Below are 72,089 nucleotides of genomic sequence, written 5' to 3' on the forward strand. Positions count from 1 at the left end.
CATGGAAGAGCCCATGCCAAAGTAGAGGAAAAGTGTGAGAAGGAAATGAGAGAGAATAACCACAGAGTACTCACCATAACCTCTCCATACCATCTGTGCCCCTTAGGAGAGAGTAGGGAGAGTAATGGGTATCAAAGGAGTGAAGCTGAGCCTGGGGGTAGGGTGGAGGAAAGATTTTTTTTTATTTTATATCTTTTTTCTCAGTACATTATAGAATGGAATAGAATAGAATAGAATAGAATAGAATAGAATCATTTCAGTTGGAAGTGATGTACAACTGTTCTCTGACCACATCATCCCTGACTGTTTTAGGGCTGTCCAAAAGTTAAAGCATGCTGTCAAGGATATTGTCCAAATGCCTCTTAAACACTGACAGGTTTGGGGCATTTAACATCTCTCTAGGAAGCATGTTTCAGTGTTTGCCCATCTGAACCTTTCCTGAATAGACAATAAATAAATTAATTTAACCAAAGTCAATTCTGCAAACAACTTCACTGTCTTTATCTCAGTGGGCTTTCATGTTCTCTGTCTCACTAAGGGGGGTGAGTGACTGAGCAGCTGGGTGGGAGTTACAGTAAAATAGATGAGAAGTTCTCAAAATGCAATGTTGTAAATTACTGTAATTACATTGCTGTGGCAGTGACAGCTTCCACTGTCAAAAAGAATTTCAGACTGTTAGAGCTTTTCTATCAAAAATATTCTTTGTGCATTCCCAAGAAATAAAAATATTCACTATATCTTCTAGTATTCAGACTTCATAATGATTTTTAAAGGTTATGGGGACAATTATGAACCAAAATTAACCATATATTAGCTGAATGGGACCACTCAACTCTTTCCATCTTCAGAAGCATGAGACTAAAAAGTTTAAAATGGAACCTTCTATTCTTGTTTTTCAACACACTTTTCTATTCAAAACAACTCTCATCCAGGTATTTGTCCCCAAATTACAGCGTTGTTTTCGTTATCCTGCATCACTATTTGGCTCTGTGTTTAGCAATGTAGCTGTATGGAAGTATATTACTTACTGCTGGACTTGAATGCATTTTTCATAGACCTTCTTAGACACATTGACAGTAGCAGAATTTGTAAACATTTTAAATCTCTGTTGCTTTAGCTCCATTGTAGAGCCTGTCCCGGACCTCTAGGAAGAAATGCCTTAGTCCAAAAACCTCCGATTTCTTGGCAGGACCCAAGCGAATGTGGGTCCTTTGTCAGTATGTAGCAAAGATATGGAACTCTGGATCATCAGTTCTTTGTGTAGAGTCAGTAATTTTCTAACATGTCCATACTGGCAGATCCTTATAAAGAGAGACTATCTGGTACTTGGAATATTGTTTTTCACCTGTAAAATGAAATATAGCAACTAATAATACTAGGTTACTTAAAATGACGCAAACACTTGTAGTTTTACTTACCTGATTATTAAAGTCTCATTTGTAATACTATTAATTTTTTTTATAGAAAACACCCTAGTATCTAGCCCTTTTTCTAGCATGTTAATCTCACATGTCCATTCAAATGGTGTTAGGTTAAGTCAAGCAGAAATTAAAAAAGGATGAGGTTGTCTCAGAGTTCTAAGTCCTTTGCTATTTTTCCCACTTTTTTTAAAAAAAGATTATGTTCTTTTCATCGATTCCTAGCTAAAGATTGAAAATTGTACAAGATGAGAAATTTAGAGTGGGATAAAAAGAAGATTCTAAAATGTGCACTTAAGGTGTCTTACCTTTACAATGTTTCCAGGTGTTGTGACAGTAATAGTTGGATTAAAAAGCTTCCTCTAAAAATAAGAAATACCCAATTCTTTCCCCTACATCCACCAACATTGTTAACAGCTATTCTTCATGAATGGTTTATCCATAAATAATGTGACCCATTGTATCAATAGATACTATCTATTAAATTTTTCTGCTAGGAGATGATAGTACATCACCTATACATTATATTTAAAAAAAACACCAAAAAACAACATACGAAGTATCCTAATCCTAACTAGTTTTCTGCATGCAGCAGTGAACTTTCTTGATAATGATATATTCACCTCTACAGTGTGATTTCTTGTTCTAGCTACTGTACTTTACTTACAGGTAGCAGGATTGATAGTGTCACAGGGTGAGTGGGAGCTTCAGAAAAGCCCAGCCTCAGCCTCAAATTTTGGCAAAAGTTTAATTTTAAGGAACCAGCCTGGTCTGCGAGTTATAATGATGTCAAAACAGATCTGTTTATAAAAATTAATTATTTATTAAACAAACGAGATAACAGATGAAAGATCTTAATCAGAATTACTTACTACACAGTATAAAACTAAAGAACTACTAAGGATTACAGCATAATATAAAAGAGTGCACTTTATCAAGGTATCTATATTAAAGCTAGCAAAAGAAATAGAATTGATTAGGAGTCAAATGTAACTTACCACCAAAATGACAATAAAGTTTACAGATTCCTTCACTTAACCCCTGGGGAGTAACCATGAAGCAGGTGTTCGTAATTGTGCAAGAAACTACACACAGTTCCAGGAAAATGTAAACAAGATTTCTGCTTTGTGAAAGTTTAGTGTGGCTTTTATAGTTGTAAAGTGAATGGATGTCAGTCAGTCAAAAATCCAGCTTGTCTTTCCAGACCTCACTTTGACAGTAAGATATTTATGGGCACTTGGAAGATGCCAGACCAGTGTTAACCCCCTGGCACCAGAAAAACTCACTACAAGACAGCTTGTCCTGAGTTATCTGACCAGTTAACAAACCAGAGATAAGCTCTTGTGGGGGAGTGAGATGCTCTGCTAGAGATAGTCACAGTAAGTTGACTGAATGATTCAGGTGATTCTTCCCATCCTAAACAGAATCATAGAATCATAGAATGATTTGGGTTAGAAGGGACTTAAATATCATAAAGTTCCAACACACCTGCCATGGGCAGGGGCACATTTCACTAGACCAGGTTGTTCAGCACCTCGACCAACCTGGTCTTGAACACTTCCAGGGATTGGACACCCACTTCTCTGGGCAACCTGGTCCAGTGTGTCATCACTACCCTCACAGTAAAGAATTTTTACCTAATATCTAATCTAAACTTACTCTCTTTTAGTTTGAAGCTATTCCCCCTTGTCCTGTCATTACACTCCCTTTAAAAAAATCTCTCTTCATCTTTCTTGTAGGTTCCTTTCAGGTACTGGAAGGTCAAAATTAGGTCACCTCAGAGCCTTCTCTTCTCCAGGCTGAACAATCCCAATTGTCTCAGCCTTTCCTCACAGGAGAGGTACTTCAGCCCTCTACTCATTTTTGTGGACCTTCTGGACTCTCTACAACAAATTGATGTCCTTCCTGTGCTAGGGTACCCAGAGCTGGATGTAGTACACCAGGTGAAGTACCACGAAAGCAGAGTAGAGGGGCAGAATCTTCTCTCGGCCTGCTGGCCATGCTGCTTTTGGTGGAGCCCAGGTGTGTTTGGGTTTCTGGGCTGCAAGTGCGGGTGGCCGAGTCATGTCCATCCTCTCACCCACAGCACTCCCAAGTCCTTCTCAGCAGGGCTGCTCTCCATCTGTTCATTCCCCAGCCTGGATACCAGGGTTTACCCTGACTGTCATAGATGCAGTACCAACACTTGTCTCTGTTGAACCTCATGAAATTTACATGGGCCCACTTATCGAGCTTGTCCAGGGCCCTCTGGATGGCATCCTGTTCTTCAGATACATAAACTGGACCACTGAGCTTGATGTCAGCTCTCTGAGATCATCATAAAGATCATCAGAGGCCTGTTTGTCTTTGATTTTCAAGTATGAATTCTTCTGAACTCCTTATAAAAGTGTGTATAATTTAAACTTTTAATGCTGGTGTTTTCAGTTCCATTCTGTTAATGCACATTTCAGGACTTCCTCCTTTGGCTTATTAAATTATGTTTCATGTTAATCAAAAAATGGACTTATTAAATGTAAGTCATTCAAAAGTGCAGTGAGAAACAAACAATTTGAATTTTTTAAAGAAAAAATACCCAAGGAAAACTGTATTTTATGGGCAGCGAGAATATTTAATAAGAATATTTTATACATTTTTTGTTTACACAGACTTACAGAATCACAGAATAGGCTGAGTTGGAAGGGACCTTCAAGGATCATCAAGTTCAACTCCTGTCTCTGCACAGCACCATCCCCAAGAGTCACATCATGTACCTGAGAGGATTGTCCAAACATTTCTGAACTCTTGTCAGGCTTGGTGCTGTTTTTAGAAATTAATAAAAAAGGTTTTTTTATTGAATACTTTGAAAAAAGAAAAAGTATTTCTAAATTTTAAAAATATGGACACTTCCAACTCTTTGGAAAATATTTTTGAGTTCAACACTGAGCATCCCATTTTTGAAAATCTTTTCTCAACAGTTTGTGCTCAGGATGATCCAATCTCTGTGCCCTACAAAAAAAAATAGGACAGCAAATTCTTCTTAGGCAAAACATTTAAGAAGATGATTGCTCAGTGTCTCATTTTGCTTCTCTGCTTTCTCACTTTGACAACAGTAAACATGTTTATTTTCCCTGGAAATGCATGATTTCAAATTTTACTGTGAAATAATATAATCATAAACATGGCCTAGATGAAAAAATAAAGCAAAGCAAATGAGAAGAAAATATTTTTTAAGAAGGAATTGTAAAAAAATATTTAGGAAGGGACAAAAACATATATACACAAACTGAGAGTGGTATTCTGAACTCTGTTAAAATATACCTTGGACAGTACAGAATAATAGACAGTGACAGAGAGAGTGCAGTCAGTCTTAAATCACTGGTAGGTAAATTCCTAATCTATGAAAAGGCAAGAATAGGAGACTTGAAGATAAACTTTTTGAAACTGCCACTGTCAGTTGTGACATTGATAGGTTTTTTTATCCATATGAAAGAAATTAATGTTGGTTTTAATATATTTGGCAACATAAAGTCTAAGCTTTTAAGGCAGGAAAACACTACAGGCTCCGCTTTGAACTAGATCACCATTTGTCTCAGAGCTATGTTTATGTATCATCTTCTCAAAATCTCTAGCTGTCTGACATTTCTTATAAGTTCAGGGCACCCACTTTTTTCCTCTTCAACTCTTCTTAAAAATCATAATGACTTCAATGATAATATTTGAGCTGTTTTTCTTGTGGTCCCAGTGTCAACCTCCCACTGTCACATGACAATGTGCCCTAGGCATCCAGAGCATCTGTGCCAGTCCTCAGAAACCTGGCATCACTTGCATACAACATAAGTGTAAGGCACAAACTTTCAAAGTGTCCTCCTAATTCTCCTATTCCCACACCACCACCACCCATGCAGAAAAGATAACTGGTTTTGGATAGGAGAGAGAAAAGATGTAAAATAAATTTACAGCAAAACTTTGAAACCTAAAACTTAAGTCTGTACTTCTGGGCCTTACACAGCTGAAGTCAAACAAAAGTAGAGCATCATCAAATAAGGTGGGAATGAAAATGTTTCAAGACTAGTCAGATGAAAGAAAGGAACCCTTTTGTATGGGGAAGGAATGTTTTTTCACGTAACCTCTTTTATCTGCTTCAGTGCTTGAGTGACACTTGTGCACAGCTAGTTTGGATTGACATTGGATGAAAAAGTAAATTGTTAGACAAGTGTCTTTCCAGGAAAGTTAATGATAAACAAAATTCAGGAATACAGTCAGATAAACCCTAAGGAATCCTGGATTCTTATCAAGTTTCTGTATCTTCTGCATTTTAAAATTATTCTTCCTCAACAGATAAGCCTTTATTTTCTGCCCCTAATCACTTCTTTCAAGTTGTCTTATATCCAACTAATTTACTAAGAACTACTGGGGGATTTTTATGTTTCAATAGGGAAGCAATATCAACTCCATCAGTCTGGGTGTGGGTACTACCACTAGTTTGTTGAAACAATGGTCCAAAATACAGTATCGTCCAGTCAGCTGTCATATCTCAAAACATATGAAATAACAGTTTATCTTGATTAAGAACATATAAATTGACATAAATTTCAGCAAAAGACAAAGGGAAAATTTTTTCCAAATGCAAGCTCTAAAGCTCCAATAATTGCTTTGTCTCAAGTTGAGTGATAATGTTTTAAACAGTTTGTTTGTTTTCTAAATTGTCTCTGATTCACTAAAAATGACATTGACTAAACAAGACTGTTTCCCTGAGGAGACTGTGTACCAAGTTCCCCATTTCTAGAGGGCAAACGTGCATGATCTTTCTATGTTTCTGAAAACATTTTTCATTCTGTTTCAATCCAATAGAAAGCTGTGAGGTGGTTTGAAGGTCTCAGTAGAAAAGAAGAAAGGAAGTTGCTTATCAGAGTTGCTATGAAACACACAATCTTAATATTCTATCTTTATCGCATATACAGAAACAACAGAGAGGTATAAAAAGCTTAGTATGTACCAACAGCAAAGCTTGCCAAGCTCAAATAAAAAACCATTTAATTGTCGATCTGGATGAATAGAAAATGCTTCCTTCTTAATGCTACATTGGTGTTAAGGAGTTTTATTTTACCAATTTTTTTTGTAAAAATACTATTCTACCTTGATTTCTGCATATATTCTCTTAAGAGAAATTTTGTACATTTGATTTACTATATAAAAATATAATGAAAACTGTAATGAAATTGCTCAAAATAGAACTACTTTTATCTTGTGTTTTATGAGAATCAATACATTTGCATTTTTTCAATATATTTTTCCAACAGATTTTGATTTTTTCAGATGCTGCTCATACCTCTGTTTATGTACTGTGATGTGGTGCTGGTCATGTATATTCAGTGCTCATTCACATGACTGCTGTCCAGAAGACAGAAAAGTTACTTAAAACCACTTCTGAGGAAATGCTTCTGCTTCACTGACTTTTCAGTTATAGACATTAGCTCCATTAAAAAATGAAGAATTTTTTAACAAGCTGGCATGTCTTTCTCTTAGAAGGTTATTTTTGTATCGTTATCACTTGTATTCCAAGTGCTAATTCTAACAGAATTAAAGCAAAAAAGGCTATTTTTTAAATGTTAAAAATACAATTTTCTTCATACATGAAAATTTTTCACTAAGAAAATATTTTTCTGAATGCTTCTTGTTGTCTATTAACATATTGGTATATCTCATCAGAATGTGTATATAAACTAAGGAAATAAAGGCTAAAATTAATAAGCACATTGTTATTCTATTTATTTTTCTTTTAACTTTAAGCAAAATTAATACAACATTTGGTAAAACTAGTGAAAAACACAATCCAATAGGGAGAAACTCAATGTAGATATTAATTACTATTTTTCAGACAAGCTCAGTGCCTTAGGAATAGCTGATTTTTAATCACTGAGAAAGGTTTTCTTCTGCTGACCATGTTAATAATATCATCTCTGCTCAGTACTGCAGCATAAGAATGTTTTGCATTCTGAAACAAGATCATTTTAGAATGGAAATAACTGTAATTTGCACTTAATAAAAAATTAGAGACAAAACACCCTCCTAATTAAACCCCAACATATTAGAGATTTCTTTCGTATCTTCAAATTCTTGAACTAGTCTCCCACAATATTCCTGTCTTCTATACAGGGTGAGCATGTGAACATACTTTTAGATTCAAAGTCCTTCTGAATACTCACTTTCTTCCTACCCAATTTGAAGAGTTTTGGGGGTCTTTTTAGTGTGAATACTGTTTTGTCAGCCCAGGTTCTTTAAAATGGGGAGGGAAATGATGTTCTGACACATTCTGTTCAAAACATGAGATGAGGAAGATAGTAAGTATTCATCAGAGTTCAGTAATGAGGGGAATTTCATGTGCAGCGAGAAGCAAAACAGCTATTATGAAAATAATACTTATAAAAGAAGGAGAAAATTGCAAAGTGAGTGGATAAAACCAGTAAATTCCAGCTTTCTTAACATTTGAAACAAAATGTTAATAGTATGAAATTAGGTTCTATAGAAAATATTTACATGGTTCCCTTTACATCCCATAACTTATAAAATAATATTTTCCATGATAGTTTAAAAAGTGCACTTATTTTATTTTTTTTCCTTTTACACAGCTCTGAAGCAAAATACAGCTTTCAAAGGAAAACCTTACTGCAAATCAAAGCAAGTAGATAAAGTCTTGTAACTACATTCACATGTTTATCAACAAATATAAATTTATGTTTTATTGGTTTGGTTTTTTTGTTGGGAATGGTCCAATGTAAAAAAAAATTGCTATATGTGTAATAGTAATGAGTTTAGCTCTTAGTTTTCTTGTAAGCTTTTCTTTCATTTATTACAAAAATTACATAAAGTAAACATAAATCTGAATTATAATGACTATAGCAACTTAATTCTATCTAAGATAAAAGGAAGAGGTATAGATTCAATGACTAGTAAAGATATCACCATTAAGTGAGACATGGCTCTGCAAAACATGACTGATCCTCTGTGACTTATAGAAAAGACCGAAATGTCAAAATATGTGTGAATAATTCAAGTAAAATAGTAATAAAAAAAAACCTAGAAGGAATAAATGACCACAGAATGGAACCATAATGGGGTTTAGAAGATTTTTCATGCTGAGTTTCTGAGAATCCACTGAAAAATAATTATGGAAATTTCTAGGACCATGTACCCACATCTGAGATTTGCTAAGAAGATCAACAGGAGTAGAAATATTTTTAAAGCGAGAATAAAGAGAACAACACTTGCTATGATGTACTCAGACAATTGAGAAAGCAGACAAACCTGTTCCCTCTATTAACAATACCACCATTTGGTTCGTCAGTGGAAGTAGATTAAAAGTCTGTATGATAAGTGTGATAAGAACAATAACGTAATCAGAGAATGTAAGACTGAGTTTGAAAGGGGTTTGAGATGTTGGTTTTAGTCTTTCCTTTTGTCTCTATAATTTTGTTTCTGGATCTCCAATTTTGAGCGTATTCAAATTCCTTTTTTCTTCTTTTGGGGAATGTCAGTGTTGCATGGACAACCTGTCAATAGTAACGTGGGTTAGTCCTCACTTGAGGACCTGTATACAAGACTTACAGCCAATGGTCATTTCGTAGGGTACAGATAAAAAGGCATACCAACTTTTGGAAGACAGAGTATTTGCTATATATTTTTGTAGCTTTTCCCTCAATTCCTATGCTGAAACAAAACATTATATGTCTAATTTTTATTGGAAAACAAAGCCCTGATTTTGTATAAATCAACTCAATCCACATAGAAGCCTTGTTATAAATAGGCTAGCATTTCTTATGCTATTGTCAATACATTTACAAAACTGGTACAATGCACAAGAGCTGCCAGTACAGCTAAACTGAGTCTTCATATGTTTGTGGTTTGGAGGCACTCTGCTACTATGTCTGTAAACAAAACAAATTTGTAAAGTCCTGTACTCGACAGAGATATAAATTGGTTAGGAATCAGAAGCTTATTTTATTTATGAGTAATTGAATTTCATAAGCAATACAATCTGCCACGCAATTTTGGAAGAATCATTAAACTTCACATTCCTCCAGGCATGGTTTCAAAACTAAGAGAATTAAGGAAACAGTTTAAGAAAACCAAACTCTTATATAGAAAAGAAACATTTCTAAAAGAAAATTTCTGGAAATATTATTTATGGAATACTGTCATTGAGGATTTTGTGGAAGGGCCACACCACACCACACTGTGATGTACAACCTAAATTTATTTCCTAAGCAGGAAATGTGAGTGAATAGCAGTTCCTATTTGAGATAAAAATATATTTTTATTTCTCGTCATGGAATCACAAAATCTTTGAAGATGTAAGGATTCTCTGGAGATCACTGAGTCCAGCCCCACTGCTCAGAGCAGGCTCAGTTGTCATATATTGCTCAGGGTTGTGTTGAGTTAGTTTCTGAATATGTCCAAGGATAATCATTCCACAGCTCGCCTTGTCCTAGGGTGCAAATCTCTCACAATTAAAAAAAAAAGTTGCTATGCTTAAATGGAAATTTCTGTATTTTCATTTGTGTCAATTGCCCCTCCTTCTCTCATTGATTACCACTGAGAGGAGTTTGGCTTCTGATTTTGCCTTCCCAATAGTTGATCTTTTTATACATTTGTGAGGTTCTTCCTCAACTTTCTCCTCTTTGGACTAAGCAGTGATGACTCTTCTGTTGCTTTTGTTATGAAAGATGTTCCAGTTGCTCAATCACCTTTATGATTTTTGTTGGCCTTGTTCCAATCTGTCCATGTCTTTTCTACTGGGGACTCCAGAACTGGACACAGAACTCTGATGGGGTGTCACCAGTAGTGAGAGGAAGAATCACTCCCTGCACCTGCTGTCTACATTGTTGCTGAGTGACCGCAGGATGCTGTTGGCCTTCTTTATCACAAGTGTACCTCACTTATGTTCGGCTTGTTGCCCATCAAAAACACCAGGGCCTTTTCTGAGCTTTCCAACTGGCTGGCTCCAGCATGTGCTTGTGCATTCGGCTATTCCTCTGTAGGTTCAGAACTTCATGCTTGTCTCTGTTAATCTTTGTGAGTCTCATCATGATATTTTACTCACACATTTCACATTCATTAAAGTCAAGTGCCAAGCCTCTCCTGTTCATTTGTGACAAGTCCCATGGACGAAGCAGAGTAATTACTTCAATTACTTGCTGTGTCCCCTTCCTGGATGGTCTGGGGTCTGGCTTTTACATGTAGTGGTTTCATCTTGGGTTTAGACTTCAGTAAGATGTCACATATCAGATGAATGTGTTTCTCCACACAGGGCTACAGTCTAAGTTTCAGGGTTGGTTTTTTAGTTTGGTTCTTCTCTTTTTGTTTTGTTTTCCTTTTGTTTTGTTTTGCTTTAAATTAGATTGTGAGCATAAACTGCCAGTTTACTTATAAGTTAGGTATCTTCAAGCTGGTCTCTCTTACTTTCCCATTATATAATGCCAAATTGTTATTGTTACCTTTGTGACTATTTTCCTTTAGTTTCTGTCCCAATTGATTGAGAAGAATGTAAATCTGGCAACAGTTGCACAGCAAAACCCGTCCATGCTTCTCTGTGTAGTAATCTAATTACAGTAGTAATCTAATCAATTAGGGTTTATCTATATATAAATACTGAACATATGTAGTCCAGGTCCTCTTTGAGCAGTGCTTTCAGATTTTCTTCCTCTTGCAACAAATACAGAAGAGTAATGCAAATATTTTAATGTAGAATTTTAAAGTTTTTGAGAAACAAAGCAAGTAGCAAATATTTTAAGGATAAGCTTTGTCCAAATTTCAAATAACTGCTATGTATATATAAATCTCATGCTGATGCACGAGGCTCTCTGTGCTTGGTCAGCATCATCTAAGCTCTAACATGGTTGACTGCTATGAGATCCATTGAAGACTTGAAGAAAAAATCCACCCAGAGCTGGTCATCTGCTTTACAAAGGTAACAGTCTGAGCAGCTAGTGGGTAAAGCTTTATAAGCTATGTTATAGCTGTGCAGGTTCTTCTTGGACACTTCCAATGCATCATTGAGTGCTGACAATTTGATTGTTACTGCATGCATCCTTTCCTAGAAAGTTCGCAAAAGTGTTGTATTGCCACCCAGTGACATTCTTCTTGTATTTAATTAGCTTAGTAAATATAATAGTTGGATGGGAAATTTCTGAAAAGGACTAGAATTTTCTAGAAAATGTAAACAGGGAGAGGTAAGAAAGGGGATGGAGGGAATGTGTCGTGTACTAGATAAAAGAAAATAGACATAGAACTTTAATATCAGTTTTGTTAATGAAGAATTTACTTGTCTGTTTTTTTCTTTAGGATTGAGAAATAGATTGGCTTTTACTGTTGTTTCTTTAACAAATGTTATCAGTGTTATGCAAGAACTATGTGTGTGTATGTACATTATCCATACATTGGTTTCATAATCTTCTGTACTGCAACATATTCAAACCAGCAAAGAAAATCAAAACTGCAAGCGTAAACCTTAAAAATGCTTAAAATAATGATCTCTGGTTGAGACCTACAGTAAAAGACTACAGGAAATTGAAATATAGTTTATGAAGAATATTTCACAACTATGCTTCAAGCTAGTGTATTACAATCAGGGAATGTAAAAAACAAGCTTTAATGTGAAATTCAAAGAGTGCTGCTCTTTCACCATTTTACACCCCCATCACCTTCTCTGTGAAACTCTAATTAGGCCTTTTGACTACTGTTATCAAGTGACTAATGACTAAACTCAATAGCTAAATTCTGCTTTGGCTTATATTCAGAGCAGTCATGCTGAAATCAGAGCAAGTCAGTGAAGAATTTATTCTAAATATGTATTTAGAATACTGAACAAATTCTGTCTCCATTTTATCTACTCCATCTGTATATTCATGCTCTATGACTTTTCCTTTTACTGTGCCACACTATATTTTGGAAATAATAAGTAGGAACCATTTATGAGGACAGAGTTAATGGGTATTCTTAACCCTAGCTGAAAGCAAATACAGGTTCAGGTAAAACTTTGGCATTATGCTTAGCACACTATGATAGGAGCTGCAATGCAGAAAGGCTTATTCTCGAACACAGAGCAAAATGGTAATTTTCTGGTGGCTGTATCTCAGGAATAATTACACCTGCCATCATAAAAATAAACATGCAGCACCTGAGAAGGTCAGTTCCCACAAATGTTTAGTCAAACTTTTTCCAGACTTTTCAATTTTGCAAATAGGTCAAGGTACCATGGGGTTTATATATGTGCTGAGATATCATCATCCTCTAGGATGAACCATTTCCATTAGTGGAAAAAAATAAAAAAGATGAAATTCGTCTGACTGAAGAGTTTACCTCACCAGAACAGTTTGCATTTTTTGAGAAATGTTTTATATATAATTTTTTTTAAAGTGTTATAACTTGAAATAAAATTAAGCAGATAAAAATCATACATTTATTATTACTTAAAAGTTAATTTGTACTTAATGCAAAAACATAAAGTTGGCTAACAGATTCTGATGAACTAAGCTGCTAAAAAATCTTCTGCAAGAATTAGTCTATTTTTGGGCACAAAACAACTATGGTTTTAGTTAATGGAAAAGCTCCAGTTGTTTGCAGTGGGAGTAGACAATGGGCAGGCTCTCAACAGAAAGGAAGGATCAGAAGATTTTGCTGCCTAAAGAGGGATTAAGCAACTGTGAAAAATCAAAATGCCAAATGCAGTGCTGGCACAGTTAGATGAATAAAACTCATCTTCCTTAATGTAGGCTGAAAAAAGGACAAAACCAGAGGATATAACAAATTCCTTTACAACCATTTGCAAAAATTTTAAATTTAACATTGTGTAGTTTCATTGTAGTGTGCAGACCTGGCAGGTAGGCCCTGACAGATTAGCAGTAGAAATACCAAGCTGATTCCACCCCAGAATCAAACCACATCAGTGATGGCAGGAGCGGCAGGCAGGGGTGGTTTTACCTCTGGCTCAGAACAGCTAGTATTGATTCCTCTTGACAGAAGTTGACAAATAGAGGATGATTAAGAGCTACCATTCTTGAAATACAAAGAACTAGAATTTGCATCTGTAAATCTGTAAAATAGATGTTCACCGAATGTCTGATGACCAGCTTGCATAATGTAGTTCACATCCATTTTTTCAGATTCTCAAACATTCTGAAAGATCACGGCCACATCTAAATTCACTGAGCAGAATGGTCTCCAGCCTCTGCTAACTTCTGCCTGTGTCCAAGTTCAGTGTGAAAGAACTGGAAGAGAAGAACCAAGACCATGAGAGGTACTGTTCAAACAATATGAATATTTGCTTTTTTTTCTTTTTCAGCTATGTATTTAAAAATAAAAACAAAAATTATCACATCCCTACTAGTGTCAACATCAAGCCAGTGAAAAATCAGCTGCAAAGACAGCTGCAAAACATTTACTTTTTTTTTTTCTTGGAGTCATGGAGTACAATATAGCTCTGTGTGTAGGCTTTACTGTAGTCAGCTTTTTTATAGACAAGAACTTGTGAACAAGTTGGACCTGTCTTTCCTGATGTTTCAGACCTTAAAGCTTAACCATTAATGTGTTGCAGTGCGGAAGAAAAATAATTTTATATTTCGTCTGCATTTCTTTCAATAAAATGTTGAGCAACTTCATCACCAGAAAACAAGTGTGACTAACTATACATTTAAGGTGACTTCTCTGTTACTTTTTCTAAGAAATTTCTCTACTAGCATGTTTAAAGATTTTGAATTAAAGTACAATCAAATTTATGAAAAGGAACATTTAAGAAAAAGTACAAAACACAGTAATAAATTTTACAATGTCTCAACAAACTGTGGTTATTCTAATGATTGATATAAAAAAGTTTCAGGATGCTTGTTCCATAATTTCATAATTGAATTAATTTTATTGTGATTGTTTCAGTAAAAAACACAAAAAAACATCCTGCAGGTAACATGACTTAAAGGAATACAGACCTGTTAAAATAACTCCACAAAATCTTTAAATCAATATTCAACTTTTCTTAAAATTTGACTTTCTGAAAAATGAGTCAAGGTCATATCAACTTTTTCTTTACTCCAGTTGAACAGTTTTACCTTGTCATGTCTCCTTTATTCCCATTTACGATACAAAAATATTAACTGAGCAATTCAACTGACTTTCAGTAAGGTAGTTTTGAAGGTTCTTTTTCCCTTTGTTTATTCACTTTCAGTCCAATGAGCTCTTGTGTTTTGAATTAGGATAATTCTTCTGACAAGTACTAGGTGCCTTTTCACTATAAAAAATTTGGAGGTGTTTTCACAGAAGTGAGTGTTCATCAAAACTCTTTAAAGAAAAGGGGGAAATATAATGGCCATGGCTTGTAAAAATGGGCCTAAATCCAGGTTCTAGAAGTTGCACTGCAATTCCCAGAAACTTTGTCAAACATGTGATTAACACTTGTTTGTAGAGTCTCAGCTGAAGGATGCTAACATCCAGCTGATGACATAAACTACATTTAAAAATGGAAATTCCTAAGCCAGGATCTTGCAACTGACTTGAATTTTCAACAGTGTTGAAAACTCTGTTCAAGGTCTACTTCAGGAGTGAAGTGTTGTGCCAAGTAAATAATTCTCATAGATTTTGATATTTTAAAACACAGTCTTTAAAATGGATGTTTTGTTAACAGTTGCTACATACTGATATACACTGATCAATTTATATCAGTCTAGAGAAGACAGCTTTGAATTTGGAAGGTAAATGTAGACAATTTTGATTGCTTCTGGAGGAAAGTCAATACTAATACTTTTGCGTTCTCATCAACTACATAAGCTAAAAGCATCAACCCTCCAGCCAAGTCACTCAATCTGACAGCAGGAACAATACTGAAGAGGCTATTACCCTGCAGTTTACCAAGCTAGTCTGACATGTGGTGCAAAATACAGATTGGAAAAAAAAGTGATCACTTGATGGATCTGATGTTTAATTGTGTTCAAAATAGAAAAAACTATTTTTTAGTGTCCTTGCAACAAACGGTCTTATTCTTCAGTCATATAAAGAACTGTATTTTCTTTTACTGTATTTGAAGATTTATGATTCTAACAATCTGTTTCTGTGATAAGAATTACTTACCAGATTTTAAAATTATGGATTACATAAAATACATTAGCATTAACTCTATACAGGCTTCAAACAGCAATTTAATCAACCTTCCAATATCAAGCACAATAATTAATGGAGACTTAAGATGTAAATGATTTTGAAAATATAAACAAAGTGTACCTTTCCTGAAATTTTATTTTTTTCATGAGTATTATCTGTGAGAAGTGCTAGGTTGACAGTTCTAGTGGTTTAATTCCTTTCTACTTACCTACATTTCGATACTGCAATTTTCTTCTACCTCTAAACTGGAGGAATGTACACAGGGAGAATAGAATGGGTTTCAATTGCTGATAAACTCCACCAACAAAAGAGTTGCCAAAGTCAAGAACAGCAGTCATAATGTTCTTTAGGATAATAAAAAGTGTTGCAATATTACTGTAGGTGCTAATTATCTTATCTGCTTGTCACTTTCTTTAGTAAGGGGTACTGTGATGTTTCTTAGCTGAGCCTTCACCACTTCAGGACCATCACAAAAATTCTGCTTCAGACACCACTTTTGAACTTTTCCTTTTTTCTTATGAAAATATTCAACATTATTAATTAAGACTTTAGGGAAATAGAACTGTCTAGATTTAATCTACATTTGCACGAAGTAGTGCTATCCTTGTGAGCTACCATGCTTAGGTTGCAGTTAAAAAAGACCACTTTATACTACACATCTCTACTTGATGATTCTAAAATCTACCATTTTCTTTAGAAAACAATTTAGTGACTTTTCTTTTTAGACAACTGCCAAATAGTTTCACTATTTCTCTGTTTTAAATTTAAGCCGGCCAACATTATTATAACCATGGTACACTTGTTTCGAGAATGGCTACTTTACCTCTGACCATTTTTAACTAATATTGTGGACTTCCCTGGTTAATAATCCCCAATAAATCAAATATAATCCCTAATAAATCAAAGTTGGCTAAATCACAGAGAATGTAAAAATGTGTGCATCTTTTTTCCTTGTTCTGTGCCACCTGCCCAGCAGACAACTGCTTAATGACTTGTTTCATGATTGAAGCTGCTCATTGAAACAAATCCTGGCAATGCTAAGGTACATACAAGACAAGGAGGTGAACTGAAACATCCAGCACAGCTTCACAAATGGCAAATTGTACGTGACCAGTCCAATAGCCCTCTATGATGGAGTGATGGCACTGGTAAACAAGGGAAGACTGACCAATGCCACCTACCTCGACCTCTTAACTGCTGAATACTTATGTACACAGAACAAATGTGTATCAAATTTCACCATATTTAAAACTAAAATGCACCAGGGCTCCATTAGACACTTCAGTTCACAACAAGGATGTTTGCGTAGGAGATAGGCTGTCATCGACAGTGTTGAAGTTCGGACTGATATGAAATAGAAAGTAATTTGTAAACATTTATTTTAGTACAGCTAGACCCTTCAAGACACTAAGCTAAAAAAAAAGTCAAACCCAAACCAAGCACAAAAGAAATGTTTTTCTGTTCCCATCAATTGCCAAAGCAACCAAGTATGTGACAAAGCCATTGATAAGTACAGCAAGGTCACAATCTAAATAAAAGAAAAAACCTTTCAGAGGAAATATTAAACAAATGCTCTTGGGTTTTTATCATCCCCTGGTTTCCAAGGAGTAGCCAAAGACTGAGGACCCTTAGGAATGTTTAAGAACTACTGAGGATTGAAGGAAGAAGATATTTCTTCCCCAGTCTGTGAAGCCTTTCGGCTATGTACAGGCAGAGTCTTCCTAGCTGATGACAAATATTTGGGTTTAGTAGTGCAGACTATTTTACTATATCTCATTGATTACTGTATCTCGCATCCACATTACAGTGATGGACATATCTTGCTCAGCTACCTGTAGGTCCTAGCTGACTGGCAACAAGTTTTTAATCTAATCCCAACCATGTAATGTTGCTCCAAGACAATACAGGGAGAACTTGTCTAAGCAAGCACAACCACTGCATTGCACAGCCCATCTGTGGTAACTTAAGGCTTTACCCTTCTTTCCATGACTTGGAACTTTCTCAAAGGAAAGAATTTTGAGTAGAAGCCAGGTATATTTGAGCTTCAAAATTAAGATTTGTTTTCATTTCAACATCCAAAGCATTTCCCTGGCTGTCTTTACTCTGTGACTCTCAATTCACTTGTGATAGCAGCACAGCAGTAGTAAAGTAGCTAGGTCAGCATGTCTGAGGGCACTGACATGGCTCAAACATTCTCACCCAACAAAGGCATAAGTAACTCTTCAAAGAATCACCAAAGTAACCATGCAGATGCAGTCTGAGGCTTTCATGTTTGATGACTTTTAGCCAGCATCTCATCTTCAGAGGGAAATAGATTTCTCTGCATGAATGGACCTGAACAAAATCTTACTGGGCAAGCATACCACAAAAAGTGTCAGGGGATGATTTATTCACCAAAACACAATGACTCACAAAGACAGACAGTGAAATGTAGAAAAATTTTGGATTCAACAAGGGGAAGAAACCACGTTACACCTCTCAAAGAATAATGTATTTGTGATTTTTTTTTTCCCTGATTACTTCAAATATTTTTCAAAATAAGACATTTTTAGGGCTCTTACAATATTTCAGAGTTTACAGAAAAGAAATTATATTAAACAGGCTTTTTTACTAAGAAGAATTTTTTAGAGTGCTTTGTGCTCTCAGGACTTCAGCTATGCAGATTGAGAAAAAGCAGTTGACAGAAGCAGCACATGAGCAAAATAAGCTCCGTGTTAATAAAAGCATTTAGAATTTGCATTACTGTGTTCTTGATTATGATAGTAATGGAACATAAGCCCTTCACTCTACGGATTTAAATCTGATCCTCTATTGAATTTAAGAGTATAAGCATTGCATCAAGGTCATCTTGTGCTTGTTTTGGTTCTTCAGGCTTTTTCTAAAAACTAGGGAAGAGTACAGACATTCTTTTCATTTCATACCTGAACAGACCAAATCATACTTTTGTCAGTGAATACAGTTACACTTACAGAAGGTACCCTCAATATCATGTCAACCACTGATCTGTATTACTTACATACAGAACTGATCTTCTGAATTTGCTTTCATGCTAGCACACCATGGATCATTTGGTTGGTTGTACTGTTAAACACAGAGTTATGAATGGATGATGTGGGTTTAAATAAGTCCCTGCCTTTTTCCCAGGCCTCTGGCAGCAGGCAGTAGCTTTATTGAGGTGGCCAGCACCCCAAGACCCACTCTCATTCGTAAGTTCTCTAACAATGGCTGATTCAGTCTATTATAGAATGAATTATTTATTTAATAGACACGAAACTAACATATATAAGACTTAAAACAGACCTATTACTACACAGGAATAAGACAAAAGGGAATACTATTATTATACACACAGGGTTAAAGGTACCATTAATTTACAGCTAGCTAAGAAATACTATAACTTAGGATCCAATGTTTCTTACCACCAAATTGCTGAAGGTGCACACATTGAAATCTTTTCCCTCAATTTCCAGGAAAGTAATCATGAAGTTGGGTCCAAGCTTTGGGAAGAAATCGTCTAGCACATTCCCAAGGAGTGTGTAAGAGATTCTGCCTCTGTGTTAAACTGTAGTACTTTCATAGTGTAAAACAAGCGTTTTGGTCTCCTATGTTTTTTTATCTCTTCCCACATCTGTTAAGCTGGCACATCTTTTGGTGCCAGGAGATGATACCTGCTGGGTCTTGTCCGCCTGGGTTATCTCTCCTATCTGCACCGGCCACCCGTTGTGGGGAGAGGGGTGATATGCCCTGCCACACACAGTTTCTTTTATAAAGTTGTAACAGTTTAATACCTTTAGTTATTTTTCTTCTATCCATCTTGCTATGATGTGGTTTATTTTAATTCAGTACCCTTATTCCCATCTATAAAACATGATATTAGATTGTCATTTGGTTCTTAGATACCTATTCATCATAAATGACAGAGAGGACTTTTTTGGTTGTTTTTTTGTTTTGGTTCGGTTTGTTCATTTGTTTTCCTAAAAATAGTAAGCTTAAAAAAATACAGGCTTTTTGATTTCTTGTTTAAGTGGCTTTCATAAGCAGGTTGCTTTCTGCAAATATTTCATATGGTTTATATCAGATGGTTTATATTTGTTGTACCTCTTCTTTTTACTGAAGCTTCCAGATATGATTCTTTCTTCAAAAACATGTACAAAGACACTACTTCTATTATTCTTCAAGAAATCTGTATCTTTCCTTTGACACTAAATATTTTTCCTTTGTCACTTGTAGAAATAAACAGTCAATTAACCATAGACATTTAACACAAGACAGGCTGTAGAGTATTTTTATCACTAAAATTCCCCAAGCCCACATTCTGATATTGTAATTCATTTTCATCCTCACACTGAGAAAAAAAGAATATGCAGCATGAAATTACCTCTTGCACTCATCTAGGTGGTTGGTAAATTCCTTTCATGCCTTCCTTACTTTCTGCCTATTTTTTTTTTTTTCTTGAAGGATTAAACCAGAAGTCAGTGTGGTGACTTTGAGTATCTCTGACTGCAGAAAGAAGTTAGACTGTACTGACATGCCATCCTACATTATATCTATTTAAGCTGGAAGTGTATGAGATGAAGTTAATGGATTCTGTAACAAACCTAACAGGCAAAATATTCTCATTTCACCAGCCTATTACGCATTATAACAGGTGGGTTTGGGAGAAGAAGGAGTTCATGACCTCTGAGGAGATGATATAGGAATGTCACTGCACATTGAACTACCTTAGCTTATTTCACAGGAAAAAAAAAAAAGAAATTTTTGTCATGTGAACAGTTGTTTTGAACTATCAGCAGGGATTCAACCCAGAGAGAAGAAAGAAGCCATTCAAACCTGAAACCAATCTCTGCATTGAGTTATTAATTATATTCACCTTGTGGCATCATAATCAATAAGCATAAAGCTGTCTGTAAATTTACAAGGAAGAAAAATCATGCTTGGCTATCTGTAAAAGGCTTCACTGATCTGACAGCAGTATTTTCAAACTTAAGAGAAAAAGATTTGCAAAGAATTAAACTGACAAAGAAATGGGAACAAATTTGCAGTCTTCAGTACTTTTGTTCTGATGTGAAATCACTTTTTTATTCCCTCTGATGATTTTCTTTGCATTTAGTGTTTCTGTCCTCATCTTAACCTCCGTCTTGTCTGATTATCTCTCCAACCCTCTCTCTCATAAAGCTTATTATGTCACCTTTGTAATGCAGTTTGTTCCTCATTCTCCCTACTAGATATATGGGGGGGTCTTTTGTCCTCTTAGCTCTCTCTAGCACAACAAATGCCTTTTAAGCTAAAAATTTCCTTACCTCCATTTTCAGAAAAACTTCCACAGTGTTTTAAAATATTAATCAGTCAAATCAATAATACATATTTTGTGCATTGTTGTTTGAGGAAAAAAAACCTTTCATTTGCAAATGGATTTGGAAAACAATATCTCTAATGTTTCTGTGGCAATTGTATTGCTGCTTCCTACTGTTTAGTCTTCTTACCAGAATATGTCTGAAAATATTAGACTGAAAAACCTCATCTAAAATACTGACCTTTCTTTTTGCATTCTTTTTGCAACCTTTATGAGGATGTAAAATTATACATTAAAATAGAATATCAAGACTATCTTTTATTTCCCACGCAATAGGTAAGAGAAGAAAGATGAGTTTTGAATGAAGGAATCAACATTTGTTTTGCTTATGTGAGCATTTCCAATAGAGTAGAAATCTTAGAGAATTAGAATTTAACCTTTAGTTATTATCTGAGCATTATACTTACTATGAGGCTGAATGTGTCTTAAAGTATCTGAGTAAATATTTAAGTATAAAAATTAAGAACATCAACCATTTTTTCATATATTTGACTTTTTATAACAGGGCCTAGAAAAGTGAAAAACTGACCATTGCTTATTATAAGGACATGGTTTCATTAAGGAGTGTTTTTCACAGAACTTATTCCTGCTTGTCAACCCTAATGTATGTTTTCTAATTAATTAAAGACTAATTGAAGAAATTTACTGTAAAATGTAGTGCAGAGGCTATTAGTATGGCTGAAAAGAATCTCTGATTGAGAACTCACTGAAATCTAAAAACAAAATAGAAATAATATTCTCTTCTCTCATGCGTGCATATTTTAAACATGTAATTTATTACTGACTACTTTTTGAGACATTAGGGGAAAGGGAATCTTACCTGTTCCATTAATGTATTTACTCAGCAGTTTATTTTTTTATAATATGAAAGAAGGAGACATTATATATATGTTTTCATTCCACTTCCTTTTTAGTTTCTTCAGAAGACCCTGGTCATGTTGCTTAAATGTAAAATATCAAGTTTATTCCTGAATGACTAAAGTTTCTATATTGATTTGTGTGCTTGTGCATGTGTGTAAGCATCTGCTTTCATAAGTAAAGATGTCCATGTCAGTCTGGACATAAGAATATCTCCCCTCAATGCAACATACATAGCTCAGAAACGAACTGTGAAGAGACTCCTATTTTAAGGCTCCATCAATGGACCTCAGAAGCCTGTCTTAAGAAACCTCGTCATGTAAAGAATTGAGAGAAAGAGGTAGAAATAGTATCCAGGATAAATTTATGTTTTGCTTACTCAATCAGCCACTATATATCTATGCAAACACTCCTTTTAGCTGTGATAAGAATGAGAACTTCCCATGTTCCCAGACAATACAGTAAATAGAATATTGTAGAAATCCTTTTTTAAGTCAGTGTTTACTTAGAATCCTAAAGTTTGATTAAATTTTAATCAATTTGTTAGATACACTTAATTACACATGGACCATATAATTGCATATGGGTGTGCCTTAAAAGCCTCCTGTAGATTCAGCATACTGGCCCTTATAAATCTCAGAGAAAAGGTTTGAGATTAAATGTATTGTAACGTGATCAGATATATATAGTAAAAGCTACTGGGGAGAAACTTCAACTTCTGTCAGCTGAGTCACTGTAATTCTGATAGCCTGTGGGTATTACAGAAATAATATAGAAAGTAACACTAATCCAGTAGTGGCAAAAATTATTTTTAATGCATAGAGGAAGACTGTAGAGCGGATGATTAGTTTAAAATTAATTTCTCATAAACTGGTGATTCACATCATAAGAAAGTTCTGTTATAATGATGGAAATACCACTGTATCCCAGCTATAAGCTTGTTTTTTGGATGTAATATTAAAATGTTAAACAATACTTCCTTGGGAAAAAAAGAGTCAATATTAGTGCTTGCTGCTCATTAACTAAGAAATTTATTGCACGTACACAAATCTTCAAAAATGCATATATCTATAAGGAGATGTAGAAACACATGTTTATGAAAAGTGCACGCACAGGTATATAATTTTGTAATCTGCACTGTACTTATCTAATACTTGTAAGAAAGTGTCTTAAAAATTTATTTGCCTGGTGCTTTTAAGCATGGATCTCTTCCTTTTTCCTGTTATGTAAGTTTAGTAACATATATATGTGTATGTGTTCCATTTAGCATTGAGACATCTGGTCACTCTTGTGGTCATCATCAAACATGCTACTAGCAGAGAAAAGTAGATGATGCAAAACTTCTGTCTTATTTTCCATACACAGAAAATTCTACTAATACATCCTGATATCTAATTTAGGTTGTGATGGTTTAGTCCATTTCAATGACTATATATACATTTATAAAATAGACCAAAAAACAATTAATGCTATTTCTTAATACTTATCTTAACACAGATTGCTCATCTGTTTGTGTAAGTATATATTTAAAATAACAGCCAAGGGCCACTGAGAAGATATCTAAGAGTAGGAAAAAGGAAAGCACCTGGCATATTTCATTACCAGTCCCATGTTACAGAGATCTTCCTTTTTACTTAAACAACATTTTCTTCTAGATTAAGATTGGAGAATACTGTAATAGGCAACAAAATCCCTCAAAACAGAAGAATTATTTTTTTTAATAGCATTATATTACATTGCTCTTACCATGATTTCCAATATTTCAGCAGCTTTGAAAAGGCCAGATAAGAGTTTTCTCCAGAACTTGTTTATTGTAGGGAAGCGTTAATGGACAGCTTTTCTATTATTAAAGAAAAACTCTTAAAAATAGAAGTTCTTACAATTGGATGCTGTTTGTTTTTTGTTGTTGTTGTTGTTTTAAACAACCAACATGACCAAGTCAAAGCATTCAGGTGTACTCCCTGCCTGAAGTTCTTTAACTGGGAAGAGTATGCTTACCTTTTTGAGGAAACAGTGACATTTAGATTTTGGCCCTCTTTTGCAAGGGCAAAATTGTATGTAAGTTGGATACCACTCTTCTCCTCTTCAGAATGTTTTGCAATACATCTAGCTCACATGAAACATCTAAATCTCTGGGAGATGCCAGTTCTGACTAATAGGATAAACATTCCTACTGGTCTAACATTTAGCTTAGCCACATAAAATCTTACTAATCCTGTGAAGCAAAATAAGCTCATGAGTTGTACTAGATGGGCAGATGTTACACAGGAACCTTCAGCTATGTGGGGAGAGGTAAAGCATGAAAACCAGAATTTACATTCAGATATTCAGCATCTGCTTTCTTAATGATGTTAAGTTTCACCTTGTGGGGAGTGTGTATACTTCAATGTGTTCTCATAAATATTTCTTTATCAAATATAGTACTAAATTCAATAGTTACCCCAGGATAAGAACAGGTAGGCTCATGCCTCACACTCAATACTGGTCTCCTAGGAAGAAAGAAGTAAATACACATGAAATCACCAACTCATGAGTGCACTTGGAGGCAATAGATATATTTGTACATACAACCAGAAGAATAACTCAAAGTTATCTATGTTTTGGGTAAGATCAGCCCCTTTTTAAATGGTGTTTACATCACATCCTCATGGGGAAAAAACTCCAAAAACATTCTCTCAATATGATTTCATTGTGTAATGAACAAAAAGTTTAGAAATGCACTAGAGAATGGAATTCCGAGCTGGTAAATTCATGTAGTGTTGTGAAATGCTGTATAGCCCTTATCAGTAGAAAGCCCAGGAAATCAGTTTTCACTGACAGTTGTGAAGGTCAGCATTTGGCTGCCTAAACTCAAAAGCCATCTCCCTGATACTCAGGGCTATTTGAGAAGCTTCAGATGCCCTGAAGCTCAAGGAAAGTCTGGAAGAAGCATCAGAGAACTAGCTGCCTCAAATATTTCTAAGCCTCAAATACCTCTAAGAAGCCTCATCAGAGGCTTCTCCCTCTTTTCATGTGAAAGTTGTTTTTAACCTGAGGTTTTGTGTATGGTTCTGGCCCAAGCTATATGCATCAGCCTTACAGATCCTTCATTCAGTCACTAACAGTAAGCCACATATTGGCCTTCCAGGTTTGACCTCAGACTTGTTTCATCACAATGGACTTGTCTGGCAATTTCTGTATGGTTTCTAATCCTGGCTAATTATTTCTAGATCTATCCTGACCTTGACTTGCAAACTTAACTTCCTGGGTTGACTTCAGGACTGCTTTTTCAAGATGGACTTGTTTGGCTACCTCTATTCTTTTTTGAACCTGGTTACCATCACCAGATCTGCTCTGCTTGCCTTTCTGGGGTCCTGTGAGACTGGGCACTGCCTGTGACACAGCTGTCTGTGCCTCCCCTTGCATTGTCCTTGCATCCTGCTTCCACTTGCTACTTGTTGATAGATCTAATTGCAGACTTCCATGACTTAAGGAGGAGGATGCTTGGAGAAGATGGTGCCTGGTTCATCTTAGGGGGTCACCAGGAAAATTACCAGAGGCAATAAACACAAGCTGTTGGAAATTCCTACTGAATGTAAGGAAAATTTAATGATCAGAGTTATTAAACCATGGAAAAGCTTGCTCAAAGCATTTTCAGACTTTCCATCCTTGGGGGTTTTCAAAATTCATCTGAAAAAGATCTTTAACAATCTACTCTAATTTTCCAGTTAGCCCTGTTTTGACTAGGAGTTTGGATTACAGGACTTCCAGGGAATTAACTAGAGGACTTATAATTTCCTTTTCTAGGATTATATAGTATAATATAGTATTTCTTGGAGACAGTGCAGAATAGCTTGGATATGTACTGACAATGTTTTCAATAATAGCCCTGAATATAGTTTTTGAGAGATAATAATGGCTCTTTTGTTCAAAAAGGAGAATGCGGTATATACATGGAAAAAAAAATCTCCAATAAAATCTGTATACTGTTCTTACTATGTCTTGCTGCATGCTTTGGAAAAATTGTGGTGGCACTTGTGATCTCATTATTCCTGGTCCCTTCTGGGAATTGTACTTTTAGTGCCTTTGTTTTTGTTCCAGTACAGAAAGCATTGCTGTGACGAGCTTTCATACAGATTGCGTGGGTGCACAATTATCACTCACAATTTAGCTTATTATACTAAAGCAGGTTGAGTGTGTTGCAAACCCTTTAACTCTTAGCAGTAACTTTCTGAGTTAGAGTACACTCTCTCCTCTGTCAATAGGGGTCAAATTTTCTGAAGAAACAGGAAGTAAATTTTATTCTCTTTGTTACTTTGAACAGTTAAAAAATCTTGCTGCAAGACAGCAAAAGAGATAACAGAGATGGAATTATTATAAAGTAACTGTAAGTGTGTCAACATAGGCAAATTAAACTAACAAGAAGCACACCCAAATGAGATAAATATTTATGCAGCATTCACATTGAAAAGAAACAAACTAGGGTGGAAAACCTGAATACTTTGTCTGTACAAATTAATTTAGATAGAGATTTCCATAATTTACTATATTTCCAGGTTGTAACTAATTTTTTTTAAGTATGCTGACAGCAACTGGTGAAATATACCATTATTACGCAAACATTAATCTATGTTTCCACAATAATAATAAAATTTATCAAATTATATGAGCCCTTTTTTAGATGATGGGTAATGAAGATCAGTGACATTATGTCTTCAGTAATGATTTTTCTCTAATTAATTTTCTCAGTGTATTTCTGACTGATATCAAAGCTCCTAGCAACAGGAGTTTATGTCACTGGACTGATATCACTGCATATCCCACTTGACTTGCTTTGTCTTTGATCATCTAATTACATGAGATATTTTCATGTTTTCTATGCCCAGTAAATCAAGCATTTCTTGAAAAATATTTTTCTTTTAATAATACCATAGTCTAAAAAAAGGTGAATTCCCTCAGGCCATTTATTTAGTATTAATCAACTGGCAATTACTTTTCATTTTAGCTGTAATGTGCAATCATTTAATTAAGTATAAAATAAATTTGCAGGCATGGTGATTCTGTAAGAAGAGAACTTCTCTAAATGGCTTCTGTCTTCTGTTTGTTTTGAACAAATTTATTAGAACAAAAGGTATTTAAAACTCTGTTAAATACCAGAAATCGTTACTGCTTATCGTCATCTTCAATTGAATATTTCTCACTAAATCTTTTTCCTGATAATTTTAGAAATAATAGAAGTTAAGTCTAAAATTCTGAGGATTTTTAAACCGTATTCTTTGGGTGAAACAGTGGATGAAATAATTGTTTAGGTGCAGGATATATCAACCTGATTCTTGGCTTTGCAGTACTCTTCTCTATTGCCTTAAGCATCTTCATTAGTGTATCTCCTCTTCCTTTTAATGTCCTTAAAGTGTCAGTATAAATCTTAAACCCTCCCTTTGCTGCAGTGAACTTTGCTAAACTTTGCTGTGGGGTTTCTACTTGGTCCTAGTAGGAAATTCCAAACTGGTCATACTGGAAGATGACAAGTTATTAATTTACATTTACAAAGTGTTCATGGTGCATGTTGGGAAAATAGACTGTGGAATACATGTATAAGTATTGAAACAACATTATTTACAGATAGGCACAGAATTAAAAATTAATTTTTACACACTTTATTCTAAGATAAGTTTTAAGTGTTCCTTAAAATCTGCACTTCACTTTGCCAAGACACGTACAAAGTGGGGACTTCTTTTGGCAAAATGCAGACTCATGCTTTGACCGACATACTCTGCACCTTGCTATGTCTTCAAATCTACATTGCATTTGAAAATAGCTACATAAGTATGTTCAACATGCATTTAATGCCTGTTCTCTGTTTTCATTGCCATCCTTTATCTGATTTTACCCAGGACTCCAGGTGGTATCCCTATGATGTCCCTATAATGACCAGTAATCACTGGTCATGAAAGGTTACTATTCTTTTAGAACAGATATACCACTTAAACTTGTGCTGGATGAATCTATTCAGAAGTCTCTCAGAGATTAGGTAATCATGTACTTAAACTGTTAACAGAGATAAACATTCTAACACTATTTTTTATTAGAATTTTTGATACTCAAGGCAGCAATAAGATTTGTAGTATTCATTTCTACTTAAAATGGACAACGAAGGATGCAAGCAAAACAGCATGACTGGTGGCAGTGAACCTGTTCTCCATGGTGCACATGCTTGACTCAGACATGAACTATTGACCCACATTTAAATGCCAATTTGTGAATGAGACCAAAATATTAAGGTCTTAAGTTCCCTGGAGCAGATTTCTTTGAAATCCTTCAGGTTCAGCTTTCAGACTTGACCTCTGGTCACAAAGCCAGCAGACATACAAAGCAGTTCTGGCTGGGAGTTTTCTGGGATATAAGCATCTGGGGGTAGGCTACTGAATACAGTCCACATGAATTTCTTTTTAGTAAATGGCAGCACTTGCTGAAAGATAACACTGATTTTTTTTCAGATTTTTTAGACTGTCGTTACACTAAAAACAATGAATATATGGGAAAAGAAAAACCCCACTACTGTCTTTGTATGATATCTCAAGGCAACTGTGGTGGTCTGATATGCCATTTTGTGATGTCCAAACTAGTCATCTAGCATTACAAATTTCTGCATTACATTATCAAATATTAAAGCCATTCCTCCTCATTTCTGAAAACAATAAGACAATTGAAGAGTATATTATATTCTATTATAGGCAATGACAATAGGCAGTGTACAGATTTCACTCATTTCATTCAGTATTCAGTTCTGATTACATGTGAGTTTCTGTGACATGCTGCAGATACCCTTTTTTTTTTCTCTCTCTCTAACCTTAAAAATGTCTACAACTTCCTGTGATAAAGCTTAATATTTATGGACTTCAGCAAATGGATATAAAAGAAAGTCCATTTTCTGACTTCTATTATTTATTGAATAGAGCTGGACATGTACAAAATACTCTGGTACTTCAGTGACCTTACAGATGAGGACAAAGAGAATAAAGGCAAGAACTAGAATAGAAGGAGTTGTGAAGAATGCCACAGGGAAAATTACCCTGAAAATGTACAGGAAGTACTGTGCTCAGTGAGGAAATCATAGATTCCTTTCTTGAGTCTAATTAACATCACTCCTTGAATACTGCAGAAGTTACAGTGTTACCATGACTTTATTGTCCTAGACTGGGCAAGCAGAGTTTATTGTTTCTCTTGAATTGATTTCATACCTGGAGATTTATATTCTTCTGGAATTATTGGTTGTCCCCAGGTGCTGTTTGCGTTAGAACTAGTTATAGCAGCCTAGTCCTTTCGAAACTGAATAATAGAACTATAGAATGATTCAGGTTGAAAGGGATCTTTAAAGGTCATCTCTTCCAATCCCCCTGCCATGATCAGGGACAGCATAATCTAGATCCAGTTGCTCAGGGACCTGTCCATGCTGACCTTGAATGTTTGCAGGGGTGGGACCTCCTTGGGAAACCTGTTCCAGTGTTTTACCACTCTCTTCATAAAAAATATGGAGTCTAAGTCTAGCCTTTTTTATTTTAAAACTGTTACCTACTGTCACATCACTACAAGACCTATTAAAAGGTCTGCCTCCACCTTGTTTATAAGTCCCCTTTAAGTACTGAAAAACTTCAATGAGGTCTTCCTGGAACCTTTTCTTCTCCAGGCTGAACAACCCCAGATCTTTCAGCCTTTTCACACTGAAGAGGTGTTCCAGCCCTATGATCATTTTTTTGGCTCTCCTCTGGACCTACCTCAAAAGGTCCATGTCTTTCCTGTACTGGTGACTCCAGAGCTAGATGCAGTATTCCAAGTGGGGTCTCAGTATTCCAGGTGATATTGAGGGGTAGAATTACTTCTCTCAACCTGCTGGCCCCTCTGCTTTGGATGCAGCCTAGGAAACAGTTGGCCTTTTGCCTACAAGTGCCCATTGCTGGGTCATGTCCAGCTTTTCATCCACCAGCACCCCAAGTCCTTCTCGGCGGGGATGCTCTCCATCTGTTCATCCCCCAGCCTGGATTGATACCAGGGATTGCCCTGATCCAGGTGCAGCACCTTGAACTTGGCCTTGTTGAAACTCATGAGTTTTATGTGGGCCCACTTCTACAGCTTGTCCAAGTCCCTCTAGATGACATCCTGTCCCTCCAGCATGTCAAGAGCTCTTCTAAGCATGATGTCATCTGCAAGCTTGTTGAGGGTGCACTCAGTCCCACTGTCTACATCATTGATGAAGACATTAAACAGTACTGGTCCTAATATGGACCCCTGAGGGACACAACTCATCATTGATCTCCATCTGGTCACTGAGCAGTGGTTAAATTTATTGTGGGAATGGTCAAATTCATTGCAGAAATTACTACATCAATGCCTTCAATGAATAAGGTTATAGGGAACATGGAATTATCTTTGTTGTAGGATTTTCCCTTATATATTCCATAGGATGAATTTGACTGTATTAAAGTTTAGACTAGAAATCTCTTATAAGAAATGTCATGTCTCAGCTTTTTCCAGGTTTGAAGTATTGACAGTAAATGGACATGTGTTTGTCTCCCAAATGCAAAAAGTGTGATTGCTGCTGTTGTCTCATTACTTTGCTATATGAATTGTTTGACTCCGTAGCTAGTTAGGTAGATCACCAAATGTTACTGTCTATGGTTGAATAGCTATTCATTTCAGGATATAAACTCACAGATGTTTCACATTCATATTTTGTTAAAATAAGAATTTAATAGTAGGCTTTCAAAATGCTTTACCTATAATTTATACATAGCTCTCACTAAAACAGAAGCTATCAATATTTTGTCAGGAAACAAAAAAACAACCAAACAAAACCAGATAACCCTAAATAGCTGTAACTGTTAAGATAGGTTTTCAAGATTTTACTGGAGGCATTCAAATTTCTTTTAGTGTAACCAAAAAGTTAAATTCTACTACTATTGGGTCTAAGAGTACCTAGGAAAGAAATTTTTCCTGAGAAGAGGGGAGACACCAAATCATTCCGTGATGTCTCTTAAAGTCAGACAAGACTTGGATTCATGGCATTCTGTGACAGGAATCAAGGGACAATACTTTGTAGTGAACATATTTGTTAAGCCTGAAAAACCTGTGCACGCTTCTCACTAGTGAAATATTCTATAGTCATCCTTCTAGTTGCAGTGCTTGTAGTTCTACTATTGGAACAGAGAAAAAGTACTTCATCCATCCTTCTAGGATGTGCTTTGAATTTTTGTAATAACAAAATTGGATTGACATAGTCCCTTGTATTGAAAGGTCTTCATGACACCCTGGTGAAATTGGATTAATAAGTGTTTAATAAAGTTAAACAGAGGCATGATTATCTCAGTATAGCACAAAGCAGAAGCAAAAGTTCCATTTTTCTTTTCATTCTATAATGTGTTCTGAAAATCTTCAGCATACTCTTATATATCTATAGTGAAATTTTTCTTTAATTTATCTGTGTAGATACATGTGTTTGTGGTTTATGCATGTTGACTCATTAAATTTAATCCCAAGTGTGTGATCAGATAAAGACTATAAATATTTGTGACTTTAATTTAGTGTCCATGAAAAGCTGCATATCAAGTAACAAAGTAAGAATTCTAAAAATGAGCAATAAATGAAAAGCTAAGGTATTTTCTTAAGACCAGGAGTAAGAGAATATGTTTTAATCTTGATTAAAACTCATTCATATCTCTTAAATGATTGCACAAAATAATTCATTACATTTCACCCTGTTATGAGTCATGCATTACGAACAGTATTTACAGACTTCCTCCACAAAACAATTTACAATTTACCTTCATGTCTGTTAGTATTATTTCCACTAAAATGCTATTTAGTCCACAAAAATACTGATTTAACAGATAAATACGGTGCCAAACTAGGAAAATATCTGGTAATATAGTTTAAACAATGATTTTATTGTCCTAAGGCCTCTGAGATTGTGTATAAATGTTCTTTTCCTTACTTTCTTTTCACCATTATTTTTCAGACTTGATAGCAATCGTCAGTAATGCTCTCTGCATCAATCTCTCACATTCATGCTTCCATTCCTGCTCAGCTGGAAGGTCTACCTCTGCATAGTAAATTTTCTCTAAAAGGCATGCACTGTTTCCCACACTCCTGTTGTTCACTTGGCATGTCACAGATTGCCAATCAGTGTTATTCTTTTTATTTTTTCCCTCAGTACCTTTATCAGTCTGTGTTATCTATGGCTTCTTGAGTGATATTTGCTATTTTAGATGCCCATAATATGCTTCTGCTTTGATTTTTTTGTGCACTACATATTAACAGACATGATTGGTTCAACTTCATCTTCTGCATGCATGATTATAATTTTTCCCTTCATCAAAATAAAGAACATTTCCAGGAGTGCACTGGCCAATTCTCTAAGATGCTGGACACTGTGAAAATAGTCAGCAGTCCTCAGCAGTTCACCCTCACCTTGGAAGTACAGATACTGCCTGAAAACACATTCTGAAAGATGAAATACTAAATAGAAGAAAATGTTATGCCTTATATGCAATTTTAAACAGCAAGAACACTCCAAATGAGACAAGATTTCAGCCAAAAAGTCTATTCACAGTTCTGATACAGCTTGCATTAAATACCTAACTTCAATTCATCTTTGAATTGTGCTGTATCCATAATGTCAGACCATTCTTAAATCATTCAAGGACATCCTTTCAAGTGCATGAGTCTTAGAAGACTATTCCTTTTTTATGGTTTTGCTCTAAAGGGGTATTGTAACATTTTTCTATTTGTCTCATTCAAGCAGTGCTTTCCCACACCATGCACAAAGGAGCAGTGAGAAAATGGTTGTAGCCATGTGTGATTGGGAAAGGCTGATACCAGCACTCTTGAGGCTGCTGTACTTCAAAGGATTTGAAAGTTTGTTTTGATAAAAGATAAAGGGACCAAAGTTCAGGTTCTGTGATCAGAGGCACAAAAAAAAGGGTAACTTCTGATAAGCTCCACTTGTTAGCTTTGGACTGGGAGCACTCAGACTGTCAAAGTTGCCAGCATGGCTAAGCTGGATAAGAAAAAGAGTGAAAAAAAGGAAATAAGAGCCACAATGAAAGTCAGATGAGAAATACGTGAGCACTTTTCAATGCTGGGAGCATAGGAGAACTGAGTCTGCCTCGGTATCTCTAAGTGATTTGTACAAGTATTTCATACGCATGAACTACACAAAATGCTGTACTTGCAGTCTTCCTAAACTGGTAATGCCTGCCTATAATAAAGGAGGATCACCCTATAGACAGGTTATTGAATGGGTTTGCCTGCATGTACTCCCTTCAAGGTACTTTTTTTTTTTCTCTGCAGGGCCTACGAAGATCTGAAATTTGATTTTCATTCTGCAAATCATAGGATCACAATAAAATTGCTCCAGAAAGAGACCTCCAAAACTCATCTGGTCTGACCTCTTGCTTAAGGCATGTTTAATTTCAAGGTTGAATCAGTTCCTTCATGGCACATACTCCAGACCCCCTTACCACCTAAGCTCTTCATCAGACTTTCTTCAGATTGTCAGAGCTTGCCTTGTACAAGGTGGCCCCGAATGGTGTCTGATTCTTCAGATAGAGATTTGCAAGTGCTGCGTAAATGTAAGAAATCACCCTCATTGATTTTCTGGTCACATTCTTTTTGATGAAACACAGTATGCTGTCTAGGAGCTGAAGATACCCTCTCTGACCATCACGGAATGCCCCTTTGGCCAGTTTTCAACCATTTATGTTGTTTCTCACTACAGAAATTAAGTAATTACCCACTGAAGCTTCTCATTAGAGCTGGCATATGTAAGAAGTCTCTAATGAAACAGGCTTAAATTCAAACAACTGCAATGTAAATATATAGAAATGCAAGTTATAATGACAAAGATCTTGCCCGAATGACAGCCTGCTGCTTTTTGACCGATCCTTTTCAAATGAGACAATTGCTGTAGTGATGACTGATTTTATCTCATTTTCTGTCTGCACCAGGGACTACCTCCATAGGATAGAACTATCATTTTCTCTCATTTCCCTCTTGCTGTGGTATAAAAAAGCTCATTAGTTGGTAGCCTAAAAGTCTTTATTTTCTTAAGATAATATTTCATTTATCTCAGAATATGACTGCTATCATTTACACTGCAAGCAAAAAAAAGGATACAAAACTAAGAAGTGCAATATTTAATATTCTCTTTGCAATATATTTTTTTTGTTTTGTTCTGTAGTCTCTTAGGCACTAGAAACACTCCTGTAGTTACCTTTTAAAATGAGCAATGATCATACCTTCTCAGTATGGTCCTCAAAAACATATAATTTTATCATTGCAGTTTAGAGAACCATTCAGAAAAAGAATGCAGTAAAGACTTTTGGAAAAGTGAAAAGCCCATTAAAAACCCCCAAGTTTTATAACTGGGAGTTGATCACACAATACAAAGTTTCTCTTATCAGTTCAGCATGCACTTTCCTGTGTCTCTCACTAAGAGGTTCATCTTCACATTTTATTTTGTCATTTTCTCTTTGAGCTTTTTCCTTGGCAGTTTTCCACTTATTTTATCTTGTGGTAGCTCCTTAAATTTCTGTACCTACATCTGCCCTGAAGACTAATCAATTTAAAAAGAACAGCCAAAGAGAGGAAAGAATAGCTCCCTCCTTTAAAAACTTTTGAATTTAAAAAAATTTTGGATGGTATCTGGACTTATTGGTGGTAGTTCTAAGCAGATTTTTAATCAGTCAGCATTGATTTAGACAGTTGAGGTGGTCAATATTGCCTCGTTAAGTCCTCATGCAATGTTAAGGAAAATAGATCCTTTACGCTTTCCAGCACACATTCACCTTAGCCTATATGCTATAATGTTGCCATTTTGAAAAGAGGTATAACAAAGTAAAATTTAATATATTTGTTTTGTGTCTGTGCCTCTAACCACAGTATGAAAAATGTAAACAAAGCAATTGACTGAATCTGTCCTGAAAAATTACTAGAAATGCAAATATAATGGCTTTTAAAGGGTTATTCCTTTGTAGTTCAATTGATATTGTGCAATTTTACATTTGAGATTTGTAATTCAAAGTTAGAGGTAAAATCCTGTGGTACTGAAGTGGATGAGAACAGAATGTTAAATATAGACATTTTCTGCATTAATGTCATGCAGCTCCATTTTCTGTTCCATTAACTTTCATACTTTTGCATGTTGGTTCACATGTAGATTTCTAACTAACTGACAAGCAGAATTTTAAGCCTTGTATAATGTTTCTATAAAAATACATGGTGCTCAACTCAACTTACCCCTTCTGGCATCTCCAAACCAAGGATGAAGAGAACAAGATACACTAAATGGGCATTATCATGCCTGAGTGCTCAGGTGTCTCCTTGTCTAGACTAGCCAGTCTGAAGTACACACTTTATAGCCATAATGCCTTGAGAAATATTGGAAGTATATGTGTAAGGTGGGTAAAGGACAGCATCAAAATTGTTCTATGACATTACAGAAATAATTTTTGAACACAATTTACTACACAGGTGCTTGGGATCATACACCTGAAGAACTCTTGGAGGTTTAGTGAGTAAGGGCACAGTCTGCTAAAGGTAGAGGTGCTGAAGGAACACCTCCTAGAATATTTCTGTGTATCGTTTTTGTGAAGGATCTGTGTATTAATTAAAGCCATAAGGCTAAAATCACTATGGAGCATATCCATCTAGTTATTATTTAGGAAGACTGAGACAAACATAGAAGTGGTAATAAAAACTCTCAAAGGAAGCCTCAGTCATATCTTCTGTGTCAGTTCTACTAGATTTTAGTTGTCTAAGGTTTTCCTGAAAGCAGTGTTATCCTTCTTCCAATACTGATTCATTCCACTTTGGTTTGTCTCCTTCTCTTTGCTGATCATTCTACGGATCCAGGCATTATCTTCACATAAGAACCTATTAATCAGACACTTAACATGCATTAAAGAAGTACCCACTCTGAAAATTTTAGATGTAATATACTTATTAGACATTACAGCTCATACATAAATGGTCTAACCACCACTATGATAGGTCTTTGATGGGTTTCTCCTAGTCTCTTGTGATGGAATTCTGTCACTTCATATGGATTCTTTCACTATAAAGAGAATGTGAACAAGTGATCAGTTATTTAGTCATATGATAATCTTCATCTTAGAGATGCCACAATGGGATATTCATCAGCTTACATGTGGCCTTTTCAGTCTGAAATATGCTGCCAGATCACATTTCTGCTATTGTCTTCCCCAATTGCCTGTCTTTGGGAGCTGGGCAGCTTTATAATCCTCAAGCATCAGTGCATTTTCTTGGGAAGCAGTAGCCTTTTGGGCTTGTTTCTTTCCACCCTTTGATCAGCAACGTCATACTCCATTTTTACCACAAAGAACTGTGATTACATAGAAGTTCTAGCTCTCTTTTTCATCATTTCTTATTCCCCGTTAAACTAAATGCAAGGGTAGTTCATCAAAAGAATTGAAGTTTTAATCTCAATAGATGCATTTCTGTTTCACTGTCATGATGCTTCAAAGTGTATTCATATTTTGAATATATTCATTCTTCCCTCTGCTGAAAACCTACAGTATATGTGATTTCTTATATAACTTGGAATTTTTTTCCACATTTGAAACACAGAGGATTGGGTACCTAATAATGTTACTGTACTATAGTAGTACATAAAATATTATATGAGTAACTTTTTCTTAGTCTTCAGTGATATATTCAAGCACTTCTTAATTTTTTAGAATTGTTATTCATATGTCATTTTTGTTCAATTGCTGTTTCAATTTCTATCTGGTTCTTTTTGACTAATCTGCAGGATTAAAATCCAATATTTTATTAATTGGACTATGAAATAGTACTTATTTTTTATTTTCCCAAAATTTTCACATGGGTCTATATAGTTACTGATACTCCCTAATTCTAGATCAGCAGAACAAGTACGATTTTAGCATGCTTGAGTTGTTCAGGTTACTGTGTATCCTCAGATGTATTCTCAGCACACATAGTTCAAAGACGTTATTGTTTATACATCAGTTTGGTTTGATTTCCGAATGGTAACATTGGTAAATTTTTCACACAAGTAACTTTATGATGAATAATATACATGTGTTGTTTGTGTTGGTTTATGTTTCAGTTGATATGACACTTTTTTTTTGCAACTTTTGCTTATTTAAATAGCAAATTCCACACCTAAACTTACAGTTGAAGTAAAAGAAACTGAACTTTTCTAGAAAAAATATTTACTTTTTTCACTATATGTTTAGATGGAAGCTGAGCCCTAGTTGGCTGCTCTATAATCAGGTAATTACGCATATGAATTTTGTTATATTAGAAATATACCAATATGTGCAACTATGACACATAGTTTGCCATGGGAAAAAAAAAAAAACAAACATAAACTAACTGACAGAGAACTTCCCACGACAACATGAAATGCATCTACTTGGTTATTTATGTTGTCCAAATTCTTTTCCTTTTGGCATACTCCTAACAGACATTTATAACAGCAGAAGTTGTAGCAGTGGTCCTGTGAAAAGAGAAAATAATATTAAATAAATATGCACAGCAAAAGAAATTTGGAAGACCATGATAAATTGAAGATACCTGCAACTTTTTTAGAGTTACGGAATGCAGAAAAGGAAGCCAAGTAAGAGTATAGAAGACAAAGACAGAGGACAGTTGAGAACATGAGAAGCCTTAAAAAAATTGAGATATTAAGAAAACATCTGTGAGGAAACAGGATGGAAAAGAACAGGATGCAGTCAGGAGCTGCAACAGGCAAAGGGTGATGAAGTAAATGTTCTTAAAGAACCACAGGAAGAAAGTAAAATACAGTACCCATGTCTGGGGACATCACGAGCTAGGATATCCACAAGTAATGGAAATCAAGAATATTTTCTCAGTGAAAATAAAAATATTAAATTACTAAGGATTGGTAAGGATAAATACTGTATACATTTCTGGAAAAGAGCTATATATTTTTTTTTTTCCTTGATGATTGCTTATGTTTGAAATGGGGCATTTGTTGGTTAAGATCAGTATCTGCTTTTGAGCATCATGAAAAAGGAATTTAATGTGGTTTTCTTTTCTCCTGTTTATGAAAAGAGTAAGTACATGGAGAGGAACTGAAATTTTATTTACTCTGCAAAGAATTTTACTGTGTAAAGATTTCACTATAAAATTAGTGTCAAAGAAGCTTTTAATTCTTGAACAGTAAATAATTAGAAGTCAGAATATAATTTAACCAATTAAGACAGAAAGAGAAAATAAAGTGTTACTGACATTTCTCCTGGGATACTTGGCTTTTTTTTCAGTCCTGACACATCAGTTTTAAAGAAAAGCAAAATGTATCTATGCACAGAAACGCTATCATTGTTAGCAATGCTGACCAATCTTCCAAGAGGAAGAGGAATTTGATCTTTAAGTATAACTTGTATTCTTCATATGCCTCTGTCAGAGGTGAGAAGCAGAAAAAGACGATGCCATACATTTATTTTTATCCTGCCAGCATAATAATATAGTTGATATCTACACTAGTAGAGGTGAACACAAAGAGGAGAAAAAGACCAGCTTTGTAATAAATTTTCTACCTCTGATTTTTTATGAAATGTCTTCAGATATGAGAGAAGCAAGAAAATGAGCATATGCTTTCTTAAAAAATTAGCTTCATGTTATATATGCAGATATGTTCTAAAGGTCATATAAATTTTGCAATCTCCTTTGATGTACATGATTTCAAAGGGTGCACGTACAAATCTTTTTTCTCATGAAGCGGTATTCATTGTCTTGATCACCAAAATAAATTATATGTGAAAATTTTTTTAAAAATATTTTCCGATCAGGGCACTGTATTGTAAATTCAGGATCAAGAGAATCATTAGTTACTCATAAACTGACAAGGCTCATGATTTATTATTATTATTATTTGCTATTTCAACCCCAGGTGTGGCCTCACCAGCGCTGGGGAAGGATCACCTCCCCCATCCTGCCACACTCCTCCTAATGCAGCCCAGTGTAACATCAGCCTTCTGTAAGGACTTAAAGAGCACATTTGCCTGTCTCAAACACTGTTACCACAGAAGGACTTTGCCATGAGATAAGCATAGAATGGAGTGACAATGTGGCACTAACTCCAGGCCTGGGCAGGCAAGATCTGGTTAGCACATCCTGGGTAATGCATCCACACAAAATTCACACAATGGCAAACTGTGTAAAGAAGCAACTGGTTGTACACATACCACTGGTCAAACAAAAATCATTGTCAGTTATGGGACAGATGGTATCTGTGACCACCAAAACCCCCCTACCCCCTGAATATGCCTCCGTGGATAGCTGGAGCTTGGACTGTAAGTTAAGCCACCAGTGATGGGAACTTGAGATAAGATAAAAGTGGTACTATTGTCCAAATATTATCTCAGGCCTAGGGAGAGGTAAACAAAACTGGGGAAGAAGAATGTATTGCTAATAATGGCAGAATTTATGGGCCAGAAGGAAAACCAGCTCAGCAATTGTGCTGAAATTTGCTTGAACTGGGCAAAAGGTAATTCTGGCAGGAGAAGACCACAGCCACCAACAACTCAAAAGAAGATAAAGACTGAGAATGTGACTAATTTTCATTAGAAGCAAGGGAATCACTTAACCAAAAGAATAAGAGAATTCTATAGCCAATGAGCATAAATTCCTCTGCAAAAATGTATAAATAGTGAAGTTTTGAAATACCTTGGGATCCCCATTACCAAGAACATCAGGGTGAAGGAGGATCAACTGCACACTGCTGATCCATGGATGGTGACTATCTTCTGCCTGATCTCTCAATCTCTCCCCCCATCCTTTTCTATGTCTTTTTCTCTCTTTGCCTCTCTTCCTCACATTTATTGTATCTGTGTTGTTGACTTCAGCATATGGTCTTGTTTGCATGCTAATTCATGCAGAGCCATCTCTCACTAATTGGATCTTAATATCTTATCTGTGACAAGGGCACATTGCTGACTCATGATTGACTTGGATCCACCAGGAGGCCCAGGGCTCTTTCTGACAAGGAGTTTTCTAGCCAGTTAACCCTCAGCATATTCTGGTGCATGGGATTGTTCCTCCCCAGCTGTAGGACTTTGCTGGACTTCTCGACATTGCCGTCAGCCCATTTCTCCAGCCTGTCAAGGTCCCTTTGAATGGCAGCAGGACCCTCTGACATACCAGCCACTCTTCCCATTTAGTGTCATCTTCAAACCTGCAGAAGCCACACTCAGTCTCATCATCCTGATCATTAATGAAAATTCAAATGAAATTAAAACAGAATGGAATGTGATATTGTCCTATGAGGTACATTGTTACTGACTTGTCTCCAACTAGCCTTTGTGACACCAATTATCATGTCTTTGGGTCTGGATGTTCAGCCAGTTTTCATTCCAATATATTAGGTATTTTAAAAGAATAACCTTGTGGGCTTTTATGTTGCCCTGGAGTACCCAGAACTGCCAGTTGGATCGATCAAATTTTCCAGTTAATGTGCAATGTGAAGTAAAAAGCTGTGAAGCATACAGTAAAAGAGTCATAGTCCTGTGACTAGAGCTGTCAAGTGGATTAAATATGTAAGGAAAGGTTATATGGATAACAATCTAAACTTTTATAGACTATATAGACAGTGTATTTTCAATCACATTTTCAATCTGTGTTTGCAGAGAAGAATGTTAGAACAGATTTTTAACAACCACAAGATATTGGATCCAAAGCCATGTGAATATAGAAGTCATTAAAGTAATACAGTGTATTATGGTTATTTAGACATACTCTTCAGTATCTTTAAAGAGATTGCATTTTCTTTCTGGATAGATTCTCATAGAAACAGCCATTATACCATTGTGCTCCGTGTGTTTACAGTGCTTTGCAACTGTACAACTTAGCAAAGTATGTTGACAACTTTAAGATTTCAAAGAGGTATTTTCTCATCTACATTTGAATTTCATTCCAGAAACTGTCAGAATCTGTTAGAACTATCTAGTGAGCTTATTATTCAGCAATTCTCATAAATAGATCCCCAAAAGTTTGAAGTAGCATTAAGAGTAACATCCAAGATCCTATGAAAACAACTCTACTTATAAACCACTAGGGAAGAATAATATTGCTTCAATGGAAAGCTGAAGGCAGAAGTGAGTCTTTTCAGATAAATGTAATTGCAAGTATACTCTGCAAAATCTTTTCAAAGAGGAAAAAAGGGCCCAATTAAATATTATCTAGGTTTTTAGAACATGTAAAGACAGGACTGTTTGAAAATGAGAAACTTCACGTAGACTGTAACTAACCATACTAACTAAAGGAAAAGCTGAGAGAGATTTATGGTGTAAAAACAACAGACTCAAATTTATCCTGCAAATAACACAACACACAGTTTTATGGCTGATATCTTCTTTTATAGAAACTTTATTCAGCTGACATTCTTTAACTGCTTATAGGCCAAGAGAATACGTCAAACTTTTGGTTAAATATATATTGTTAAACTATAATGATTTGAATGTTACTTTATTTTACATAGGAGTTATACACACCTAAGCATGGTATTACTTCAGAAAATAAAATGCCACAAAAATATTACTTTAGGCATTTTTGTTTCTCCTTTTGAAGGACCTTACAGTGTTCTGTCCACTAAAAATTACCAGAGTTTACTACATCAATATTTAGAAAAGAGATTTCTAAAAATCTTATCAGTAAGTATTTATGGTTATCTAAAAGAAGAATAAAAATTATAACAGTGGAAATACAGGCTTGATTTTAACATACTTAACATGTCAGTTCATCAGCATGACTGTTAATTTGATGATTTGAATTACTTGTATTTTTCACCAGTGACTTGTAGCTGGCACAGGAGCAGACAGAGCCTATTGCAAGCACATCACCACCTAAGTGGGCAGTGGATCTAAATTTGCCAAATATCATATTTCTTCTTCTCTCTTGCAAACGTTCATGCAAATTCAGACCAAATTTGACTGACCTGAGATTCATTAAGCCAAGATTAAGCCCCATTAAGGTGGGATATGGAGAAGTGTTAAACAAACGTAAACTAAAGAAAGTCAACCAACCAAAACAAAAAATGGACATCACCATAGCAACCAAAAAAAAAGAAACAAAACCAAAAACCCCCAAAAACCAGAAAAAGAAAACCAAAGCAAACCAGGAAAAAAATCAAACAAAACTAAAGTTAAGCCTATTAGAAGCATTATCAGTTGTCTTGGAGAGTAAGGCACAGATAATTCTCACTGTCAATTCCTTACATTTAGATCTTAATATTTTTTGGTCAAAAGTTTCAAAATAACTTTACCTTGATTTGTCACATCCACTGTAAAAAACCTGTATTTTACATGTCCTGCAAATCTAAATCACAAGTGATCTAATAATTTCATAATTAGCATTAACTTTTCAGTAAGATTAAATATTTTCATCTTCAAAATCTGTAAGCAGAACTGTTATCACAGGTGTGTTCTACATGAATTTTAGCTTCAGTCATTGAAATTGCTTTCCACTTCAAATTTCCATCTTTAACCTGAAATCCTGAATCTTCCTTGATTGAAATGACACAACTTTCAAAATATGAAAAATAAAAACTTAAAATTTTGAAGGTATTTAAAAGTTTTTGGTTAGAGTTCCACTTTTTATTCCAAAATATTTTCCTTTTTTTCTCATTTATTTTGCCATAGTGAACCAAGGTATTCAAGTACCTCATAATTGTATGTATGATACTTGTTTTAAACAAATGGACTAGTTTTCACTCTAAAACATATATAATTATCCAAAGTGTTACTTCTATGTTATACTATTTTAAAAATTTTCTTACACTTAAGTAAAAATACCCATAATATTGTCTTTTGTAATCATAGTTTAAAAACTCTAAAACATGTAAAAGAAAGTCATAGAACTCCCTTAGCAGAAAACTGTGCTGAAAATATAATTGATGTTCTGTCTGATAGAACTTTCCTGAAAACACATGACGGAAAAAAAATTGCATGCTCTGAGAGTATGACAAGTTAAATATTGTCTTAAGATATTTACAGGAATGTAATTTTTGTTATATATTCAAAGAAGAGATGAGGAAAGACATTTATTTAATCACAAAATTTTCTCTAAAGACCACTAATACTGTTGACAATGGTCTTAAGTGCTTTTTAAATCACACTTTATGTAAGAACAAAGTTAGAAACTGTACTGTTTACAATGGTGAAACATATGTGTGAGCAGTCTGGTGTCTCATGTATGGGTGTGAGATGAGAACCATTTTAGGGGGGACCACAGTATCTCATAAATTCAACAGTTTCACATCATAAATCATTGTCTAAACATCATTTTTGGTTTTGGGGTTTTTTTACTGACATTTTTGCTGTTTATTTTCACTTTCAACCAAGGAAAATTTATTAATCTGATTGTCACATTCATGACTAGTAAACTCATACACTGTACATTTATATTCAAGCACAACCCGATAGAAAGGGATAGAGTTTCTTTCATCTTCTTTTATTTCTTGCTGCTATTCATAATATAGTCTTATCTCATTTGCCATCCTAATTTTCAAAACAGTTACTAGAACTATCCTCTGTATAATATATGCAGCAAAGCATATACAAACTGGCAATAACAATTTATTAGAAAGAAGTAGCAGGGTTTATATGGTCAGATCTTCAAATCTAAGGGCCAAAAAGAAATTCTTTCATTAAGAACAGCTTCATTAGGTGATAATACCAGACTGAAGGAGGAGCCTCTATAGCTCATGTAAAGTATGTGCTTCAGATGAGGCTGGATAATGCTCAATGCAATTGGGTTAATTTGCTATCAGATTTCAGAGATAGCTGAGAAAATAACTTTGCTAGATCAACGTGATTGTTTAAGGAACTTATCATAGAATACCTTCAAATATATTGAAAAAGGTACATATTTTCTGGTTGCACTTTTATCTTTACATTTTATTAGCATGTTACAATCATAATTTGAAAGCTTTAAAAGAATGCGGTGGTCTATTTTACTTTAACTTGGAGGCTTATATAAAAAAATTCTTCAACATGGATATACAGGTACTCAAATTAAGTTACTCATGCTGAAATATGTTCCTTCTATTTCTCAAAGAACGAGTTTTGTAACAGGGTAGGTTGGGGTTGGGGGGAAGATTGTATAGGATGACCCAGGGAGTCGGTATTCAAATGTTTTCTTACAAACCTCCAGTGTCTCTTACAGCTTTTGATGCAGGACACTGGTGGGACAAGCTGAATATGTGGAATCTATGTTTGCACTTAAAAAGTTACCAGCAGAATAAAACAAAACAGGTGGGTCTACAAGACATAGACATGGCAAACTTATTAGGTTAAAACAAGAAACAGCAATATTGGTTCAGCCCAGTACACATAGAAAATGTGTGAGAGATATAAAAATTTAGAGCCCTTGATATCAATATGTGTAACTATTTTTTCATGGCAACTAATAGAATTTGTTATGTAACAAGAAAAAACAAATTCACAACCAAACAAAACATAGCAGAAGGAAGTAAGGCAAGGGAGAAGAGCTTTCTCTTTGAAATCCTGTGTGTGGGGAGAGAAGGGAGTAAGGAATTAAGTTGATTTATGAAGGAGGGAAGGAAAGTAGTTTAGGAAAATAAAATCAAAGTACTGTCATTTTATACCTGTACTGCTTGACATCTCTGATGACATACACCAAAGAAGCTTGTGTATTTCGAAGGCACGGACAACTTAGATAATAGAAAATTTCGATCAATGAATGCTAAAGAAATGGGAGTGTGGGCTAACACGAGATTTCGCTGGAATGAAAATATTCTACTGAAGATTGCAATCAACAAATATTTTCAGAGAGAAGTTAGTTAATACCAGGTTTATGCTCACTTGATAGTTGATTAAAGATCAAATAGTAATTGGAAAATTACGTATAAAGTTTTGGTTCTTTAATTCAAAATTGTTAATTCTGGGGGTTTTTACCTCATGGAGTCAGTCCATAACTGAAAAATTCCAGTGAGACTTTTATTTATAATATCTCCAACTGTGTCTGAGAGCTGATTACAAAGATGGAATAGTGAGTTTCTACAGTGGCATTGAGACGGGCGAGAAACAAATATAAGTCATTAAAAATGTGTAAAAAGTACATAACAAGGCTCTGACCCACAGAAGTGTTACCAGATTAGTCACAACTTGTTTCACCTGCATTAAATAAAACAGGTTTTGTATATTTTCTTTGGGATGAGATCTCAGAATTTGGGCTGATGAAAACAGGAAGATACAAGAGAGCATGATAAATGACACCTCTAAATCCCAAACAGGTAAGACTTATAGATATGTATATTATATTCTTGATCAAAAAGAGTCTTTATTTTGATCGTCATCCCCAATGACAGGTACAAGACACCTGCCAGATGGTATACTTCTTAATTTGAGCAAAGTGATCTTGCACAACAGCTACTCAGTGTCTGGAGAGTCCCTCTTTTTAGTCTATATGGTAACATAAGATTATTCCTTATTTAAAATCCTTAAACAGAAGAATAATGCAGTTGCAGATAATCAAAATAATATAAACAGTTTTTCCTGTTCAAAAGTTATCTTCAATGCTCTTAAATGCTAAGTTCAGAATTTGCTTTTTTATATTATTGGTCCATCTGTCATGCACAACAGCCGTGGGCAGAGGGGAAAACACCTGCACTTGAGTAGAAAAGCTGCCAGTGCAGACTCGCCTTTGGCAAGCAGAATAAAAATTCAGCTCCTGCAGATAGGATTGTCTTGTGTGTGTCATCATCCACATGTTCAAGGGGACTATTTTCAACTGCTGAAGCTAACAGCATTTAAATACTGATAGAGGCTTGCAGTTGTTCCTAAAGCATTCCTAGACTTAATTTTCTAAGCAAAACCTCAAAAAAAAATGCACCAAAAACCTGATGAGCAATGGATGCCAGAGTAAAGGAACTGATTCAAGAAAAATTGTAACATATAAATAAGGTTCAAAGAATTCTATAAATGTCAAATCCTGACCTAATGGACCTGTGTGAAAGCCACACACTGTAAACATGTTAATATTATTGTAATACAGTGTTATTGTCAAAGATTCCTAAATTTTTCACCTGACCCAGCTAGAGTTTATTCGGACTCTTTGTCTCTTTTAGATACAAAAATACACCAGCATGGTAAGAATGTCTCTTATCCCTTGAGTAACTCATTATAAATTACCATAGGTTGCAGACAATTCCCAGTGATCATTTGCAGTTGCGGAACTGAGGGGTCACAAAAATCAAATCAGTTTTCTCCTCTCTCTCCTCTCTAGGCAACAGAACTTTATTTAAAATAATCATGCAAAAAAGGCTTTTGTAAAATGAGACTATGTTCAGGTGACAGTTACTCTGACCTGGTTTAAACATTTTTATTAAGCTGACTTGAATTATTTCCCTCATGTACCCATTTCTCTCTGACTGGCAGGAAACTCAGTAACCATCTCAGTTAAAGATGTCTGCATAGATGTATCTTACATTCCCCTCTGGAAGCTCAGCATCTTGACAGATGGATCACACTTCTATTATTCAAATGCTTATACTAAAATATTTAATTCTTTACTGAATTCATGAATAAAATTGCTCTCCTTTTGGCATTGAAAACTTCGTATTTACCTGTAGTTAGCTCCCATCACCACCATATAATGATGGAAATAACAATAGTAATGTTATTAATCTTGGTGTCTTTTCCATGCTGTCAAGTAATTTCCTGATATTGAGAGCCATCCACAATCCTAGACCTTATTCTCTATAATCCCAGCTTCTCACTTCTCTTGTTTAGCATTAGATATACAAGATGCAATGCACATTCAGGTACATAGGTTTCACTAGTATTCCATTTGGCTGGTTACCTTTGCAAGTCCTTGCTTCTTCCTCATGTACTGGTTCAGCAGTGTACACATCACCCTACACCCATGGCACAGGAGTTAAGGTAGTAACATTTCATAGGTAAGAATGTAAGAAGCTGTCAAATATCTCTAGTTCATATTTTGGTGTTAACATGACATGCAATGGTTTGCAGGGCTTTGTGTATTGTCCCTTCCCCTTTTTTTGTTAGAATGAGCAGTGATGGTGAATGCAATTTGCAGATTCTATGTGAGGAAATATTGCTAATACTGTTTCTCTTCCATTTCCTTCTCATTTGAGTTCAGTGCATCTTTTTCAAAATGAAGCAGTTGATACTAAGTTTTATTCATCTTCTTGAAATGAAGATAATGAGTTAAAGTTTTCTGCTTACAGCTGAGACTTTTATCTGTTCATACAGCACTGTGGGTGTTGATATGGCAGTGTGGATATTGAATATTTCCTGCCCTTTTTTAGTTAATGTATGAATTCACTTACATTTTTCACCTGCTCTAAATAAGGACGCCATATACAGATCCCCAGCAAACATGAGGTTGCAATCTTCTGTTTGAATTGATAGCTAAAATTGCAGCGATCCTGGAAAGGCTAGAGCAGCAGGTAAATAAGAGAAAACAGGCATGTTTAGTGTATGGTGTACATGAAGAGGTGAAGTAGCATTATTCAAAATGGTTCATAAGACAAGAACTTGTGGTTGTTCAGTCACACTGGAAGACAGAAAATTTGAAGCAGATAGAAAAACATATTGTTTTAAGCAACTAATCTCTTTAAGTCATCGTTAGGAAATTCTGTATCAAGGCTTCAGCAAAATGAAAACCAAAAGTTTGGGAAGGAGTACAGACTAATACGCATCAAGGAATCTGCCAATACTACAACACAAGAGTGTTAAGAAGGAATTAGACAATTGCCTAATAGGCAAGTGTTTCTAGACTTAACCGCAAAGACATTCTTTTGTCTTCTTGAGAATTTCCTTTAATCTTAGTGATCCTTCTAGTTTAGTGTATCTAAAATTAGGACCACTAATTTTAAAAGATGGAAAAAGGTTAACAATGGGAAATATTAAAGGCTGATATTAAATCAAAGCAGAATTTTCCTTAGCATAAAGTCCTAACGTAATATCAAAATACACCCATGATTTAAGACAATAAATTTCCTTTTTCTTTTCAGTTAGGTTTTTCTCCCCATTTATTTTTGCTGATATTGTTTACATTTATATACTAAAAACAAATGTATAAAGTATTCTGAATTTTGGAATTTCAGACTATTTTTGTCTATTTTTTGAAAAGTAAATGTATCAGTACAAGGAAACGGAAGTTGCAAAATGGATAGGGATATAGGAAGAGGTAAAAGGACAACATTCACTGGAATTAAAGAAAAAGTGAAGACTAGTCATCATTTGGGACTACTCCTTAGAATACAGCATATCAAAAAAAAAAGCATTAGTGTTAATTTTATTATTTTTTTTTAATTTGGAGGTGTGTTTTTAACTTTTAGATTATTGCGCTCTTACACAAGACTGATACTTCATACTCATTCTTTTCTACCTTCAGTTTCATCCTCCAAAAATGTATTTTCAGTGAAAAAAAAGTGACAATTTTCAACTAAGAATATTTTCAGTAAGTAAGTATGAGCAACAAGCAGATATTATAGTTCCTATCCTATAAGAATGTAGGGCTGAATACAAATACAGTTGTAAAATCAACTTTCTTTACGCTTATATTTATTGATACAAGTAACCTTCTGGTATGTTTTATAAATGACATTTCTGGAGACTGTGAAAACAACAATGAAGGTTAGCTTTCCATCCCACATTTAATCCATGCTAAATCAAAGCCTTCTTTCAAGACGTTGATGAGAGTGGTGGGAATTATGTCTTCTAAAAGTATTGATTTCAAATGGCTGTCAGTTGTTTATATGACTTTGCTTTATATAGCAACTCTTCAGGGAATATTTAATTAAATCATAATTGCCAAAAATATCCTTGTCAGGCTCTACAGGACTATAGGGAAAAGGAAAGACATGTCGAAGAAAATCTCATTATCAAAGACGTGTTTAATACAAATTAAAATTGACTTATTCCAAATAGATTAGATGAAATGAACAGTCTATATCTTTGCAAACTAACATAGTTCAAACATACTATGAAACACAGATAAAAGAGTATATTAAAATATGAAGCATGTACTTGATTGGGATATAAACTCATGAATAATAAAAATCCCCAAAAGCCTCTAAAATTCAAATGGCAAGAAACCTCAACAATAATAGAAACACCCCCAATCTTTGTCTCTCTTCTCGTGTGTCCGTTTCTCACGCTTTCACATGTTGGAGGAAAATAACTTTAAGGGATGGGACTATGCAACTACACGAATTTATTGTTTAAAATAACAAATGCATCAGTTGAGGCGTGCGATTTTACAACACCTCCGAGTAATGGCGACTAGTCACAAGATTTAGGGTTACATCATAATTTATAATTTTCTAATCCAATAGATACTTAAAATGACACTTTGTTTTAGATTAATGACCTATCACCTCTGGCACTTCATATGCAATGCAGCTATGTCTTGACCAATAACTTCTCATGTCACGTACACACAGATGTCTCTCTTATACCATCTACATTCTTAACTTAAACTATATAAAACCACACTATTATATTTTAAAACCCTTCACCAAAACACCCAGTGTACAATTTTACTTATAATGATAGGAACACAAGTTTGTAATCCTTTTGCTTAAAGTCCACAAATCTCTGTCAATTAAGCCAGACCTAGTCTCTTCCAGGGTTGTAAATCAAAGCGTCCTTTAATTGCAGGAGTTTCTACTCCTCTGTCTCCCACACTCGTGATTCTGCTCCTCAACCCTGCAGTTTGAAGTTTCCGAAGTGCATTAGACAACACATAGAGTTGAACTATCTCATTACTCTTCACTGTCAAAATTAAAACTTTAATGACTATAACAAAGTAGCAGGACATTCATACTACTTTCATTGCAGGGGTACAGATCAATCAATTGAATCAATATAAGTCAACACTTGTTAAAAAATGAAATGCTGATCTCTTTACTGAGTCACACAGACACAATATTCTGACTGTATGTATTAGATTAGAAAATACAGATTGTTGGGTACTGGAAATGTCAGCTTGTTCTCCATAGGTGGGTAAAAACATCAAAGAAACAAGTTATCCACATTTGACTTCCGGAATTTAGCACATAAGGACCAAATAAAAACATGAAACATCCAAAAAGGAAAAATAATCATTAGGCTAGTGTAGATACAAAAATGCTGCTAGCAAGGATTTTCTTGCTACTTTCTACGTCCGTGAGAGACTTTTCTCTCTCACAGAAGAGGTAGCAGTTATGTAAACAACCAAGCCACCTGCAACCTTGAAAAGTCTTGTTTATGGTACAGTAGAAAAATATTTTGACAATGAATGTTTTAGGATTTTAACCAATCACCCCCAAGGGGTGGCTGACCTTTGTCCAATTAGACTATAAAGAAAAAAGTCTATAAAAGAGTTTGTAAAATAATTAAATAGATCAATCTTGCTGCACAATTCCTGCCTGCTGGATCTTCTCTCCTCCTCCTCCCTATGGTTGCGGGACACAGTGATATACCGTAGGAACCAGGCCTGCGGTAATAGGCTAGTGTTGGGGTTTTAGGAGTTCTCCTGTTTTCTTTTTTTCTTAAATAATTTTTCCCATATATGTTTCCAGGGCAACAAATTACTGGGTGCTTAAGAAAAAAAAAAGACCTGGCAACAGTGGGAGGGGTCCAACTGGCTACTCTCTTTCACCTGGGGTTGGGTACACCCCGGGCTGCCTTGTGCTCTTGGCATTCGGAGGGAGGAGAGGCTGCCATCGTTGTGGAGGGAACTCGTCAGCGCTGCAGGCTTCTGCTTTCAGCTGCCTTCCTTCTGCCGTGAGTGGAGCTTGCTCACTGGAGCAGCTGTTGCACTGGGACCCTAACACCCCACCTTCCTGAAAGAGGGACCTGTTCACTGTCTGCTCCGGTGCCTCAGGGAAAAACCCCGGGATTCCCAAGCCTGCCTTTCCCTGCCCCGCTGGAAGCCGGGCCATGGCCACTCTGCCCCTGTCGTTGCTTTGAGCCTTCACTACACTGCCTGCTGAGATGTCCCGGGGTTCCCACTGCAGCTCCGGAGTTCAATACATCTTGTCTGCCACCCAGGATTTGTGCTTGTCCCTGCTGTTCCAGATTGCTCTTCCTGAGGGTCCGGCCAGGCACTGGGATCAGCTGCCCAGGGGGGTTTGTGAAGCTTTTCTCCCATCCCTCCCTGGCTTGGCCAAGCCGCCATTGCCGCATGCTCCCCAAGCTCACTCCGCAGCGCCCCCTGCAGCCTCGGGGGAACCATCGCACCTGCCCTGCTCACCGGGAGCCGCCAGCGCCCCTGCCGGCTGCGAGCGGAACTGCACCCGAGGGGAAAGGGCCTGACAGCCAAGAAGGCTGGCACCGGGTTTGTGGTTCTGTTTGCTGTTACTGCCATAGTTATTGTTGTTTACCTTGTTATTATATATATATATATATATTAGTAAAGAACTGTTATTCCTATTCCTCATATCTTTGCCTGAAAGCCCCTTAATTTCAAAGTTATAATAATTCGGAGGGAAGAGGGTGGCATTTTTCATTTCAAGGGAGGCTCCTGCCTTCCTTGGCAGACACCTGTCTTTCAAACCAAGACAGTTAGGTACAAAATAATATTTTAGAATGAAGTAAGAGTACTTGTGGGATTCTTATTAGGTGATATAGCATGTACTGTTATCAAAAATTTCTGTTACTTAAACTACCACTCTTGTAAATAGTCAAGACTCTTTAGAATTAGTATTTTTAAAGTTTAATCATAAAGGGTTTCTACTAAAATGAGGTCCTGTGTTCATTGTTTCCCAGACTTCTTTGTTCTACTGCTCCTACAGTGTCCAGGTCACAGAGAGAGATAATATTAACTTGTGTCTCTTTGAATTTGCTTTCTCCCAAGATATTTTCTGAGATTATTGACTTTTTGCATAGTTTGACAATATGTTTTTCTGTGTCTTCTTCACTGCAGCTTTCCTGGCACCATGGAAATTTACAAATGTTATGCTTTGTGACAGATGCCTAATTAGAAAATGAGTAGGGAGAAGAAAGCTGGCAAGAGGTTTTAAAAAGAGACTTGAATATTAGCATATGTTTCGGTCTAATCCCTGCTTTTGTCTACCTGATTTTTCTGTGTTTTTTAATTAGAATAGAAGACTGAGTTGTGGTTTGTACAGTGTAGGTTATTGAGCAGGCTTCCTACACAGTTCAAAAGAAAAGACTGTGAAGAATTTGTGCTTACTTCTGTTATTTTGCACCAGTGCCTGGACGTAAAACCAAGTGCCCCAATACTAGCTGTTATGGACTAACAGATTGTGAAACTCACCATCTCTATGGGCCCAGTCTTGCTGATATCATCTTATCAGAGATTAAAAAGAGAATAGCTCTGAATGAAAACTACAGAGCCAATAGAGAGATCATAGTTGAAAATAAATGTTCTTTACAGTTCCTAAGCATCTTTTGAAAGACTGAATATCAGTTGTTCTTCTTGAGCAATTTACATGTAACACTACAAAAGAAAGTTGAATTTTTAAATAACTTAGAAGAGAAACCTAAGAATTATATGTTTTCACCCCTGATATCCTGGGATTTGCTTTTATTCACAGTTCTTAAGATCATGCTGTATTAATATCAGGGACATAAATCCTTTGCCATAATTCTATTAAGTCCCATTCACTTTCCTGAATTAGCAGCTAGTTCTTCTGAATGCTGATTGTCTTCTCTGTTGTTACATTTTTTTGTCACTCATCGTATTAAAACAGGGAGAATATTAACTAGATTAAAGTACGATTGAAAGCCACTGTAATTAAGACAGAATTCAGTGTCACCTGCACTTGGTGTGTGTGATACAGCTCCAGACCCGGTAGAAATGAGTTCTGTATAACACCTAAGATCTTATTAAGAAGGACTGTGTAGAATGACTACATAGAAGTATGGGGAGAAGAAAGCAGTGGAAAGGATAATTCAAATTTAACATCAACAAGCAATATTGCAGCACTAAGGAACACCATAATGGCCTGAAAAACAACTTGAGAGTTCAGACTCCCAATTAACACCTATAGCAGCTGATCACATTTCACTTAAACATTGCTTAGCTTATCTATAATAGACATACATCTGGACAAATTCTGCTGTTACAAGTCTCACCTTAAGTGATGTTGTATGTCACTCATAGGAGGCTTTGAAGTGGAATTGTTAGTTAAAATAGGTCATTTGCCCTTTGCGTAGGAATGCCTTTCTCATATCCTTGAAGAACCAACTGGTGAAGGCTCTGAAAGCATTTCCTCAGCTAGTTGATCCTGTTGGCATACACAGTATTTCTCAGTGTAGCTAATTAAGTGTGGAATTTGAAGTGATAATGTGTATTTTTAAATGGCTCAATGGCTTTGCATGGGATAGTTCAGTTTATCAAACACAGACTTGTGACATTATTTAAATGTTCACAAGTTGTTCTTACCTGGTCTATAACTGCAGGTCAAAAATTATAGGTGTCTCCCTGGTGTGCATCTCTTTCTTGTACCGTATTTGACATATATCTTCATATATCTATCTAGGTGGGTTGAATACTCTGCTGCTGTTACAATGGCAATTTATGTTTGTATTTAAGCAACTGACGTGAACTCACTTATTCAAGGCTCTGATTCCTATTTAGATTCAGACCTTGTTAATAAAAGGTAGGCATCAATTTAAAGTACTAGACTTCAGCTGGCAACCCAGGACAGCATCAGTCTTCTGTAGATCCTGTCAGATATAATCTCAAACAAGAATAATTTTTACCAAGGAAACTGATCTGAATTGCTCAAATCCGAAATTTAGATGACTAAATATGCCAAACTTGCATTGACTCTCATCCACTATAATTGATAATAAATACTCCTGTGCATGACTCAAACTTGGTATACTTATGGGCAACCAATATCTAGCATCCTTTAGTTTTATTTAAGAAGCATAAGCTTATTTAAAACCTCCAGCCATATCACTGACTCCCGATTGAAAGAATTAAATTCAGCTTATTAAATATAAATCAGGCCTGCTTGCTTTATAACTAAAGCTTTGTCAACTGAACTGAAAGAAACATTTGTGTTCTTTCTGTGCTGCCCAGTCTAGTTCTTAGTATGAAGAAAGAATCATGAGTGAAGTCAGTGCAACTGGACATTAACATTGCAGCCTCCTGTTCAGTCCTCAGAATAGTTTCTTTCCTGTTGATAGTATGAATTTACTTTGTGTGCTGGATTCTTTCAGTTCATAGGAAGATGAACTTCAGGTGAAGATTGTCTAAGAAAAGAGGGATTGAGTCATTTTCAAGTGAGTGAACAGAGGAAGGGAGGGAGTGAGGGAGTGAGGGAGCGAGTGAGGGAGGGCATGAGGGAGGGCGTGAGGGAGGGCGCGAGGGTGTGAGGGCATGAGGGGAGGGAGGGGAGGGAGGAGAGGGCGTGAGGGAGGGAGGGAGTGAGGGCAGGCGTGAGGGAGGGAGGGAGTGAGGGCGGGCGTGAGGAAGGGCGGGAGAGCAGGAGGGAGGGCGGGAGGAAGGAAGGAAGGAAGGAATTTGGAAGGAATTTGGAAGGAAGGAAGGAAGGAAGGAAGGAAGGAAGGAAGGAAGGAAGGAAGGAAGGAAGGAAGGAAGGAAGGAAGGAAGGAAGGAAGGAAGGAAGGAAGGAAGGAAGGAAGGAAGGAAGGAAGGAAGGAAGGAAGGAAGGAATTCGGAAGGAAGGAGGGAAGGAGGGAAGGAGGGAAGGAAGGAATCACCAGTACTGGTTCCAGCACTGATCCTGCTGATGGGATGTCCAGCACCCCAGCACCACCTGGACTTGGGGATGGATACTTTCTTATGAATAGGTTTCTCCACCCTGAAGATATGTTCCTCACTTTCTATGCAGATTAGTTACTGTGCGCAGGCCGTTCTGGAAATAGGTCAAAAGGTTTCAGGAGTCTTTGGCAGTCTTGATCTCTCTTTGCGGTCCATGCCTGCTTCTTGGCCTCATTCCTGCTCTTGTGTTGTCTTCTTTTTGCTGTGTCGCTGTGGACTATAACAAGGATGCTTGTCCCAGAAAAGTTCTGCCGTATGTCCACGTGGCCCCCACCTCCAATCAAAACTGTTTTTTTCTTACGGCATATTAATTCCAACAATCATCAGCTCTATTAACAACAATTCTTATCTGTTATAACTGTTCTGGGTTGGATTTACAGCCATCTGGCTATTGAAACAAACAAATTAGCCCCTTTTTTTCTGGGATTCTATAGACATGCCTCCAAGATAACTGGTAAAACCAAATATAATAGGGAGGTTATTTTATGTAAAACACCAAGACTCCATTTTATTGTAAGTTAAAAAAATAAATTAGAGTGTTGCCTGGAAATAAGGAATTGAGTTCAATTGTTGAAGTTGCCATAAAATCAAGAGCAAGCATTTTTTTCTCATGGTACTTTTTCAAACTACTACCAAGAATTCCTGAAACTTCAAGAAATAAAATTTTTTGAGCTGTTCGGTTTACTCAGCTGTTTCTGATCGTCTGTTGACTCCCAGGGACAAGATTGAAATAACTTCAGCACAGCAGGCACAGTGGGCAGGAGGAACAATGGCAAACAAGTTCAACATGTGAGAATCATACCTATAAAGTTCCTGTGGAGTTCATAGCTCCACATCATTTCTAGAAGATTGATTAACTGTGGGAAATGATAAACTGCCTGGAAAAGTATGAGCTGTGGAGGCAGGATTTTCAAAGTCACATTTCTGACACCAAAGAGACTACTGTACCAAAGCACTGCATTGCAGGTCCAAAGAAAGCAAACAGTTCTGTTTGATGATCATAGACACATAAGTTTGTTTTGACAAAATATAAAGAGAGCATTTGATGGCCAGACAATAAATTTCTGGGGTTTCTCCCGTTCTACTTTTTTTATCCTAACCTCGTTATTATTTCCAAAATGTATCAGTTATGTCATTCAGGCAAAGAATATGCATATTTCTGAATTCAGATAGATTTTCAAAGTAATACTGAAATAGAGAGGAAAATTATTTTAGCTTTCACTTGTATAACCTTCATCTCTCTTTGTAATAAAGGGGTAATAATAGTCTTTCAATTTCTCTTTAAAATAGCTGATAACCTTTAAGAATATATATACTTGTATTCTGTTTCTTTCTATTGAAACACTTCTTAGTTATTTGAGCTCATTTAAAAGTTTGTTTTAAAATAAAATATATCATGGGTTATTAAATCTCTTTTAATACCTTCTTTAAGCTCATATCTCAACCAACTATAATAATACTGTCAGTCTACCAAATACATCAATGGTAATACTGGTATTTTCTTGTGCCATTACAGTTTTAATATTTCTCAATATTTTGTTCCAGTTGTAGTTTAATCCTAGTCAGCAACTCAGTACCATGCAACTGCCCACTCACTGCCCTCCATACCCCAAGTGGGATGAGGCAAAGAATTGGAAAAGAAAGTAAAGCTCATGGGTTGAGATGAGAACAGTTTAGTAATTCAAAGAAAATAAAATACAAGAATACTACAACTAAGAATAATAAGTATTAAAAATTCTGAAAGAGACAGAGCAAGGGACAAAACCCAAGAGAAACTAATGATGCCCAAAGTTATTGCTCACCACTCACTGGCAGATGCCTAACCCATCCTCAAGCAGTGATTGGCTCCTCCCAGCCAACTACCCCCGGTTTATATACTGGGTACCAAGTCCATGGTGCAGAACATCCCTTTGGCTTGTTTGGTTCAGCTGTTCCAACTATGCTACCACCCAGCTTCCTGTGCATCTCCAGACCAGCAGAGCATGAGACACTGAAACGTCCTTGATTTAGGGTAAACATTGCTTAAAAACAACTGAATCATTGTGTTATCAACATTATTCTCATACTAAATCCAAAACACAGCACTGTACCAACTACTAAGAAGAAAACCGACTCTAGCCCAGGTGAAACCAGGACAGTTGCTCATAAATAAGAAATACAGAGTTGGACAGTTACAGATAATCATTTAAAGTACTCTCTTCTGCTCAGGCAGGGTCATTACAACCTAGATGACCTACAGAATGTTTTGGGGGTTTTAGGTTTTTTACAAACTTGATTTCCCACTCTACTTGTCCTTTCTCTTTGTATACTGAAATCATTCAGTTCTGGCAAACGTTTGCCACACATTATGGTTACAACTACTTTGTTTTTCTCTGTTTTCCTTTAAAAAAGAAAATTATCATTAAGACATCTATTAAATGATGTGGCCTTTACAGCCAATCTTCAGCCAAATTTTAATCTACTCTGTTTATCAGAATGTAGATAGATTGAGGGTGCTAGGTGATTTTATGTCTCATATTTAATTCTTCTTTCTATTTTATGTCTTTGTTTTTTTCTTTTTTTTTTAAACTATTTTCTGGATTAAAAAAATGTGATGCCCACCATGTTGTAGTATTCTATTGTACACAGTAAGAGAAACTTACTTCAAAATCAATAACACAGGCAAATGGTGAGGATTACAAGAGACTCAAGTAATTTACTTGTCAGAGGCCATAAATTACCTTTTTTTTAACACTTGGTTAAAAACATCAAGTTTTTAAATTTGCTGCCTCTTAATTTTGTTTCTCAATTCTGAGATAAATTAAAGCCTCTCAAATCAAGTTTGTTCAAATAAACAGGAAATTGAATAACATACAAGTGAAAAAGAACAACAGGCTGCAGACCGTTAATTTTTATCATTTCTTGAATAAATCATCATTGTAGTTATGGACAGCTGCTGGGCAGCTTCCCTTGTGTTACAGTTTCTATCGCTTATAATGTGACCAGCCTCCAAAAGTGTGTTGCATCAGAAGCTCACATTATTTTCAAAATGAAGTCGTATTTTGAAGATTGTCAAATGCCATTATCTAGTAACACTAGAATGAAAAAAGATTTGAAATTACTACACTATTCACAGTTTATATTGCAGAATTTATTACAAGTTTTTCAGAGAAGCAATTCAACTCTGTGTGTAGAAAAGTTTCTCTCCTAATCTATGCAGAAAACACTCTTTCAAATACACATCTGCTTTTTCTTTTAACAATTTAGTTTAAGTTAATGTTTTAGGTAAATTATTCTATAAACATGTGACTAAACTTTTTTTGGAAAGTTATGTTTTCCCAGAACTATGTGATTTGTCTTTTTCTGTTTTCTTCTATTTGTTTTTTTTTTTTTTCTTCTATTAAGAATGTCATCATTCAAGCATTAAAAAAAAAATAATAATCAACCCTCAACCTCCACTTTTCCAGCTTTCATGAACTAAGAATAACAATATTATTAACATTTTTGACTGGAAACTCATTAAGTGTCAGAAAACTCAGAACCATTTATATAAGTATTTAGCTATAAATTATGGAAAAACTCTTCTGTTTCTAAAAAAATGAAATTTGGTCTTCTGAATTCTTTTATAAATAAATGTCCTACATGGATAGCTCATTAGAAATGAAACTGAAGCAAACCCAGGATAACCAACAAATTACTAATAATGTTACAAACTGGTATTAGTGCTTATACTTTTTCTCAGAAACAAGATAATATGGCGCATATGTCTATATGTCTACTTGTCTCACATTATCTCCATATAGTTTCTTTGTTATGACACCATTTTAAAAGGAAGAGAAAATTAATTTTGAGTTCATCTTGGGCTCCACAGAGTGACACTAACCTGCTGCCCCTTTACCCTTGCCATCATTTACCGTCTGTTTAGTTGCAAGACAGCTTGTAACTAAGGTATGAATTTGTCCTTTATAGGTAATCTGCTTGATTTTTACCCAGTCTCTCCATCCATTCATGGCTGTTACTCAGAGGCAGCTCTTCACAATCTATCCTTTCCTTAACATAGACATCAACACCTCCACCCCTCCTTCCCAGCCTATCTCTTCTGAAAATCTTGTGGCACTAAATTGCAGTGCTCCCATCATGTAATTCGTTCCACCATGTTCCTGTGATAGGAAATAAATCAGAGTTTTCTAATTTCACCATGGTTCTTCTAATTTCACCATGGTTCCCCACCACCTGTTCATTAGCTATCTGTGTGCACTGGTGTAGTGGCACTTCAGCTGGGCTGTTGGCATCTTCACTTTTGGGAAGCATGCTATCTAATTCCTTTGGGAAGATTAACAGGCATTTCTGTGATGTTCCCTAAAGTGCTGTTGTTTCCTTGTTCCTTACTACTGTCCATCAGAGCATCTCCTCTGGGACAAGAATTAGATTCTTAACAGAATCTATCATCTGCTTTCTGATTACGAAATACATAACAGTTTTGGTAACATGACTGGGTCTTTATTTTAATTAGTAACCTTGATTCCTTCCCCACCTTATGGACAAAGTTAATTTTTTGTTGACTGTAGAATGTTTTATCATCAAGAGAGATTCACACAGAAGAAACTCCATAAATACCATGTACTTAATATCCAGATACTTCCTGCAGCCATGTGGCATCCTGAAACCTACCCTTTTCACACAGAAAATAAAAGAAAACGTCACATTCATAGCATGGTCTGTAAGAACATGATATTTTTATATGAGATTTTTGTGTCCCCTGAAATTTTCAAGCCCTCTTCTAAAAATTCCTAACTTTAATCATAAAAGAGTGGGAGAAGATTGTTCACTGTTGAAGAAACAGGTTTTAGGCCAAAACCCAGTCTAATTATATACCAGGTTCACACACATATGTCTTACTCTATTTTCCTCTTGTTCTACTTAGTGTTTTTATAACAAAGTGACATTCTATTCTAAAATTCTAAAATTTTAGAAGCTGTATATTTGCATTAAATATTTAAATCAATCTGTATCAAGTAAACTTGACCTTCCATTTCAATGAACAACTACAATTTAAATGGAGTTGCTAGTGCTCGATATCTTTGAAAGCAGTATTATGTATCAGATTAGGCATGTGTTGAAGGATTTGAATTAATAATAACTGTCTGTTATTGACTTTTCCTCCTTCTCTAGTATTTATTGTTTGCATTTTCATTATAAATATGTTATTGCAAAAGATATTTCAGATTCTGTTGCATTGCAACAAAACCAGCTTATTTTTTTGTTCCCAAAAGTGTTGTCTGTCAGTACCTGCATTTATGAAATTTTTGACTATTTTTATCTTATTAAGATAATTATACTAGTATTTCTTTTTTCTTATTGTTAGTATATTTAGATCTGCCTGAGTAGGTAAAAGGAAGAGGTTGCAAGATAGATCAGAAAAATGATTTTTTAAGACCTTTGTTTCAGAAACTGCAACAGAATGATTACCAAAACATTTTAATGCAGAGTACTGTGGTCCTTTAATTTTTAAACCAAAGTTGAACACTAAGGGCATTTTCTAGAAAAGTTGATCTTCAAGCAAAGACAAATTAAAAAAATGTTATGTAACCCTTTATGCAATGATTAAGGCATACTTGAATCCAGTATGAAATAATTGTGTTATAATGATAATAATGGAGAGAATAGTGAAGAGAATAGTGGAGAGAAATGTAAACACAAAAACAGTTTCTGAAAGAAGTAGCTGAAAACTCTGAGAAATGAATACGTAGAGATGAATTGAAAGGGACAGCCAGAATAAATTCTTTCACATTCCTTTTATTCCAGTGGCAATAAAGAAACAGAAAATAACAGAAAATTACTTGGCCTACACAGACAAAACAGAAAACTTTGAAGCATTGCAGTTCTTACCAATAGCATATTTCCAGTGCATACCCAACTGCCATCGCAGTAAACAAGCCTTTGAGGATCCAACAGTGTATGGTCAAGTATAGTCATGATTTTATGGGCATAGATTTACATAAGATTATAGCATAAAGAATCTAACTCATATTTAAGTGTGACTGAATAAGTATGAAAATAAGCATTTGGTATTTGACTAATTCATAAAATACTGGATAGAGGATTTTTACAAGTGTGAACTGAAACATGAGAATATTTGCTTTTGAACTAAGTTACTCATTAAATGTAATGGCTTGATTTTAACTAAAAATTCATATAATACATTATTATTTCCACATATACACAGTACATAAAATGTTTGTTTCAGCTACATAAAAATTGAAGTCTTAGAAAAGCTCTGATTTTTGCTTTCTCTCTCTTTAGAGAAAATGTTTCAATTTGAGCTGTCACAAAGGCACATTACAAAGTAATCAGTCACAAGAATGTAGATTTCCAGATGTCACATTTGACTCTATATTCACATCTCTTGTACTAAGTGTTTATTCTGTTCTTACTATACTAGCAAATCACTGACTGGTGCTACCTGCACGTACTTAATGCACAGCAGAGTACAGTCCTAACTATAAGTAAAAGGAAAGTTGTTTGAGATACAGAAAAAAAGAAACCCCAATGAACCAACCAACCAACATTAAAAAAACCCCAAAAATTTCCCAAACCAAAAAACTGAGAAACAAGATTTAAAAGAAAATACAGGAATAAATCAAATTGAGATCTAAGTGACATAAGAATTTAAGAAATTTTCCTGAAATATTGCAAAGGTTGAAGTGCAAGAAGGTTGAATAAGCTATGCTTCCATCCCTATGCAGGCATAGGGGTATTCCTTGCAATAAAATTTACAGTGCCCGTATTTGTACTGTACCCTTGGCAAAGGGAAAGCTACATTTTAAATTTACAGTCATTAAACCACATTTCATTGTGTCTTTAGGGTATCATAAATATTATTTTAATAGATATTTTACATGTAATTGAAGAAACAGTGGTTCAAAAGGGATAAATTCCTACTTTCATCTATCTTTTTAGTTTATTTCCCAAGTTGAATATGCTGCCAGAGAAAGTTCACATAACTTATATTCCTGTTAATAACAGTTAAGAAAAGGATGGTTTTGTACTATATTTAACCTTTATTATCTGTCCCATCATCATGAGTGACTCCAGTTCTGTAATCATCTGTACTGAAGGTCAGACACAAATCCAAAAAATTTACTATGAAAATTTCACCCCATTGCCTATGGGCTGATCAATATTCTTACCACAAGCAATGCTATTTCTATACCCTTCCCAGGCATTAAAATTGCCCAAACTGATAACATTTGTGATCTACAGACAAAATTTGCAGTATTATCCTGGCTCTGGAATGGTATTCTCCAATTTAACACTCCTGCCAAAACCACGATGCTGCTCACTCCCCCTCCTGCTCCAAGTGGAAACACATAAGGCGAAGATCACAGGTTGAGATAAGAACACTTTACTGGGATCAGCAGTGATGGAAGAAAAAAACAATGACAGCAACAATATTAATGCAAAATTCTTTAAGACAAAGAAATTATTCACATGGAAAGCCTACAACAATAAACAAACACCGATCTGCTCTTCGCCACCACGTTTTCTCCTGACCAGACAGAACACCCTTCTCCTCAGAAGCGAGAGTCCCTTTCCCCTGCTCCCATTATTGGCATGAAGTAGTACTGAATAATATCAGGGTCCTGGACAGTCCAGGCTATTGCTGATTTACCAAAATAGGAATATCGATCTAATATCGATATCCAACTGAGATGGACAAAAACTCTCTAACAGTTTAGAGTTAGAAAGTGTATGTTTTATTTGGCGCCAGGCACTGCGTGGGATAGCTCCCTAAGACGCAGGGCCCCAATACAAGCAAACATGATACCTTTTATTTCCAAAATATTATGAATATCCAAAATACAAAATGCATATTCATAGCGTTAACACCTCCCATTCTCCGCTTCGTATGGAAATGAGCTTACATGTCATTAAACATGCGTAGTGCGTGTTCTGAATTGAGTTGGTGGACTTGAATTGGGTCAGTGGTCCCAAAAAAGATGAAGTAAGTTTCTTCTTGCATGACTTTTGGATGGGTTCCCACAAAGGGAGGAGATTGGTAATTGTCCTTGTTCTATACATCAACTTATCAATGTTTCTACTCCTTATTCTAAGCACAGATAAACAAACATGCAAATGACAGATCATCAGTTATTTGGTAATCAGTTACTAACATCTAAAACCCTATTTCAGGTCCAGCTCTCCTAACTATTTCAACTAACTCTCACTAGGCCCAAATTCTTTCCTATTCCACCCATTCCACACAGCTAGCCTACAACTAAAATCTTTATGTTTCTTCTAAATCTATGTTTCATTGCAAAAAACCTAACCCTGTTCTTTCCAAAACAGGTCAGATATTCATTAATCATTTTACTTTCTTAATAATTAAAATAAGAATAAGGAAGGGATATACATAAGGTGCAGGGTTTTAGTAGTTGAGATTTTATGTGACAATGGAAAAAAGTTTGAAATGCCAATTTATTTGTGGCAATCCTTTGAAATTCCCAGAGTCTAGTTGTTTAGTTAATACAGACCAATGCTTCTAACTGTACTAAAATGACACCATTCCTTCTTTTATTATTGGTACCATGATGTTGTTCTCATTTATGCAGGGTTTTTAAAAATATTCTTAATATATTTTATTCCTCTTCTATCAGTGAAAAAAGCTCTGCATTTTTCTTGCCGTCAGGTCTGGCAATTAAGGAAGAAAATATAACCAACCTTTTCTTTACCTAGGGATCTGAAAAATCAGGTCTTCTCATTCACAGAATACATTTTGGCAACAGTGAAGTTTCAAACTACTGATATTGGAAACAAAATATTTTCATTTTAACATGATTAATCTAGCACACTTCCTTTTACCTAAAATTAATTATTACATAATAGAAAAATTATTAACTCAATATTTTACAAGAACAAGTGAGATCTCAAATGGGTCTGTGGAGCAAGACTCACTTCACACTAAGTGATCAGAAGCTAGCTGATATAACATTTATAGAAAGTATTTTATTCTGTAGTATAAAGCTTATGCAAAAGTTTCTATATAAGAAAAAAAGTGTTACCTAATATAGGGAAGGAATGGAAAGATATGGATACCTAATGCTTCCTTACTTCATCCACTTCCCACCAGATAATGAATGCAACCATCAGAGTTTAACAGTTTATTTGATTAAATACTGACAATGAACCAGAATGCAAGGTGAGAACAAAACAAATTATTTGGGAAATATTCTAAGGTTTATAGGTAAAGTGCACTTTCCAATGATTTCTTAAGCATCCATTTTCTACTATACAGCCAGACAAATAAACTGAGAGTGCAGTGAAATAATTCTTGATTGCAAGTAGTATAAATGATTTTCCAGCTGAAAAAAGGTGGACCTTCACTGTAAAAGTGAAAGGTCAAATTTCCTGAGAAGAAAAGTCGTTCATGCACTAGAAGGACATCCTTAAATGGGAAGAAAAAGGTTTCTTTTCATCCACTTGGCATACTGTAACAAGTCATATAGTATCTCATGGACATATCCAGCCCATGTACTGAGGAGATGCCTTGGGACAGAATGTCAGTAAGGTCAAAAAGGCAAAAAACTTGGTTTTTACAGATGTGTTTTCCTTGAGACCGGCCATACAGTCACAGACCCTTTCTGCCACCTAATTGATTTTCTTTGTTTCTAACATCCATTCAAAAGATCTAAAACATGTAGTTATGCTTTTGTGCTGATGGGCTTGAATAACATTTGCTCAAGATACTGCAAGACGTATAACTGCACCATAGAGAATATCAGGAATCAGTTCTGCATGCTTAACCAAAACTCAGTGATGTTTGTTAGAGCCTGATATACATCATCAAAAGATGGCTCCACTTATGCTATTATCTGTGGTCAACTGCAGTCACCACCCACATGGTTAAATTGTGCATTCCCTCAACATGTGTATTGCTATTTTCCCATGGGAGATTTCTATTTTCTTAAATATGGCAACATTAAAACCTTTTGGAGCATATATTTTCAGACAAAATATGGCCTTTAATTTTCAAGGTATCTTTTACTTCAGATGTAGATTAGTCTTCTTTTAAAAGTTATTAGTGATGATTTTCCAGACGTTCAAGAAATCCCTAGTAAATTTTTTGTCACACATAATTTTTACTTTCTTATTTTCTGGTTCCTCAAGGACTAAAAGCAACATGGAAATAGTAAAAGAACATATATCATATATATTATTTTCTATATTTTATTTATAAATATCTATAAGTACCTATAAATATACGGATATATTTTTCATATGCATATTTTAATAAATATTTAAATTAATCACTTGTTACTAAAATATTTTTACTAATGACAGTGTGATATATACAGGTTTTTCACACTTGCTATTCAACTAATGAAGAATGCTTAGTTTGAAGATTTCTAAGCAGTAACTCTATATCAGTTGTTACCAGGACACCTTTTGAATGTCTAATTTGCACGCAAATTTTTAAAGCAATAGCATTACTGGTATGCTTACAGTTTGCAGAATTGGAAGTCCAAGATATAGAAGCACCCTCCTCCCCTCCCCAAGTAGTGCTTTTCTAAATTAGTCAAGTAATTTACAGACTCAGATTTCTGATATTTTTACTGGTTTTGTTGGGTTTAGTTTATTGTTTGTTTTGGGTTTCTTCTGTTGGTTGGGTTTTTCATAGTTACTGTAACATATGAGAATAGACTTATTAATTCCCTCTATGTAGATTTGTAAGTTTTCGTTATTATTTGCACGCCATTATTCCTCGTTTCTATTTTTATTACTTCTGTTTCACCTCTTTAATTTTCATTTATACTACTAGGTATTCCGTTACTTCCAGAAGCAGTAATTTCTCACATATATTTTGACAAGCTGCTAACTATAATCTTGACGTTACAGAAAAGAAATATCAATAAGTAAATGAGAATAGTTTATTTAGAAACCAGAAAAAGATTTTTATATTAAAATTACTTTTTGCTCCAGTTTCTACAGAAAATGAAATTTATCGTTTTCTTTAAGAATCCCAGATAGTCGGGAAAATACTTTGCTGTACTCACTCCCTAATATTTTCATGGCAATAATGCCCCAAAGCTGCAATAAAAAAAAATGAAGATTTTGCTGGACTAGATGGAAATATATATGAAAACATAGATTTATCCTATAAGAGATCAGTTTCAGGCCAGATATTGCAAATTTTGATGAAATCCTGTAATGTTGTATTTGCATTAGGTCTTATTCAGATAGCAGGAGCATTAGCCTTGCTAATAAAAATTATGCTTAGAAAACAGTGTAAATATCTGTACTCTTCAAAGTGCAGATAAACAGTCACATTATATCATTGTAAATCCTTTACACACTTGTCAAAAACTGCAAAAAATGGAAACTAGTATTTACCCTGTTTCCTTTGAAAACAAGACCATAACAAGAAAGACTGCAGTTTTAAGTGATTTTGAAATAACATTGGGTTAAACACTAGAAGCAATATTGTGATTTTTGCTTCTTTTAATCATCTTTTCATTTTAAATGCAGATTAAATTCCAATATAGTCTCAGCTGTTTTTACAGCTTGACAGTTTTTTGGAAACAAACTTAGAAGAGGAAATCTTATATGTCTGATGAATCACAATATCTAATAATTTTCTAAGGGAAAGTTATGAAAGCATTCAAATGGGGCATAATATAGAAACTGATTAAAAAAAATCTTGATCAAAAAAATACAGCTCCCCACAAAATCTCCAGAATGAATGCTTCAAGTTGAATCAGTAGAGACTGTTTTAGATTCTAAATTGAAGTTACAGGGTGGTGTAAGAAGAGAGGTTTTTAGAGATTACAATTGTTCATTTCCATGTGTGGCATGGTTTGACACTGGATGGATGTCAGGCACCCACAAAAGCTGCTCACTCACCCTCCCCTGCAACTGAACAGAGGAGAGAAAATATAACAAAGAGTTCATGAATTGAGATAAGGGCTGGGCGAAAACACTCATCAAGTACCATCAAGGGCAAAACAGGCTCAACTTAAGAGATATAAAGGGAATCTATTACTAACAAGGTCAGAGCAGGAAAATGAGAAGCAAAATAAGCCCTTAAAAGCACCTTTTCACTGCCCCCTCCCCCCAAATCCTCTCTCCTTCCCACTGATAGCAGAGGGAGACAGGGAATGGGGGTTTTGGTCAGTTTACCATCCGTGGCTTTTCTTGCTGCTCAGGGAGATGAGTCATTCCTCTGCCACACTGTGGGATCCCTCCCATGGGAGACAGTTCTCCATTAACTTCTTTAACATGGATCCATCTCACAAGCAACAGTCCTCCCAAAACTGCTGCAATGTGAGTCCATCCCACAGACAGCAGTACCCCTCAAACTGTTGTAGCATGGGGCACCCTTCCACAGAGTGCAGTCCTCCAAGGACAGGCTGCTCCAGCCTGCAAGCAAGGGCTCTCTCTCTACCGGGTCTCCCACTGAATCACAGCCTCCTCCAGGCATCCACCCGCTCCCACACGGGCACCTTCCCCACGGGCTGGGGGTGGATCTCTGCATTCCCTGTGGATCCACGGGCTGCAGGGGCACAGCTGCTTCACCATGGTCATCACCATGGCCTGCAGAGGAATCTTGACTCAGGCACCTGGAGCACCTCCTCCCTCTCCTTCCCCACTGACCTTGGTGTCACCATATTGTTTGCCTCACATGTTCTCACTCTGCTCTTCTCTAGCTAGAAAATGAAAACTATGCCACAAACTTTGTTTTGATTTCTTCTTAAATAAGTTGTCACAGAGGCACTACCACCATCTTGAATTGGCCCAGCCTTGGCCAGCAGCATACCCATCCTCAGAGCCATCAGGGATTGGCTCTGCCAGACATAGTGGAAGCTTTTAGCAGCTCCTCACAGAAGCCACCTCTGTGGCCCCCCACTACCAAGAACCCGGCTGTACAAAACCAACACAATGCACCTTAGCTTAGCATCCAGGAGGATCTTTTCCATGATCTTCCCAGGCACAGGGGTGAGACTGACAGGTCAGTAGTTCTCAGGGTCCTCCATTCTACCCTTTTAAGAGATGGATATAATGTTTCCCTTTTTCCAGTCTCCTGGGCCTGCACCTGACTGCCGACTTTTCAAATATCGTAGAGAGTAATGACATCAGCCAATTCTCTCAGGACTCTGAGATGTATTTCATTGCGTCCCACAGACTAAAGTACCTTCAGGTTCCTCAGGTGGTCATGAGCCTGATATTAGAGTGTGAAAGACCTTTTTCCCCCAGTCCCCATCCTGCTGCCCACCCACTTGAGAGTTACACAGAAGCAATCTCTCAAAGTAAGTAGAAGTAATGCATTGAGGGAATGATGTCTGGACAATGGATTTTGGAAAAAAACCCAGTATTTTATAAACATTAGAAAGAATCATACCATTTTAAGACTTAAAACATAATTGTTTGACCATTGATCCTTGTCATAGTTCTGCCAAGACTAAGGAAGCACATGCCAAAGCCCCAAGCTTTTGTCAAGACAATACAGGTTTCTGTCTGTTGGTGGAATCTGCAGGGCTGAATTAAACCTAATTTTTTTTTTCAGTGGAAGGATAAGGGTTTTGAGAAGATACACTGAAAAATTACTATAAAGAGTCAGAAACTGCCTAAGGTAGCTAGTAAGAAATGCTGACAAAAAGGTGATAAAAGGGTGCCTTTAGTCACTTTGCTGTCATCTTCAGAAGAAATGGATCACTGACCTAATTCATAGTCTTTGCAGTCAGCCAGTGATAGGATCCATTCCCATCTTTTAACTATCTTTTCAGCGGTTGCCACACTTGTTCAGACTGTTTGAATTGAGAATTTGGATTATTTTATATCTTTTGCATAACTTGATGTGATCTCATCTTCTATCTCTCAAATATAGTAAATGCTTTCAGTAGCCCAAGAATATCTTCAGGCATCAAAATAATGCACAGTTGTACAGGGTGGCATGTGGAAAAATTATGTTTGTTTAACTGCCTTTTTCCATGTGGTCTGTAAATCAGCTTTTCTGCTGTGAAGGGAGGTGTGATAGTTTGTGTAAAGACTTCCGCGAATTACATTTCCAGGTAGCAGCTAGAATTGCTCACCCCATTTCTCTTCCTGCAAAAGGAGTTCTAGGCGTCTTCTGCTACATTAGTCCAGGTCTACACCTCCTAAGAAAAGAAAGATTCCCCTTCAAATAAAGTGAAGAAATGTAAGTTTCTCCAAAATTCTATGAAGTCTTGGCTTTACATGAGCCCAGTTCTTCCCTTGAACTGTCCTTCTCCCCTACTCTTTGCATACTCATACTGGGAAGACCAGTGAAGAAATACATGAATGACTCTGTAACACAATGTTAAGAAACGCACCTGCAAGTGAATATTGATGCTCTATTCCTTCCTGAAATGAATACTTAAACATCTGATGATATATATGCACTGGGTTAATGACTAAAACCCACGTCCCTATTTCAGAGTGAGGTGTCTAATTATAACACTATATAATGACTTATTTTTCTTGTTAAATGAATATTGAATTAGCTTTTCTTTCAAAAGAATAAAAATAAGCACTCTTCCCACTCTCCCACTGCTTTGGATGTTAGTTTATAATTTAGAATATATATCTGGCAAAAAGACGATTTCTCTAGGCAGAAGATCATCTGTTTCTCCAGATGTTTTCTAACCACTGAACTATTGGATTAAAGAAGTGCAGAGAGGTGGAAAAAAGGCATTTCACATTCCTGCATTTATATGCTGTGTTGAGCTCCATCTAATAGTGGTTCCTGAAAAAGCCTATGAGATCAATTTTTGGAAGCAAAAATGTCGAAACAATGCTTGAATCTGATCAGACTTAGGCAGACTTTGATCTCTCAAGTCTCTTCTTACAGTAAAAATGGTGAGAGAAATGTTGGGTGGGATAGAAAATGGACTAAAAACTGATGGGACTCTTATGATTTTTAATACAATGTTCAATTGCCACACAGTTGACAGAGACAGCACAATACTGGGGCTAGCACACTTTTAGTTTATTAATTATCCTGGAAGGTGAGACAGAATGCCATCTCATCAGGTTGACACCAAACTGGGGGGGGACCTGCCAGTATCCAGGTCCCTTAAAGATAAATTATTCTATATTCTGATTCTATGAGACCAAAAAAAGAATGAATGATGACTGTGAATAGTGAAGAGTTGTAAGGTAAGGTCTGACACAATTGATTTTTCACTTAGCAATGGCTGCAGGTAGAAATCCTGGTACCAATTATAAAGGAATAAAATTATTTTCACTAATTTTTAAGAAAATAGCACGTTTACTGTGATTAATATAAATACAGTGCTCCTCTAGTAACAACAACAACAACAAAAAGAACTGACTTACATTTTATTTCTATTATTCAGTGGGATGTCCTACAGATCTAAGTAAATGTGACACTTCTCAAAAAAAGGCTTGGAAAGTGAAAACAACTATTCTACTCTCTTTTAGCATGGCATAAATGTTTGTATTTTGTCCAAATAAAATGTTATATATTTTAATTTAAATCTTCCCATGAATTATTCCAATTTCAGTAGGTGAAAAATCACAATGCATTCTGCTCCAGAAATGTGAATTTTCAGTTTGCCATGCAGAGAAATTGGAAGGTGTCTAGAGAACTCCTTACTGAAGAGTTCAAAAGTAAGAAGTGTTCCTTTTTATTCTTCTAGCATTAAAATTTTAAACAATCATAAAGCAAATCAACTTTCCAATTTGCAGTTTAACTTTTAAATTTTTCCATGTCAAGGAACTATGTAAACAATTGTGAAATAGATTCACTGATAGGTAGAACTAGATATTAATCATGCTGAAGGTCCAATCTTTAAAAAATTTCCTTCTTTAGAAGTTCTAACACAGTATTTTAGAAGTCTTTCTTTTTTAAAAAAAAATACAGTTTCTATGACACATGAAATATAGCTTATATGGCTATTTTACTCTTTTTTACTATTTTTTGCTATTTTTTACTATTTTACTATTTTATTTGAATTTTTAGTTTAGACTGTGGATTTACTAAAGTATCATTAAACAGAGAGAAATCACTAAACAGATGCTCTTTGCCAAATATGTTGGAAAAATGTTAGCAATTCAGAAACACCTAAGGCAGCTAATAATCCACGCATTTTTAACAACAGCAAATAATTCCATATCTGATTAAATGCAGCAGGGGCACTGCTATCAGATTTTCAGCGTGTGTAATTTCAAACATAACAAATTAACTAAAACAAAAACATTCTTATGAGCAGAAATAATTTATACATTAGAGGCTTTTTCCACTGTATCTTTGCAATTCAGATAAATTTCTGTGTAAAACTGTGCCACTGGGATGTTATGCATCCATCTGACAACACATGAGTTAGAGAGAGATAAACCTTATGAAGAAAATCACAGAAATTAAACCTTTGGTATCTCAACAAAAACCAAAAATCTAATTAAAACATAAGCATTTTTTTATTTCAAAGACATAATCATTATTACTGCTGTTGCTTTCATAAGAAACAGCAGCATATACTGCACTTCTATCTTATTGTGTTAGCAAAGTTGGTTACTAAATCAAATATATCCTTTGGACTATTTTCTGGAGTGCTAGAGTTTCAAAAAATGTGGGGCCACTTGTGATGTGTTCATTAATTTGCAGCACTAAGATCCATGTAAATGGAAACTTTTTTCATAAAATCAACTGAAAAACCCCAAACATAGCTATTGCTTGCTTTCTATATCTATTATAATACAGGAGCCAATGAACACTTATAGCTAAAATAAAAAGTAATTTTCTTCATACCTAAAATAAAGTCAAACAAGACCCACTACTTCACAAATGTCTAAATTATTTTTAATTTTCTGTCCACAGGTAGGAGACCAACTACAGAACATCTCACACCCTGTGCTCTCTGTACTTGGAGCAATCTAGTGGCCCAGAATCTTTACAAGAAATCTGTTTCTTAACTCTTAGATCATTCAGATAAATTTGGAAAGGTTTTCTAAACATTTTAAAGTTTCTATCCATTCCATTCAAAATTCTGTGCCTTTTGAAATGTGTTTTTAATGATTTTTTTCTTTAAAGAAATTCTGCAATGTATTATTGCAAAGCATCAGCTGTAAGATGCTTCTGTACCAGTAAGCATGACTGCAGTACTGATTCATCTTATTACTACACATAGCTCTATTTCTGGGCACTCTTATTGTGCTGAAATAAATACAGCTACAGCATCATTGCTACTGGAAGAGAATCAACATGTTTAATCTAAAAATCACATTAACAGGCTTCCTTAACATTTCTGAGAGCATATTCTCAGGAAAAAGTTTCATCATAAAAGAATGTAGTTATAGCCAACATCATAAACACAGTTCAGTACCATCAGTGATGCTGAAAAAAGGCAAGGATGAAAGTGAAAACAAAAAGAACACGAAGTTTCTTCCTAGTGTTCAAGAAAAGAAGAATTTTTAGCTCAGACCATGACCCCAGAAAATGGGTCAGGCCTGGAATTGTTCAGACCTTGAAAGTATCTGGGAAGTCTTTCAAAAGAAAACAAGAATCGAATTTTCTGAAAAACATTAAGATGTCTGAAAAGTTAAACTTC

General features: G+C 35.6%; 1 long non-coding RNA gene across 1 annotated transcript; it reads left to right on the top strand.

Moving 5' to 3' along the window:
* The first annotated feature begins 11,118 nt into the window (after window positions 1–11,118).
* LOC116454762 lies at window positions 11,119–38,038 on the top strand. The gene is made up of 4 exons (XR_004244193.1): window positions 11,119–11,364; window positions 13,559–13,692; window positions 20,001–20,190; window positions 33,079–38,038. It is a non-coding gene; the product is annotated as an uncharacterized LOC116454762 (long non-coding RNA).
* Window positions 38,039–72,089: the final 34,051 nt, after the last annotated feature.

This window comes from Corvus moneduloides, chromosome 1 (genome assembly GCF_009650955.1).
Source record: "Corvus moneduloides isolate bCorMon1 chromosome 1, bCorMon1.pri, whole genome shotgun sequence".
NCBI lineage: Eukaryota > Metazoa > Chordata > Aves > Passeriformes > Corvidae > Corvus > Corvus moneduloides.